The sequence below is a fragment of the Cyclopterus lumpus genome, chromosome 11 (assembly GCF_009769545.1).
Source record: "Cyclopterus lumpus isolate fCycLum1 chromosome 11, fCycLum1.pri, whole genome shotgun sequence".
Classification (NCBI taxonomy): domain Eukaryota; kingdom Metazoa; phylum Chordata; class Actinopteri; order Perciformes; family Cyclopteridae; genus Cyclopterus; species Cyclopterus lumpus.
In genome coordinates, this window is record NC_046976.1 from 143942 (window position 1) to 211538 (window position 67597).

Sequence of the window (67597 nt, forward strand, 5' to 3'; positions counted from 1 at the left end):
GAGTATTCGGATGTGCTTTTTGGAATACTACAGAACAAAAAACTGGACGTACAGTTCCGTCTGAAGAGAGTGGATGAGTTTGAGAGAGAAAAGGGACGGTTTGCTGATGTTTTTGACTCCACTGTGCGGGAAACAGGTGCCCCAAGAGCACGGAGAGGCCAAGCGGAGGGAAACATTTGTGCGTGGTACCAGAAACTCCACAACGATATCTTGGACAACATTCTTGTCCAGATCCAAAATCGGTTCAAAGACCACGAGAAATTAATGTTTCTCTCCCTCCTCGACCCCCAGCAGTTTCAGGCATACAGGAAGAAATTCCCGGATTCGGCCTTCTCCAACCTAACGGAGAGTCACGGAGCTCTGTTTGAGGATCTGCCACGGCTTAAAACAGAACTGACTAATGTACGCCATGGCTGACTTTGAAGGCAAAAGCCCCGCTGATCTACTGGCTTTCTTTCAGCAGAACAATCTGGCTAAGAGCATTACAGACTGGCATGTTTGGCGGTGACCATCCCAGCATCTACTGCCACTGTGGAGCGGACATTCTCAGCCTTAAAACGCCTCAAAACATACTCAAGAAACGCAACTGGGGAGGCTCGGCTGTCCTCACTGGCGTCCATGGCCATTGAGAGGGACCTGTTGGTGAAGCTCCAGTGCACTGACGCACTTCAAAAAGAGAGGAGAATGGACTTTGTTTTTATTATATAGTTTTTATTATATAGTTAATTAATACTTCTAATGTTAATAATATTTGAATGCCTCGTTATTTTCAATGTACAGTGTAACGTTTTTTAGTCTCCTGTTTTTGGGGTTTTTTTTCGCCATGTTTTGTTATAAATAAATGTGACTGGTTCTTTTAAGAATTTGTTCTTGTCCTTGTGTTAATTACGTTGATGTGACTATGCATTGTCCGTTAATGACGCAGCAGCCCGTCATGCGTGTATTTATGGGTCTGCACTCTGCAGTTAGTGTATTTGTGTTGCGCTTCATGTAACATTTTATTTCACTTGTCAAATATGAGGTGTTTACACAAAACAAATAATAACCTGTAGCTGTGGCGTCATAATGAGGTGATTAGGGTGTTTAGCTATAGTCGAGACGGCACAGTAGGCCTGGGTCCGAAATACACGGCCCGCCACTGCATTTTCCTAACTACAAAGCATAATAGGGTGAACAATATCAATGCTGAGACCAAACAAAATACTCATATGAGGCTTTATCATTTCCTGTCGTATTTAGTAGCTTAATGTGACTAAGGCCAGCTCTCTTTCTGCAAGTTACGATTCACGGAGTGTTTCTGACTCTTCAGCCAATTACATGACAGCATCGTGTCTCGCAGGCTCGAGGGCAGATTGGAAAACGTGGAAATGTATCTTTCACTCTTCTAGCCAGCGAACATAATATAGATAATAATACGAATGAGTTTGCAAATATATTGTGCACAATAATTTTTTTCTAATTAACAAAATATTGGTGGGGACAATTGTGTCTTTCCCAAAACTTTGGTTGTGACTAGTCCCTATGGACCATATGCAAACCTACGATTTGATTCAAAGCAATCTGAATTTGACAGAAAACCATGACTGATCACAAAAGTGTCGGCATTAGGAGAGGCTCAAGGCTTTTGTGAACGTGTCCTTAAATGTTTTTTGGTTTAGACATGAGAGATTAATCGCAGTTTAGAAAGTTTCCTTCAAGAGAGAAAATGTGACTCAGTTTTACAACGGAGACAAATGGAGCAGAGAGGTGGACTTCCTGCCTTGTTAAGGCTACTCTAGGCACATGTGGGAAACTGTTGGATTCGATTGGCACATGTGTCCGACAAGCACAAGATTCCCTACTACTGTACTATAAATAATGCCTTAAGAGTGAGAATTGTGGCCGTAGTGACGATATATACAAATCTTTTTTTCACAAGATCCCGACGCTGCTCCTCACTCTGGCGATGAGGTCACAACTCTAGCCCTGCGCCCGATAGACATTCATTGAAAACTCTGAAAAGACCTAAAAACACACATACAACTAAAACGGTGACAGTTCAACATTTTAAAGGTTAAATGGTGTCTTTTAAATGGTGTATGCCGACCTTGTAAGCTTTTTGAAGTTGAAAAAGCTTGAGCTTAATTGAAGATTTACTCCATAGGATCCTATTCATTTTTATATTCAATGAATTATTTGGAAATTATAAAAGATAACATCTGAAAATATACAGTAATAATGAAAGGTGTTGTCAACATTTAAAAGTTGAAATGGTGTCTTTAGCTGAAAGTATGCAGAACCTGTACGTTTTTAAAAGTTCTCCATAGAATTACATTCAAAATAATAACCATAAAAGATTTATAATAACACAATTTGAATCAGTAGCAATATGAAAAGATATAACCCTTGTGTTCTGAATGAGCTTAATATTGTAATAGTTTCTATAGCTAAAAATATGAAACACTAGATAAGGTCCAAAGTACGTACGGAAGAAATAAAATAATCCGTTTATTAAAGATTTGAAGAACAATAGTTGGGACTGCTGAAGCATTCCAACTAATTACTCCCCCAACAAGGCTGGCCTCAGCTCCTCTCAGGTGTGTGACTACTGTTGAGGTTCACCGTTACCCTGCGGACAGTTCTTGAAAGACTCGGTAGACTTGTAATTTTAAATTTAACAAGAGTTTTAATCAATGATCACTACACAAGATACATGCATGGGCTTCAGCGAGCACGAGAGCATAAGCCCCGAATGAAAAGCGTGCAACAGGTTATACAGTCTTTTGGTGAGGGAGGAGTCCTCTCCCTATTGGTCCGTGTGAGTCCTTCCCCGGAGTGATGTCATCTTCTGATTGGTTAGCAGAGTGCGGGCGAGCAGGCGGGCGTGGACTGGGCCGGTCCTTCGGGGAAGTAACTTGTTCGTTACACTCCCTAATTCTTGCTGTGTCTTACCACAATGGGATGTAGTTGGTTCTCACCCTGAACTGTATGTTATCTTTCTTGCTACCATCTGTTGGTTCCCCCCTGGTTCCGGGGAACTGTATGCTCCTTTGTCTTAGTAGTCTGGGGTGTGTGCGTCTGGGGTATGTGTGTGTGCGTCTAAGTTTCGTTAGTCATTTTCTGAGAAACAACTTGTTGTTTTCACCTTGAGTGCCGGGGAGCTGTATGGTCCTTTATGTCTTTAGTAGTCTGGGGTGTGTGTGTGTGTGTCTAACCTTGAGTGCCCTCATATCATAGTCAGGCGGCCCCGTTTGCCATACGCCAAGCATTAATATGAAATGGATGCCGCACACCTGGTTGCGTGCTGCAAAATAAGCAGTGAGGTTAATATCCCTTACAACAGTGAGGTTAATATCCTTTACACTACCCAGGAAGAAAGGCCAAGGAAAGCTTCCCACCCCTTTTTTAAAAGCTCTGCCCCTTTACCTGGGTCCTTAATCACAGGCTGCCTGTGGCCTGCCTTACCACATTGGCTCATTGGGTGAATCCTAATGACTTTGGAGATTTCTCCTCTTGTCAGCTCAAAATCTACAATATTTAATGACCATGCATTTAGGTTATAGGAGGTACAGCCTCACAGCTCAAGAACATTTTTTTAGAATCGAAACAGATAATTATACTATGTATATGGAAGATATTCGTACGTATTTTTCTGTTGTATGTATACGGAACCCTTTATTTATAAAAAACTTTGTCTACACTGTAGCTGAGCAAAGTGTCTGCCCAGTAATGCATGCAACTACTTTGGAAAAGCACTGCATTGAAGCAGTTATTTGTCCAGTCTTCATATGGTCGTAATCTTTTGGACTCATTTGGAAAATGTTTTACAACAGTAGGCCTGGCCTGTTCTATTTCATACTTCCTGACCGCCAGAGGCGGTGCTTAGCACTGGATATCTTCCGTCTCGTGTAACCTCTATGAGATGTCTCCCGGCCAAATGAATCTCATTGAGCTGGGCAGGCTTGTGGTAACCGCAGTTTATTCAGCATCTCTTTAACATACCTGCATTCATCACAAAGGACCACACAGTTCCGTCATGTCGTGTGGACAACAGCGCATGCTCAGTCTATGTGTGAATCCTCCGTTGCTCTGAGGATTACCCATATTTAATACACTAACAATGAAACATGTGAATACAATAACTGAAATAGAACAGAAACTGTCTCTCTCTTAAATGTATGAGGAGAAATACAAGATAAATATATACAGTATAATCCAAAATATACAGTTACATACAGAGTCCTCACACTTGACTGTTACCCTTTCGTTTAACGTATTATTCATTTTCTAATAACAATTGTATAACCAAATAAACATGTAGATACATAAAATATTCCATATGCATGTTTAAAACATTAATACACTCAACAAAACAACATACTTTAACATACCTGCATTCATCACAATGGACCACACAGTTCCGTCATGTCTGTGGACAACAGCGCATGCTCAGTCTAGAAAGACGGCATCACGTTAGTGTTAGCTAGCTGTACTGGAGACATTCTTTACTGACAATAAAACACGTACAAAACAAATAGTTAACTTAATGAAAACATGGTTAATATAATACAAGACAATTTAATATACAAACAAATAAAGCCAGCTCAACTTTTATGTACCATCCCAATTAGCTAACACTATATTGTCCACAGACATTCATAGACAAGTTACCTATGTGTGAATCCTCCGTTGCTCTGAGTCCTTTGTGTGTTATTCAGCGCAAGTACATATTCACAACAGCAGGTGGCGTAGTTTCCCCATTTAGCGGGATTTAACTTGAACCTTTTCAACTATGTTACACCCACGCACACGCAGGTTGAATTTTAATAACAACAAAGTCACGTGTGACCTCGGGTGACCCCCAGCCGAGTATAAGTTCTGGTGTCATCCCGATTTAGTCCCTTTTTCATCTTCTCACCAGACTGGAGGACGCACAGGTCTATCTTCGGTCTTCACCGGGTTGGTCACCTTCACACCGTGAAGCATCAAACGGGTGAGATCGACTAACATTGTTTTCCACGAGGCGGATTCCACTGTTGGCAGAGCACTCTCGCTCCTGCTAATTGAGTGGAGCGCTAACAAGAGCATGTCCGCTCGGTGTGGCCAGATTGCTACACTGGCGCGACCGGCTTTCGGTGAGCGTGTGCATTGACCACGGTAGCATTTCCGCCGTGTATAGCTAGCATAGTGTCTCCACTCAGGCTAACTGATACCACGCTAATTCTACCAGGCTAGCGAAGAGGGTGTCCTCGCTAGACACACTGTTCCTGACCTGTTTTCACAGGACCTGGTGTGTACAGTAGCCGAGTGCTCTCGCTTAGGCTTACTGCTAGTGCACGAGTAATCATAGCTACCGTACTAGTGACGAGAGAGTCTTTGCTCCCCCCCTCACTAGACGGATTGTTTCCGATCTGCTCCAGAGGACCTGATTCCACAGTAGCCAAGTGCTCTCGCTTAGGCTTACTGCTAGTGCACAAGTGTTCACAGCTACCGTACTAGTGAAGAGAGTGTCCTCGCTCCCCCCTCACTAGACGGACTGTTTCCTCCGAACTGTTCCACAGAACCCGGTCCACAGTAGCCGAGTGCTCTCGCTTAGGCCTACTGCTAGGACACGAGTAATCACAGCTACCGTACTAGTGAAGAGAGTGTCCTCGCTCCCCTCTCACTAGACGGACTGTTTCCGACCTATTCCACACCTGAGCGGTGAGGTCGACCTCCCCCCGTCAGGGCAAGCAGATACAAGCCAACCGACCTGTTACAAACGCCGGCTCTCTGAAGCCGCGCCCCCTGGGTTAGGGAGCCTGGTTCACTTTCCTCAGACCCTAGACCCTAGCCCCTCAGAGGGGGCAGTCGACAGCTCCATGGGGCCTGTCGACAGCTCCATGGGGCCTGTCATTCGCGCGGCACTGGCACGCCTACAGCAGCCGGAACCCCCACATTCTAGTGCGTTCTTCAGGCGCGTTCCCACCCCTGCCACCGTTTCTGTCCCTCCCTTACAACACGGCAGTGCGCATGGGCCGTATTGGCAACTCCTTTCTCTCTCATCTCATGCTTGCCCTCTCAGCCTCTCTGCAGCAGACTACTTTCGACGCTTCTGCCACCAGCCTCAGTGATGCTTCACTGCAGGCGTTTGCGCTCATGTCCAGGGAACTTGGGCGCTTGAGGTCCACCCTGGTACAAACCCGCTGCCATGTTTGGCTGGCACAGTCACCCTTGTCAGAGACCTGTAGAAGCATCCTCCGTGCTGTCCCAATTGAGCCCGGGGAGCTGTTTGGCTCGGCTGCTCTTCAGGCGCTTCAGCGAACTGTGCAAGCTGGTCAGACCAGGCAGCAGTTCTCTGGTCTTCGCAGGGACATGCCCGCACCCCGCAGACCCTGGGTCAGGGGGGCCAGGAAATTAAGTCTCTGGGCCGGCCGGCGGTTATTTTCTCCCAGCAGCATATCAGCTAGTGGGCAGCTCATGCTCCAGACCCTTGGGTGGTTTCCACCCTAACCCAGGGCTACAAGCTTCAATTCCGACGCTGGCCCCCAGCCTTCAGCCGGGTCAAGGTGACCACCATCGCCGACCCGGCAAAAGCCCTAGCCTTGAGCCAGGAACTAGCCGTGCTCCTGGCCAAAAGGCACAATACTTCCTCGTAAGGACGAAAGATGGCGGACTGCGCCCAGTACTAGATCTCAGGGGACTTAACAAGTTCCTGAAGGTCTTACTGTTGCATATGCTCAGCACAGCAGAGCTCCTTCGTGCCATCAGAGGAGACTGGTTCACGTCTGTCGACTTGAAGGATACCTATTTTCAGGTTCCTATTGTGCCTCATCACAGACAGTTCCTTCGTTTCGCCTTCCAAGGCCATTACTTTCAGCTCAGGGTGCTTCCATTCGGACTCTCCCTCTCCCCACGAGTATCCACAAGGTGTGTTGCTGCCGCCCTTTCCCCCCTGCAATTACAGGGCGTAAAGATACTGCCGTACTTGTAAGTGCCTTTCTCAGAGCATAACCTTCATCGGTGTAGCTCTGGATTCAGCCACAATGATGGCCTGTCCGTCGCGCCAGTGTGTGAACGACATCCTCTTCAATCATTCCCTCTTCCGAGGGGGCAGGAGGTTGCCCTACATCCTCTTTCTTCGCCTATTGGGCAAATTGACAGCTGCCTCAGCTGCAGTATGGCAGAACAGGACTGCTCGGGGGAAGTTGTCCGCTAGGGACCGCATCGAGCATATCAATGTCCTGGAGCTACAGGCCACGCACCTAGCGCTCACACATTTCCTGCCGTACCTAGCGGGAAAAACATGTACTTGTTCGGTCGGACAACACCCCGACCGTATTTCACATAAACCACCATCACCAGGTCCGCAAAGCTGCTACGGGAGGCTCGTGCCCTTCTGACTTCTCCTGACCAGCCTTCGGGCGATGTAGCTACCAGGGGGACGGAACCAGGTCACAGATTCCCTCTCCCGTCACAAGCCCCCATTGGGGGAGTGGCAGCTTCACCCAGAGGTGGTGCACAGCATCTGGGGTCTCTTTGGCAGGGTAAAGGTGGATCTCTTTGCATCAGAGATGTCAAACCACTGCCCCCACTGGTTCTCCTTGATGGAGAGGACCAGTCCTCTAGGTCTAGATGCCCTGGCCCACACATGGCCAGAGGGCCTTCTTTATGCTTTCCCTCCATTTCCCCTGATCTTGCGAACGCTTCTCAGGGTCCTTCAACAGGGCCACAGTCTTTTGCTGGTGGCCCCATTGTGGCCAGCCAGGACTTGGTTTCCCCTGTTGCGCAGACTCTGCCGTGGGACGCCATGGCGCCTCCCCGACAGGAGAGACCTCCTATCGCAGCTAGAAGGTCGGATCTGGCATCCCTATCCCAGCCTCCTTCGTCTGTGGGTCTGGCCGTTGCAGGGCCCGATCGGCTGCTGAGCGGCTGCACAGAACTAGTCAGGAAGACTATTCTGAATGCCAGAGCGCCATCTACCCGTCTACAGTGCAAAGGTAGATGAGGTTGTTTTCAGACTGGTGCGTGGGTCACAACAAGGACCCGGTGCAGTGCCCTGTGTCTGTTATACTTGAGTTTCTGCAGTCCCTCCTAGATAAGGGCCGGTCTCCCTCTACCCTGAGGGTGTATGTAGCTGCTATCTCATGGCAGCAGGTTAAAATTGACAATGACACGGTAGGGAGCCACAGGTTGGTGTCCCTCTTCCTAAAAGGGGCTCAGCGACTGCGTCCTCCGAGCACCCCAAGGGCTCCTCCAGGGGACCTGTCCGTGGTACTGGACACCCTATGCTCGCCTCCTTTCAAATTCCTGGCGGATGCAGAGCTGAGATGGCTGTCGGCAAAGACCGTTTTTCTCCTTGCCATCACTTCGGCAAAGCGAGTAGGCGAACTGTACTGCACGCCCTCTCGGTGAGTGAATCCTGCAGCGTTTCCTCCCTAAGGTGCTGCCACGCTCGTATCTCAACCAGCCTGTCCGGCTTGCACAATTTGAGCCCCCATTGGGGGAGGAGAGGCCCAGACTCCTATTGCGGGTACGGGCCCTCAGAGCCTATGTCGAAGCCACCACAGGCATACAACAGTCAGAGCAGCTTTTCATCTGCTATGGTGGGCCTAGGAAGGGCTGTGCCCTTTAAAAACAGTGCCTGTCCCACTGGATAGTGGAGGCCATTCCCTGTGCATACAAAGCGAATGGCCGTGCTCTGCCATCCGGAGTGAGGGGCCATTCTATCAGGAGTGTTTTCCACGTCATGTGCAACCCTGAGGGGTGTGCCAGTGGAGGATATATGTGCTGCAGCCTCATGGGCATCACCAAGCACATTCACCAGATACTACAAGGTGAACGTTGCTACCCCTCACCCACTGGTTCTTCGTCCAGATTCCTCTACTTGATCCATACGAGGTAGGCTCCTTCGGTTTCCTCGTGACTCTGTTGATATAAATCATCCAGTGCTAAGCACCGTATAGCTAGCATAGTGTCTCCACCAAGAACTCTGGCGGTCATCCAGGATTCATAGAACCGTAGTTATATACGTAACTTTTGTTATGTGGCTTTAGAAGTTGTGCTTGGACTTGGATACAATTATCAGATTACAGTACAGTGAATTTCTTGGAGTAAAGAAGTGTATGCAGGGTTTAAAGGGGAAGGTTTTTTTTCTCCTCTCCAACCTTTACTTCCCTGTAGATTAGCTTTACCTGCCTATCCACCATTCAGTCGGTAAAATCTTTTTTCGTTCTCTTGGGCCCCCAATTTCCTAAATCCGCCACTGGTCCTTGTCATCCATAGTTTCCATTGAAATGCATGTGATACTGGTTGTTTCCCCATGTCAGTACATTTATAGTCAGGTTCTGTGATGACATGACAGCACACATACCATTAACGTTAATCTGCATCATAACTACAGGCTCCATGGTCTGGTGGGTGATCTGGATCACTCAGGGTCCTCCCTGTCCTTGTTGATGACTGATCCCATTTGACTGAAGAGGTAGAATCTGGCCTGTTGCCTGCTGATCCGATTGGCCAGCGCCGTGAGACAGCTGGCATTGTGCTTCAGCTGTTGGTCTCCCATTAGATGTCATGGTCACGGTTGTCATGAAAACAGAAGACAGACATGTTGCAGAAACATGCGCGGAACATTGTATTAATGTTGCACAGCAGTGGAACTATTCCAATAAAGTCAGCACAAAGAGCACGAATAGTGCATGAAATATGATGCTGCTGTGAGACATCTGCCGTGAGAACACGCCCCCTGCGTCACGCACCTCCTGCAGGAGGCTGACAGTTCTGCGTCCAGCGCTCTGCCACAGTGTCTGCAGAACAGTGCGTTTGACAAAGTCTTGAACAAATGCAGAAAAGTTGTGGACAACTTTAAACACAGTCCAGTCTTACTAATGTTCCGAAAAAAAATAAAACATTATATACTGTATGTTAACTTGCTGTTGCTCCGTTGCTCTGTTCGGATAACATTACTTTAAAATAAAAGCGTGTAATACACTAGTTTTTAATTCATCATTGAATTGTTTATAGCAGTTGTTATTGGAGCCATTTAGTCCATAACTCTGACTTACTTGGGCCCAGTGTGAGCTGGTCCCTCAGTCTGGGTGGAGGTGGAGGATGACGGAGTAGGAGGTGAGCTGGTGTGCATGAGTTGTGATGCTACGCCCCTCTAACAGAGGAGGAAGAGGACTGAGGTCCCTCTGGCTGTGAATGGGAGCTGCTGTCACTGGACACTCCCTACTACACACAAACACATCACCATACAATGTGCACTCAGTACTGTGGTCTGTTCTGTTAGTTCATAGAAGTTATGTACAGGTGGAATTTGAATGCATCTATCTGATGAGCAGGTAAGCTCCCCAACCATGAGGTTTTCTTGGTTCTCCTCTGGTTTTGGAGGAATAACTATACATACTGGAGGAATCAGCACAATGTACCAGTTTACCAGTGACATTTCTCCAATATTTAATGGCAATGAACATAGAAAATCTGTTCAAAAATCAAAAAAAGAAAAAAGATCATCAAGTTTAGTTACAGTGCAAACAGACTGATAGTAGCTGATGTATCAGGGTCTTCCATGGTGCAGATTCACAAGAACGTATGTAATATCCAAATAGTATTTACAACATATTAAGGGTATTTACGTATTTGAGTATAATGGCCACTGCTAGGAAGCATACATTTTTTGAGCAGTTTTATAGAAGAAAGTGAAAATGTTTTAAACAAAAGAAGTCATGTCATTTCTTGAAAAATGCCATGACCTTCTGTCTGGAATCCCTCTTTGCTCCAGGTGATGTTTAAAGCACATATGGTTATGTGAATCAAACATCATGTAACTGGTTTGATAATATATTTAGTATCTCATCATATCTAAATATGTGGTGCCTGTTGGTGAAACATATAATTTAAAGTGACGTGAAGCGTGCAAACTACTGTTCAGGATTTAGGAGAAATCAGTCAAAAGACAAAAAATATTACTGAGAGACAGTGGTCTTAAAATGCTAATGTCGAGCAAGGAGCTGGCTAGCTAGCTAATAAGCTACCAGGAAATTATATTTCAACAAATAATATAACAGGCTTCAAATAACATTACATTACAACAAGAATCAAGAAAGTAACATTTCTTCAAGAAAGCCAAACTACAAAAATACCATAAGTAATACAAATACCAGAAGTAAGTGCCATTCAAGTGCCACTGAAGTGCTAATCTGTTTTTATTCAAGGTAGTCGGAAAAGATGTGTTTTTAGTTTCCGGTGGAAGATGTAGAGACTTTCTGCTGTCATGATGTTAGTGGGGAGCTCGTTCCACCAATGAGGAGCCAGGACAGCAAACAGTCGTGACTTTGTTGAGTGATTAGCTCGCAGTGACGGAGTCACAACGAGAACGGGCTGGGGTGTAACGATTGACCATGTCCTGGATGTAGACGGAACCCGATCTGCACGGTACACAAGAACCAATGTTTTGAAGCGGACAGCCACTGGTAACCAGTGAAGGGAGCGGAGGAGCGGAGTAGTGTGGGTGAATTTAGGGAGGTCGAGCTGCTGCATTCTGCTGCATTCTGGATGAGCTGCAGAGGTCGGATGGCCTTAGCAGGTCAGGTAGCCAGGATCCAAGTGGTCCAGTAGCCTCACAGGTAGAGATGCACACTAGTGCTTTGTCCATTGGCAAAGCAGTCCATTGGCTTTAACCTTGCAAAACTCTTTTATATGCAGGGGTAGAGTCATCCCTTTCATCTTGTTTTGTCCAGTGGAACCTCAGTAGCTGTCTACTGAAGTATCGGTTGAACTCAGCCGAGCCAATCAAGTGGAAATCCAGTTAGTAAATCAGCCTAACTTGGCTGATTTCATTTCTACTTTAAGTTCATCCACACCCCTCATTTGACAGATACAAAACAAACTGCACTCACCTGTGTTTTGTTTGTAAGTTTAAATCTGACCAATATGGGCATGACAAATTAGTGGATTCTAAAATTAAGAATTATTTAAGTAAACATCTTGTAATGATATCAATACGACTTGCATTCTCTCTAACGTCCATCAAGGCAACTCCTCTGGTTGTATAGAAGTCTGTGAGAAAATGACTACTCCACTCCCCCACATTTAAAATATGGTAACTTCATTAAAAAAAAAAAAAAAATAAATAACATGGACGTAATCTGTTTTTTGAAATTCAAGGCTTCAAAACAGCAGTCCACAAATCAATGGATGATGTCACGATCACTACGTCCACTTCTTATTTACAGTATATGGTTCTAGTGTGGACTGAGTAAAACAAAGTGTGGCCAGGATTGGATTTTAAAACGTAGAGGAAAATGTCTGTTTAAAAAAAAGATATCCGTCAATGTGTAGGCAGGACCTTAATTACTCTGAAAATGGTCTATGACTTGATATATAGTGACAATGCTATCAGGCTGTAAATTACAGCCAAGGCAACAAAAGCACCATGTGCTCCAGCCTGTGGATCAGTGAGCGACTCGGAGCAGGTTCTCAGCCAGCTGCAGCCTCATCCTGTGCTCACTCTGCACTGACTGGTCTAGGTTGATCTGCACGTCCACCGAGCCATTGCTCTATACACACAGACATCAGTCAGTTGTACAGGAAGAGGGAGACTGAAGGGCTTAAAGACTGATGACTGGTGAATTATGAGCCTTTACCTCGAAGCTGGTGAAGACCCTGGTGTTCCTTCCAGCATCACCAACTCCAGCCATCATCTGCTGAACAGACATCTAGAAAACAAATTCCAGCTATCACACAGCATGAAATCATTCTTTCCTCCAGAAAATGATACTGAAGCTTCGGTTTGCATGCAGCAGGGTCATGGCCACCTGGATCTGCTGAGGGTCCATGATGTTGACAGGCAGATTAAAGCTCCCCAGCATCACGTAGCTGTTCCGGTCATGTGGTGCAGCCCGGGAGGAGGTTGCTGCTGCTTCCGCCCTCTGGCCCCCCAGTAGAAACACCAGCACCCCCAAAACCAGACGTGGTGGCCTGAGGTGGGGCACTCTCCACCAGGTGGATTACCTTATTATCTAATGGAGAAACAAAAGTATGTCACCCTGTAATATATTAATAGATGTTGTAATAACTTGAAACAGTAGCAATAGACTACCTTACTTAACAATTACATATATAATTTTAAAAACTACATTAACCAATAACCAATAAGCAGCTCTAGTTATTAGTAGAAGTATTTCTGGTGGTCGAACTCCAAAGCTTAGCTGAATTCAATTTCACCTCACAGTTCACCACACTGACCTGTCATCGTATTACAATGTCAACATTCAAATTACATAGGAGGGTAGAATACAAGCAGTCCTTTGGAAACAGCTAATAATAGCAGAAATTAAAACAACAACACCAGGTCTGGGCACATAGTAAAGACACCATCATTATGGGGACCAAAACGGGCATTTTGACAAATCAGCCCACAAAATGTCCTGGTTATTATTACTGCCATCGTCATTTTGTTCACTTCTGTGAATAGATATTTAATTGTATTGTAATAACATGTGGTTATTTTCCTTCTTTTTTTCTTAACTAGACAGACAATGTATGAAGAGAAAAAACATTTGATGATTTGACAAGGCTGACATGAAGGGGAAACACAAGCATTAACTGGTTCGGATTGAATATGAATTGACAGTAATGTGAGCAAGATACTGTAGTTCTGAATCTAAATTACAAATACTACTATGCAAATCCTACTATGCAAAGGCTCAGCTCATGAATTAGAAGACACTGCCTAACTATGATGTTTTTCAAAAGAACAGGAAGTTTTTTATGTTCTGCTGTCTTCGGCAGATTAGCTTGAATTTATTAACCGACATTCATCAATGGTAAGTGAGGCAGGGGTCCCTTCTTTGACCCCCAAGCCCTTGTATACAGTATGCATACTGTCTACATACTGTATTCAGTATAATCTGTATGCATACTGTAGGGGGTGACTGTGGCTCAGTGATGAGCAGGGCGTCCTTCAATCAGAGGATCGGCAGTTTGATCCCTGGCTCTGCTAGTCCATGTCGATGTGTCCTTGGGCAAGATACTTAATCACAAATTGCTCCTGTAGCTGTGCCGACAGTGTATGATTGTGTGTATGAATGTTAGTTAGTCCTGATGGGCAGGTGGAACCTTAGCCACTAGCCATATGAATGGGTGTGAATGGGTGAATGATGTCAAGTAGTGTGAAAGCGCTTTGAGTGGTCGGAAGACTAGAAAAGCGCTATACAAGTAGTGTAGTATAGTCTGTATGCATACTTTATACATTCTGTATTAATATAGTCTGTATGCATACTGTATATAGTCTGTATTAATATGTATGCATTATCTGTATGCATAATATCGACATACTCTATGTATAAATATAGTCTGTATGCATACTGTAGGTGAGCAGGTCTCAGGTACTCACTGTACAGATCACAGCGTCAGGTCGTCCTGCAGCACCCTGCCCTGGTAGATGAGCCTATCCTTGTCTACTGGGATCTCCGCTGACGATGCAATGTGCTTCTTGAACTGCTTCACTCAGCTGGAGGCACACACACAATAGCCAATAGACACAAGAGCAGACTAATGAAGTGGTCCGATAATAACACAGCTCCCGGGCCTTGTTGACGTTATTAGCTTAGCCAGCCAGCTAACGTTAGCTAATCGCAGTTGGTACTAGTGCTAACTAACCAATGTCCCCGGGGACAGCGCTGTCCATAGTATGGTCTATGTTTATAGTCTGCTAGACTAGACTACAACCTGGGGAATTCCAATGTAAAGGAAAATCCTGGTTCGAGTGTGATCGGATTCCGTTAGCTAACTTAACTACCTTTGTTTTCCCAAATTAAACACGGCACTGTACACAACTTTAAAGGACACTGATGACGTAGAGAGATACGTCTGTTTCATGCCTGATCGCCCTCACTTTGGCAACGTTTATAGCTCATTTCCAACTGTTGGACGTGTTAAGAATTTATACTTTCATCTCAATATATGATTATAATAATACATGTTATTTGTATAGCGCTTTACGAGGTAGTCAAGGCACTTTACATAGTAACATCAAACAATAAAAGCAAGAACAATATAAACAAGAGAGATGACATAACAGTCAGAAACAAAACAAAAACACACTGAACTAGCATCACAGGTTAAAAGCAAATTTCAATAAATGAGTCTTAAGTGATGTTTTGAAAGTGGCGAGTGATGGAGAATGTCTGAGTTGCTGGGGGAGATAGTTCCAGAGGGGGCAGCAATGGAGAAGGCCCTGACCCTCCATGTCATATATATATATAGATAAGAAAATACATAGAGTGATTATTATTATTATTAGTGGTAGTAGTATCTATAGTAGCTACTATGAGTATATGGTTATTGTAGTGGTAGAATGTTGTAAAGTGGGATTGTATTTTTTATTATATTCACACGTGTGTCTGTGTCTCTGTCTGTGTGAGTCTGTGAGTGTGTGAGCGTGCTGCGTGCGTGCGTGAGTGCGCGTGCTGCGGGCGGCTCTCCTAGAAGTGTGCGGTCTGGCAAACAGGTCGAGACAGAAGGAGGCGTGGCGGCCTCACGAGGAGGAAACCGCTCTGCACCTTTTGAGTGTTGCGGTGGAAACTTTATGCCACTTTTCCTGAGGTCTCGGTTCATCGCGAGTCTTGTGTTGTTGAACGTAGTTCGGGTTTTAAGGGGACGCAGAGGTCCGGGTCCGCGCGGGTCACTAAGCTCCAACAGGTTGGATTTCGATCTCTTTGGTGAACTGAACTCAGCATTGCTGGATCCCGAACCTCCGAGTCGTGTTGCTCATGAGACCTGGAGGAATCGAACTCTCGGCAATGGAGTAGCCTACGCGTGATACCTGATATACCTGCTGGACGAAGAGGTACATATACATGCTCTCTCAAAGTCTTCATGAGTCTCCTTTCCCCGCGGCTCCACCCACTGCCAGTGAATACAACCAGGTATTAAAAGCGTAGACAGCTTTACAATTCCTGCTATAATCGTGACATGATGTTTACAATCATTATTGTATCAGCGTTGTCATTATTCGTGCGTGTTTGCTTTATTTCATATTGTCATATAGATAGACAGGACTGTGTTTGTGTGTCTATGAGGGTCGTCCTTCACTCAGAGGATCAGTGGCTCGATCCCGACTCTGCTAGTCCATGTCGATGTGTCCTTGGGCAAGACACTTTTTTTGTTACTGCTGATGCGCAGATAACACATTAGCTCCTCCCATCAGTGAATGAATGGGTGTGAATGGGTGAATGATGACACCCAGTGTTAAAGAGCTTTCAGCGGTGAGAAGACTAGAACATATACAGTCCATATACTATTACCATATATTATACAGTATGCCACTCATACACTATGTATAATACCTCACTCTTCATTGGTATGGTACTTTTTTATACAAACATAGTTAGTGCTTCACACAATGATACAGTCAGGGCCATAAGTATTTGGACAATATATATATATATATATATATTTATAATAAAATCTAAATATCGTATAATATAAATCATATATATATCAAATCTAATAGAACATGTTTATATATTAAGATGAACCTTGTTAGGTTTAAAGTTTGCCCGTTTTTATCTACCTCCTCATTGTGTTTCTTCACCTCAAACCTGTGTCCGTGGTCCAGCTGCTAGTGACGTTCACTTTGCCCAATATTGCTGCTTGACGGATTTATCCATGTGTGTCCTGGTGTTCTCATGTTTTCGTAATTTTTTCCGACAAGTGCTTCATGTCCCTGACTCCCGTAACTGTCCATGCTGGATCTGTCCCCGTTGATTTATAAAACAAAATACGGCATTAGCACGACAGCATCCAGCTTGCCAAACCTTCCGGCTCTACAGAAGCTTCCCTTTCAGCCAGTCTGTTGTCTTCTTGTGAGGCTGATCTGGACCCAGCTGTTTTACCTGTAGTTTCTCCTCCAAAGTTCTTCTCTCAAACGGGTCAAAGAGGACGTGCAGGAAAAGCATATCTTTTGCGCAGATATCCTATTTTACAAATATTACTAGGTATATTCCATATTTTCCCCCAAAAATATTGACAATTTGTCTAATTTATTAATATTATAATAATTTTTGTCTACTTTTTTTTTGTGGCTCATGGTGGGGCCAGGCCCTGTGGCCCTCTATTGGCCAGCCACCACCGCCTCACTCTACTCGCCTCACTTTACTCACCTCATTCCACCCACCTCACTTTTCTCGCCTCACTCCACCCGCCTCACTTTACTCGCCTCACTCCACCCGCCTCACTCTACCTGCCTCACTTTACTCGCCTCACTCCACCCACCTTAATCCAACTGCCACACTCCACCTGCCGCACTCCACCTGCTGCACTTCTGACAGTGTCATTAATATTTTTGTCAAAATTTGACCATGGTCCACTCAGATTCCATGTCCCCAACCTCCCTCGGGATGTGTGAGAAGTTCTTCCGGAGGTGGGAGTTGAAGACATGCCAGACAGGATCCTCTGCCAGATGTTCCAAGTTCACCCTCACTACACCTTTGGGCTTGCCAGGTCTTTCTAGCCGAGTCCCCCGCCATCTGATCCAACTCACCACCAGGTGATGATCAGTTGACAGCTCTGCTCCACTCTTCACCCGAGTGTCCAAGACATATGGCCGCAGATGATACGATTACAAAGTTGATCATTGATCTCCGGCCTAAAGTGTTCTGGTACCACTGGTATGAGCCACCTTATGCTCGAATATGGAGTTTGTTATGGATAAACCGTGGCTAGCACAGAAGTCCAATAACGAAACACCGCTCGGGTTCAGATCGGGCAATCCGTTCCTCCCAATCACCCCCCACCAGATTTCTCTGTCATTGCCCACGTGAACGTTGAAGTCTCCCAGGAGAACTATGGAGTTGGCAGGCGGCGCCCTTTCCAGGATCCCTCCCACCGACTCCAAGGAGGCCAGATACTCCGAACTGTTGTTCGGTGCATAAGTACAAACAACAGTCAGAGCCTTACTCCCCGCAACCTGAAGAGGTCCCCCGAGAACGAGGCGACCCTCTCGTTCTCGGGGGAAAACTCCAACACACTGGTGCTCAGTCAGGGGCTCGTGAGTATCCCCACTCCCACCCTGGGCAACTCCAGAAAAGGACAAAGTCCAACCCTTCTCCAGGAGCTTGGTTCCAGAGCCAGTGCTGTGCATAGAAGTGAGCCCAACTATATCTAGCTGGTACCGCTCCACCTCCTGCACCAGCTCCGGCTCTTTCCCAGCTAGCAAGGTGACATTCCACGTCATTAGAGCTAGTCTATCGGAGCCGATCGCCCTGCCCGCCGCCCGGTCTACATAGCACCCGACCCTGATGCCTGTCCACAGGGTGGTGAGTCCACAGGGTGGCTGCTCCATGTTATTTCTTCGGGCTGAGCCCTACCGGTCCCCATAGTCGAAGGCCCGGCCACCAGACGCTCGCAGGAGAGCTCCCCTCCTGGGTCTGGCTCCGGGAGGGTACCCCGGTTTCCCTTGTGAGGTAGCCGAAGTCTGTGCGCCGCTATCCATCAGGGTTTTTTAAACCGCTCTTAGTCTGGGCAAGACCTGTTTGCCTTGGGATACCCTAACCTCCCACCATCACTGAGCCTCTCAAACTCATCTACCACGTTATGGTGGCGATGTAAATTAGTAAGACAATTTTATGTATAATTAACTAACTAAGCCAGAAATATGATAGTATCCATCATTTTGACAGCTCCTGCTTACGATTCTTATTTATTTTGAAGTGTATGTGAATCAATTCAACTGTGTACTTAAATGGAGTATTTATACTTTCAATAAGCGAAGTTGTTCCCGTTCAGTGAGAAGAATCATTAATGTGGAGCAATTCATTCATTCTTTGACCCATTTTTCTGATTGTCCAATCCCCATCCCCAACCCTCTCTGCTTTATTCAGCAGGCTGGACTTCACTGCAGCTCCCATTTCTTCTCAACCCTTCCTCCTCATCTCTGATCTTGTCTTCCTGTTCTATTCCATCACTTCTTATACAGCTAACATGCGCAGATTCAGCTCAGAGGGATCCCTCCTGGATCTGGACTTCCTCCCATGGAAGAGGGTGGCACTGAAGACCTCAGATCATGGGAAGAACCGGGAGTCCGGCACCTACACATCTCTCACAGCAGAAGATAAGATGGACAGGAGCTTGACCCGCCCAACCCCTCTCATCCGGGAGCCTCGAGCCAGTCCCAGCGAGGCGGGGAGGAAGGGGCTGATCAAGGAGCTGATCAAGGAGCACAGCTTCAGCGCAGAGAACCTGAGCGAGCTGGAGAAACTGGACAAGAACAACCTCATCAGTGAAAACTGCAGGGCCTACAGTGACAGTCAGCTGGCCCCGATTGCCCAGGGCAGCACGGAGAGCATGGGGCTCATGGATCTGCATCCCACGTTTTCTTCTTCCTCCTCCAACCCCTACAAATTCCAGCAAAGCCACCACCATAAACCAAAACTGTCAGCTGCTAAACTGCACCTTAAGAGTCTGTTTGGGCAGGTGGGAAACCAGTTCAGCTTCAGTCTCCACAGTAGGGCATACATGTAGACCGGTTCTGAAAGATTAACCATCATTTGTTACAAATCTTACCAACCATTACATTTCGCTGCACGGTTTCTCAGCCTGCTGTAGGGAGCCAGAATTTGAACACTTTCTTCCATTGGTCTATGCTTGAGACACGCCTGTTTGTGTTAATATGAAATATGGATTGTAGCTTTAGAATAACTCAACAGTTGAGCTTAAAGTTTTTTACAAACATAATGTCCGACAAGTGCCATGGATTAATCATACTGAGCTCTATGGCTCTACTCCATCTACAACAATGTAAAGTGGTTGAAAGCGCTGGAAAACCTTGAGCTGGGATTGTTGTCAGTTCTAAAAGATGATAGTTGTTTGCTTCATATCTTAATCTTAGTGTAGTCTCGAGATTAAAACCCAGGAAAGATTAACCTTTAAAGCTGCTTCATTGGGCTTTCACCGAGAAACAGCAGGAAGATATTCGGTTCACTTTGTGTTTTCTGTTTCAGAGTCCTCATTCCTCAAACTCCAACCTGTCCAACACAGAACAGAAAGACAGGTGAGAATCATACATGTCTTCAGTTGTTAAGTGTTGATAGATGTACTTGTACTGACGTCTGCTGCCTCTTCCTGTCCTTTGGTGGTCCTGGTCCACAGTGCCACAGAGAGGAGGTCTCGCCTGCTCTTCATGCGCCAGTGGAGTCAGGTGGGCCACAGTAAGAAGAGGAAGATCAGTCAAGAAGAGCTGGAGAAATGGGCGGAGTCCCTGAACGCCCTGCTGCTCAGCCAAAGTAAGTCCTGCTTCGATCTGAGACTTGATTTAGCCCAACACTTGATGACCTTGTAATTGTATAAGAATGTTTGGATACACACACACACACACTCACACTCTCTCTCTGATGGCAGAGGCTGCTATACAAGGTGCCACCTGCCCATTGGATCTAAACTAATGCACATTCACACTCACTCATGGCTGCCATTTGGGGTTCAATAGTCTTCCACATGCAGACTGAGGAGCCAGTCTTAGGGGACGGGTTAGGTTACCCAGGCTCCAAGACTGAGCCCCAAATCACTGAACAGGCTAACCTCTAAACCCAGGTAGAAGTGGGCATGATGATAGCTGCTAGGTCTGGGTGTCCCTCATAGGATGAATGGCTATGAAAATGAAAATACTTCCCCATATTATCTATTACTTCTCAATGTTGCCTGTCACACCATTGTATACATGGTTCAAATCTGTTGATTCTTTAATGACTTTGGGGCGGCTTTAGCTCATGGGTGGTTCGACCTCAGTCCTCCCCATGGTTTGCATGTCGAAGTGTCCATGAGCAAGACACTGAACCCTCAGTTGCTCCCTGGGCGCTTCACTGCAGCCCACTGCTTCTTAATTACCAAGTATGCTGAGCAGAATTCCCCCACTGTGGGATTAATAAAAGATACGCTATTATTATGACACATTTCTATTGGATATCATGACATGAATTTAGTAGTTCTATACTGAAGGCCTTTCCTTCACACTGTTCACTCTCTCTACAGTCACCTGAAGGCAGTAGGTATTTGTTCCGACTGGAAGGATGATGTCACTGTCGAGCCATAATTACGTACAACAGATCTGCTCCTCCACATTTTTGATTATAGTACAGCCTTGGGCGGGCCCTAAAAAAACATCTAGGATTTGTTCACATCACACCCATTTTACAATTTTATTCTTGAAAACAAAGACAAATTGATGCAGGTATTTTGGCTTTAAACCTGTTTGCATTTTTTCAGAGTAGCTGCTCTGTGCTGCTCTGATCTTTGTCAGTATGTTCCTTGTCTGGTTGTACAATCTGTCTCTACTACTAGAAGCCTTCTCCTTCCACTGATGAAGCATTCTGCAGTAAACCAGGGTTTCACTGTTGTCGTATGTGCGTAGGTTTTAGACAGCAGCGTCTGATCGTGCACCAAGGTACAAAAATTCACAAGGTCCACGACCAAGCGCCCGTAAGAGGCGAGGTGATCATGTGCGGCCACCAGAAAGTAGGCTTAACACTGACCTGAGTAGGACGTAAACACCTACCAGAAAAGTCCAGCGGTAAACAAAACAGTTTGCAGTTCATAAAAATTGTCTGTGGGGCGACTGTGGTTCAGTGGTTAGCAGGTCCGTCTTTCAATCAGGAGGTTGTGTCCTTGAACAAGACACTTAACCCTGAATTGTTCCCTGTAGCTGTTCTACAGTGTGTTAATGTAACATGATTGTAAGTCGCTTTGGATTCTAAGCGTCAGCTAAATGACATGTAATGTAATTATATGTCTATACGTTAGGACTGCATATTTTCTTCACAACCCGGCTGAGAGATTACAACAAACAGGGAGACAAACGAGCGGGCTGTTAAAAAAAAGCCATTTATTTTTAACAACATAAGTCAAACCATGTAAAGTGGAGTTATCACTAGTGAAGTGCATGTATGGATGTGTGGCAGATTGCACAAAGAAACAGCACTAAAACATAAGCCACAGCACCTGTGTCATGCCAGCGACACAAAGGATCTCCTCCCTCAGAGAGACAGGCTACCAAATGAAGGTTTTTAAGAACACACCCGCTCAGGTGTGGCTGATCCAGCTGACGACACTCCAATCAGCACCTGCAACAGAGAACCAAAACAACAGGGAAACCTAGGGTATGAGAGGAGGAGGGTCGTCACAACTGTGACATTAGTATTCGTATTTAATACTATTTTCTATACTTTGTCTCGCCCACACATCCCTTATTCCCTTAACACATGCATAACTCAAAACATTACACTATTTAAACAGTTGCGACCTCTACCATTGGAAGCTTAACACATGTCGTCACACTCATCATTGTAACTTCTCTTAGTGTCTATACTTTGTCCATATTGTCTCTTTCTTAAAAAAAACATAAAAGGGGTGCCAATAAAACAGAAGAAGATTCAAAGCTAATAATTCAGACTTTACAACATGAAACGTGGCTTTTCAAATTCTTTAGGAGGTAGGAAATGCATTCAACATGCTTGTGTCAGGCATTTAATGCTGCTGCTTTATAGCTATGAAAACTCCACAGGTTAGTACCCTTTAACTGATGCTAGATGATGACTATTCTTTCCCCTCTCGTACTACTCCTTCAGCTTCCGACCTGAACGCTACACTTTTACCTGACGTCTTCCTTGGAGAAATATTTGTGCAACTAAAAGTCTAATCAGTCTCAAGGTCCCCCTGCTTTTATCTGAACTCGCATGTTGACATCAGGGCTGACGTCACTGGTTACTGTGTGCTGTGCAATAAAGCTAAAAGAGCAGCACTTCAGCTCACTGCTGCTTTTATGAATAGAACAGCTAGTAAACACAGAGACTGTCTACAAGTCCCATGTCTTATGACAGGACATTTATGTAATATGTTGTGTGATAAAGCAGCACACTGAAGAGGGAAGTGGATCAACATTATGCTTCCATGAACTGAATTGTAAATATGTGGCTATGCAGGATAATGTATTACGTACCCAAATAAGTATGTATTACCATATTTGGGTCACATGTGGAATTGTGAGAAATTATCCTCAGATCAAGCTAGATTGTGTCTGACTGACTTAAAATCCTGTCTCTTATCTTTGCATTTGATTGCATGCTCTTTTGGTTCAGATAATTGTCCACTTCTGTATCAGATCTGACTGTGAAGACCTTTGAAACATTGGTGTTTACCAGGCAGGAAGGCTCTACCAAAAGATGCTAGCAAGTGTCAGGATATCTGAGTCTCTGCTGCTTTGATTTTGATTTGAATAATGTCTCTTGCAAATGTACCAACTTTATGAAAGTTCAATACTAAATTACTGTAGGTCTCTTTTAAGGTAATCTGTCACAATCATCATTGCCTAGTGATGATACAAGTACAGAAGAATCTGACATTACCAGACAGCAACAACAATACTCTAGCCCCATGACTGATGTCCAGACAAACAACTAGACAGGATCTCAGAACAGCTGAGATTTAAGGAGGATCTCTGTTTACTTGCAGGTTAAGTTATCTTTGTCCAGGAACTGAATTTCATCAGCTCATGGTAAACCATCATATATCGGTTTTAATGGAAGAATTGAAGACAGCTTTGTCTAACAGGAGTCGTCAGCCATTTACAGTCACTGAATCCTAACTAGAAGAAAGAAAAGCCATTGGTACAACCAGATCCAACAAGTAACTCCTGTGATGCGAGCCCACCTCCTTTAAGTGACGTTATGTGTAGTAAGCTGGGAATGTGTTGTTTATTCACGACCAACGGGATTGTTACACAAGGAGCCAGTTTAAACACATTTTTTACCTAATAAACAACTAAATCATATGTCAGATGGCCATTGGGTTCCCAGATCACATGATGGCCAATGCATTCTGCCTCTTTTCCACACGGACTGTTTACTTTGTTAGTAACTGTCATCACCATGAACAATGTGGATTATCTTCTACACAAATTTGAACGTCTGCCTTTTGAAGAGGAACTTGATATTGAACACCTCTGTGCCCCCCAGCAGTGGGATATTGTTTGTTTGTCTTTTTTTTGCTTCCCATGTGTGTTTTGGGGAGAGGATGGTCCAGAACAGGCTCTCATGATCTCAGGCTCCTTTCTGAGAGGATTACAGAACATGAAGCAGCAGGACAACAAGGTGAAGCCAACATGGCTCACGTCCTGACAGCACATATACTAACGGGGAACTGAGCAGTGTACCTGCACAGTGAGGAGAGTATGCGTGTGCCTAGTCCCACCATCACCTAGAGTAAACTGTGTGGGAAATGTGATGTATCACTTTTTATAAAATAACAGTGTGCAATTTTTTGTTGTGCCACCTAAAAGCAACACTGGTTCCAGAGTAATATCTATCTAAATATCTAAAGCCACCATAAACTACTTGTTCACACCAGACCGCTTCTGTTGATGCGTAGACTTTTGTACTTTGTAATGCTTTGTCTTTGTTTTGATGTATTTATTACAATTATGTGCATTTGGCGTTAAACTGTGCTGCCTTCGTGACCAGAACAAAGATATTTGATCTCAATGTATTTTATCTGGTTCAATAAAGGTTAAATACAAACATATTTTTTTTAAAGTCAAGGCTGAAGCAGTAAAAGTGTGCTGAATTGAACATGGCCAACTAATAATTAGGAGGAATGGGTTTTTTTGTCTTTTGAAATGTTGCTGTAAAGAAACCCAGTATCAATGATGTCTCCTCCCTAACATCTGATTATTTATTTATATTTCTCATTTGATCTTCTTTGAAGCTGAGATGTAGGGAGTTTATTAGTGTGCTTCAATAATGTCATGTGTTTTATGTCTTTGCTTTAACTGTACTGAACACACACACACACACACACACAGCCTGAGGACTAACATCAGCTCTCTGTGTGACTTGTGCAGTCCACTGCAGCTGACACATTTGAACTGTGGCTTGTGGTAGGTGTGGTGTCAGCAGTTTATGAAGCAGTCAGTCACGTTTGATACCGCAGACAAGGCATGGATCATAGCCTCGAAGGAAGACGAGCGGAGATGATGGGCGCGGAAAGGTTTTACCACAAAGCTGGAAAACGCTGCTGTTTGAGATGTGCTTCTAAGGCCTGAGGGATTGCTGTGTCTGTTCTCCTTTAACAAGCCACTTATCTTCTCCCTCCTCGTGTTCCTCCTCCTCTCAGCTGGTGTGTCAGTGTTTGGAGCATTTCTGCGTTCTGAGTTCAGCGAGGAGAACCTGCAGTTCTATCTGGCCTGTGAGCAGTACAGACACTCGTCCAACAACTTCAGCCTTCATAGGAGAGCCAAGGACATCTGTGCCACCTACATCCAGCCAGGTGCTCCCCGGGAGGTACACGCCTGCTTTTCTAATTCCATTCAGCTGCATGCACCAACAGCTACGCTGCTCTGAACCAAGTAGGAAGTGTAATTCAAGTCCTGTCACACGTCTATACTTGTCTTTTCTCCCTTAACCCTGTGTGTTTTGGAGCTTGTGTGGGCGTTTAGAGTTTCACATCAAAGCATTGCATCAATAGCTGATTTAATGAAATCATTAACAAAGTCTAGCCATCTTCCTAAAGAGAACTGCCTTTATTAGGTGACCTTTACTAGTTCTGAGATATATTTTTAAAAAAAGATGGCTCAACTGTATTCAGTTGCTCCACTAGTTTATTCTGAGATTCAAATCTAAAAACTAACAAATCTCAGTGTCATTTAAATTTTCTTTGAAAAAATAAATAAATAAAATAAAAATACATCAACAGCGACACCTGCAGGGCAGGAAAGTAAGAGGAGTTGTGGGGCCAGGATCCCGCTGTCCCCTTTTAGGATGGGACCACTTCCATTATTTAAATATCTTTCTCCCGACCAACAGCGTTGTCATGGAAACATAGTGACTACCCTCCAGTGCAAACACTGTTAGTACTTTTGCCATAGTTTGCTTTTGTATCTCTCTCTCTTATATATATATATATATATATCATAGAGATAAAAAAGCTACCGCCGATCTTGGCTCATTGGTAGAACGGGTTGTCCTTTAATCAGAGGCTCAATCTCCAAGCGGTTTGATCCCTGGCTCCGCTAGTCCATGTTGACTTCGACCCAGATTGCTCCAGTAACTGTCCACGGTGTATGGATGTTAGTTAGTCCTGATGGGCAGGTGGCACCTTGCATGGTAGCTCTCCCATCTGTGTGTATTGGTGAATGATGTAATGTAGTGTTAAAGAGCTTTCAGTGGTCGGAAGACTAGAAAAGTACAGATCCATTAGTGGATACACAAACAGTTCAGGCCACCCAGAGGTGGGGAAAGTACTACTTTAGCATTCCTTGGCATTAACGTCCAATGTTGTGTTCCGTTGCATAAGGTTTGCTTAACAACCTATTAGGTTTTGGCTGCCTTTGTGGTTGAATCTATGATGATATGGATACGGTTGCAGCTACATATGAACTGTTTTCATAGTCCTATTGCCTTCAGTAATAATACCAATGTAACAACTAAAGTGTATATGCTACATCACTAAAAAGAAGTATGAACAAGCAGTTGATCAGATAGGTTGGAAACAAGCCAACAGTTTAGTTGATAGAAACAATGGTCGAAAAGTAAAGTTGTAACACTCTGGCTTGTCCTTTGAATGTAGCCCATACTTGCCCTCTGTGCCGTCCTGTGCTAGGTGAACCTGGACAGTAAGACCCGGGATCTGACCGTCCAGCTGCTACAGGCTCCTTCTCACACCTCTCTGTCCCACGCACAGAAGCGTATCTTCTCACTCCTGGACACAGACTGCTATCCCCGCTTCCTCCAGTCCGACGTCTACCTGTCCTTACTGCGAGACGCTGACTAGACCTCACATGGACTCAGCAGGAGGGACAGAGGCTTCCGGGAATTGCTTAAAATTGTAGACCTTAAAATATCTTCAAAAGATAGGGCTGCTGTATAGGGACGCTAGTGTAACAACAATGCTGGTAGCCATCAGACACTGTGTGTAGAAATTTAAGTCAGGTAAATGAGTGTATTCTTTCTTTTGGACAGTGAGATGTCCAGATAAATATTAATATTTTGTTCCTCTGCTCCCAGTCTTTATGCTATGGTAAGCTAAGCTAACCAAATCCTGACTCCGCTTTCGTACTTGTCACACAGGCCAGATTGATAGATAAAAAACAAAAATAAGCTAATTTCCCAAAATCCTAAATACTTCTCGTTTGGCCTGAGTGTGCAAACATGAAGCATAAATGAGGCTTTTTTATTCTCCTCACTTGAAGTGACCCGGAACACTACGCAGCTCTTATTGTAATCATTAAACATCCTCCCTGTGAGTAGCTGGTGTTCCCATGGAGTTCACTCTGCTGATGGAAAGGAAAAACAAGCTTTGCTGGAAAAGGTCAAAGTACTACATGAGTTACTTAAAAGGCAAAGATGAGAAACCTGAGCAAATTTACTCTGACAGGTAACATGACTACGCAGATACGTTGAGTCTGCTCCTAAATGCTCCAGTTTTAACAAAGGCAAACATCATAGCCTCAGAAAACAGTCATTTAAGTACGTGGTTGGTAACGAGTAGTATTTCCTTGGCTGTTGGTCCTGTACAAATTAAAACACCCTCATTTAATGACGAAGAACATTTGAAAGACACAGAATAGCGTACAAGTTGGTCAACTTTGAGAGTTTGAAAGATAAATCAATAAAATCCTGTTTGTGTATCTGATGTCTGTTGATTGGAGCTCAGCATGCAGCTGTGGATTCAGAGGTGCAGTTAGTCTGCTCAAGCAGAGGTTGCTGGGATACTGAGTAACAGAACGTGCCGAATGTGTCAAGGGCCAGAACAAACATTAACGCAGCACTGCATTGTGTGTGCTGCTCCACTGCTTTATATGGAAACTTCATTCTGCTGATTTGAATCCCTATTTCATCAGACATATTCTGCACTATGCACAATACATAATTAGAGCTCTGGTGGTAGTCCGTTCGTTACAGCAGGCCAAGCTTCCTATACCTCCCTAGATTATTACTATAAATAAAGACTCAAGTCAGTGTGACTCACTATCAGAAGCTTTTAACCAGCTTTCACAAGTGGAAGGAGTTTGCTCTGTTGCCATCACCTGTGGAAGCTAGAAAGTGGACCTTGAGTCAGGATTATTTAGTCACAAGAAAGTTGTTCTGGTCTTAGGGTTGATGTGTGTGACATGTTGGCGTCAGTAAACCCAGCCCTGCCCATGAGATGATCTACATGTGATCATACAGTACATGGAGATGATCTACATCCCGTTACGTGATCCTTATTTCTTGGTGAAAACCACCAAAATAATGCAGGAATCCATTTTTTTTCAGTTTTATGTTGAATATCTGTGTCAGAATACACTGGGGTGAATGGCTGGCAACAGCTTTCACTGGTACTGCTTTTTGGGAAGAAAAGTATGGCTTTTCCCATAGTATTCCATGTGCCAGTGAGTTCATGTGGAAATAGGTATTCCTGTCATGTCTGCCACTGAAGCATGCTTAATGTCTTATGTTATCAAGGGATGCAAACACCAAGCCACTTATGAGTCCCATAACTTTAGTTCAGAGGCTCAGCCTCACTTGTCAATGACCAGTAAGAATCCAAACCCACCCAATGCAAAAGAACAAAAACATTCCCACTGCGGTTAAAGGTCTCAGGATTCTTCAAAGGATCGAGGTCATACCATGTGTCACACTTTCAGATAGACTTTTATGTTGTTTCATTCACCAAGAGTGATGAGTTCATTTAGCTGTTTTAGAAAGTTCATGGTCAGAGGGAGTCACTTGTCATTTGGATTAGTTGTCAAGCTTCAAGAGGCTGTCGGAGGGCAGACACCAGTGGGCCTCATTTATCAGTTTAGACTGACATTCATGATTTTAAGTATGGAATCTTTTCCCAAACTATATTTAATACCAAGTCACATTTTAACTTTAGGATAGTATTTTTGGTCTAACTATGACATTTTTTTCCTTCTTTTTCTGAGACTAAAGCAGTTGCATGTCCATTCTGAACAGTTAGATTAATAGATACTGTAAATGAATAGAAGAATCATATTTAAAGTTGTAGTTGTCCTGTGACAAGGATTGGACATAGCCATGACTTTCTTAAATAGTGCAGATCAGACTAGCAGTTATATCTCATTTTGTATTATTTATGATTGATGTCATTATTCTTCTTTACATAATTTTCCGTTAATACCGTTCTGATAGTGAAGCACTGTCATAAGTCTGGGATGATGTATTTTTGTACACATGACTTCACGTTAGTCTAGAGGAACTCCACTACGGTCACATGACTTCACGTTAGTCTATACTAAGGACTAGTGTTCTATTGATAATGTTTAGTCGTCTCTTAGACTTATTTGTTAAGACTCAGTGCCTGGTTTTAGGAGTCATTCCTGCAGCACGAGAACAAACCCCTTTTAAACGGAAAGACTGGCAGTGCTTTTTTCCAGATCAGTGTTTTAGCCCTGAAGTAATGTTTGAATGTTTCTCAGCAAGAAATCATCGCATCAATGCTCCAGAACACATCTGAAGGTCTTACAGAGTTCCTGCTTCAGCTCATATGTGTGTTCTAAAAGGTTGAATGGTTCCAGAATACAATACATTTTTTTCAAACATTTAAATATAAGAACTAGTTCCCAATCACCAGGGCTGGGTGCTCTTGTGTTCATGCTTCTGCTTCACCCACTGGGCGGTGTAGCAGTTCTCTTCTACAGTCCAGGACCAGCCTAGCCTGCCTCCGTCGTCCTCCTTCTCCAACGCATGTCTCTTGCCGACCGGCATGCCTGGTGCTGAACGCTGTGGACTGTCCAACGCCCTGACATCCTCCACAGCACCACGGGCCTCAGCATGTGAATCCAGGTGCTCCTCTGTGCAGTCTAAGGAGGTCTGCCTGTGGATTCCGTCCTTGTTGGATGCACACAGAAGTGGAAGTGAGAGAGGCTGGAACCTGGGTTCAGGGACAAGACAGTACAGGGTCAGCAGAAAGGAGGGGAAGGCTGTTGGCTTAAAGTTGAGATCAATATTTCACTGCACAACGAACCTATGTGCAGACGTGTGCGACTAAAACGCACTGTAGTATTTCTTGGTTGCTTGGCATAAAAACGTGAATAATTTCATTTGAAGGCATGTTCAACATGTTTATCCAGGCTGGACATAGGGAAACATGCTAATTTTCTAATTCTTTCATACTTGTACTGAAGGTGAACTATTGCTTTTCTTTTTGGTGAGAAAACAAATACCATCAGATCAGCTGTTTGTTGTGCAGGGCCTCATTGGGAGGTGTGTGTGTGTGAGAGTCACTTCTTCTGCGTACCTCTACAACTATAAACACATTCCCATGTATTCCCTAAAAAGAGCTTTGAGTACCTGTCCTCACCAGAAAGACAGTTTACGATGCGTTTCAGCCACAAACATCTGCACATAGGTGGAGTCACTAACCCTCCTTTTGATTCTCTAATGCTTGTTATGTCCAAGTGTCAAGTGAGAGGGTGCAAATACCTGCTCCGTGCTGTCGGAATACTGGCCAACCTGTGTGTGTCTATGTATTCCAGTGCGTGTGACTGATCCCCAACTGGTCTCATACCTGAGGAGGCACAAGGTACTACCACATGAGCAGAGATCCCGACTGTGCTTCACCTGCCTCCACTCACTCATTCAGGGGTTTTTCCGTGGCTCCATACTCTTAGGATAGAAGCCATCAAGAGCAAACATTCAGCATTTTTACATTTCAACTTTTAAATCAATTCAAATTAGATTAAATCAAGTCTTGCAAATTACATTTTAGAAAAAAACATGAAACCAGCTTAAAAACTGGAATGAACTTACATTTATATAGACCCGTTCTAGTCCTCTGACCACTCAAAGTACTGTGGTGTACAGCTCTTACATTTAACAATTCAAATACTGATTGCTGAGGCTGCTGTACAAGGTGCCCACCTGCCCATTGGGACTTACAGATGTGACTGTTTTCTGATATGACATTGCTCCCTAGACAGTGAGGACTTATCCTGGTGGTTTGAGGGCAAATATTGGACACAAAATGTGGCCTGAATATATTTGATACAATCTTTGATGAAGAGTGTCAGTAAAAGGAACTGGCTCAGGTGTTACACACGCCCGCTCATCATCACGTGACTGATGCTCCAGATGTGTCGACACCTGATGAGGGCCGTGAGACGCAGTGGAAACTCTGACAAAGCCACAACCCACAGGTAATCATTACAAACTTCTTCCACACCACGAAGTCTTATGAAGAAAACAAAGAATCCACACACCGGCCATCATCTGTACACACTTTATTAATACAATTTTGTCCCTCAGATATTCATATCATGCTTTGAATGTTGGAAGAAAAATTGTTGTTAATAAAGTGTGTGCAGGACTCTTTGGTATCGTCAAACAAATACATACAACTTCATTTGGATATATTCTATATCAAATTATTACAACACTTCTGTGATTAAATCTGGACATGGAAATGGAGCACTTTGACCACGTAATATTGATGACCAGTATGACACAGTAATCAAGCATCAGTGTGACTGATATGACCATGGTTTGAACATCCTCACTTGACCGTACCTGGTAAGGGTCTGTCCAGCAGTCCAGCAGCTCTGCTGTCCATGTGCCGACTGTACAGGCTGCTTCTGGCAACTAGACCCAGTCTGCTACCAAACAAATGGTGACTGGCAGCAAGCGGGATGGAATGACATCCCAAAACATTCAGAGCGGGGTGAAAAAGAGAAAGGACAGGAGTACGAGAGGAGATGTACGTGCAAGTCAAAGGACAGTTTGGGTCAGACAACGGTAAAACAAAAAAAAGAACAGAATTACAAAACCGAGTAAAACCAAAATATAACAAAACATGAATGAGCGTAAACATGAACACATGTTATCAATAAAATCTAACTCATAAGAAATAAAAAGCCACAGAATGGAAAGAAGACTTGGGAGTAGACAGAGCAGCCTCATCTCATATCCACCGCTTTGGTTGCTTAATAATGTGTGAGACAGAAGGCAATCACGTGGAGTTCAGTGGCAGATACTTTAATGAGGTCTAGAAAAAGGCAAGCAGAGACAGAGCCATGGTGTTCTCCCCTGCTTCAGGAGTGTGTTTAGAGGCGCACTTGTGTCCTGGTTATGATAGCAGAATACTGTTGCATGTACCTTATTAGTTTTTACAGAACATAGTGGCTGAGATGGTGAAAACTCATGTATAGTGGAAGATAAAAACCCTGGGTATTCATGCTCCATATCCAGAACATGACAAAAAACTAAATAAGATAATCGTGCACATGTTAACACACTCCATGTCCAAGGGAAGAGGCACCAGTGCTAGACAGAGGCTGGTCAATGGAAGCCCAGATGAGATCTATTAAGGGAACTATTGTATGAAATATGGCCAGACGACAGTGAGGGGATGGGGCACATCAAATGAGTAACAGAAGACAAAGCGGGTGGAACAGGAGAAGAAAAGGGGGAAGGGGAAGAGAAAAAGAGAGACAGAACATGTTTAGAAAGACGTACTCAAGCAGAACGAGAGAGACAGAGACAAAGAGACAGACAGAGAAGGAGAGAGTGAGAGAGAAAGCGAGAGACTGAGACAGAGAGAGAGATTGTCTGGATTACTTCGATCAGGCCCTGTGGTGGAGGTAGGACTACCAGTCTGTGCCAAAGGGTCGAGGCATCCAAGTCATTGACAATTAGGACCCTTTCCCTGTAAGAGAGCTGAGGTAGCAGCCATTTCCTTTTTGATAGTCTGGTACACACTCTCTCTATAGCATCATCACAGTGCTGTCTTTGAAACTCCTCTGTTCCCAAAAAAACACCCACAACTTTCAAGCCCTGCCTTCCCCATCTGATGTTTCCTGGTAGCTCTGGTGTTTCTTTGTTTAACCACTGCCCAACCTGAAAAGCTTCACTTTTCCCCCAGTTTACAGTTGCTGAAGATGCCCTCTCAAACAAAAACAAAACCTAGGACATTGACAACCCTTTGGTCTTCAACAAGCACATTAATGTCATCAGCATATGCTGACACCACCAGCTCAGGCCGCCCAGGTAACATGAGTCCTGACAGACGGGATCTCAACCTGTTTAGAAAGGCTCAATGGCAATAGAATATAGCTATACAGAGATAAGACATCCCCGTCTGATACCTCTCTGGACCTGAACTGGACAGCTCAGTGCGCCCCCCCACCTTTACCAGACAAGAAGCTTCCTTGTACATCAAACAGTGACAGAAACCCTTCACCAAAACCAAATGCCCTTAAAGTGGAAAAAATAAAACCATGATCAAAAGTCTTTTCTTGATCTAATGATATAACACCAATAAGGAACATCAAGGACTTGACATGTTTAAGCTTATCGTTTTTTAAACCCATCCCGACAGTTCTGAAGCTGCTCACTAGCTTCCCGAAGCGCTGCAGCTCCCGCTCCAACACCTGGTTGGGGATGAACGGGGGAACACCGGAGACGGTGACTCGGGTGGAGGGCACGGCGAGCCGGGACACCTGCAGATAAACGCCATTCAGCGAGACGCCGCTCAATATTATTTCCGCCACAAATTGCTTCTCTTTTAAAACCCAAACTCCATGCCTCAAAGACAGGGATGCCATCCCTGACAAGAAACACAGGTTTCTCTCTACAAAAACACAACAAAATTAAGAAAAGTTTGAAAAAAAATCACAAAAAATGTAGCACCACTCTCTCCACCACCACCTTCCACCAGAGAGACAGAGAAACAGAGAGAGAGAGAAAAATTAAATACACATGGTACTTTTTTATGCAATTCTTACAGAAATCAGTCCAAAGTTGTTGATACTTTCACATTTCATTTCAATTAATTAATACATGTCTTTCTGATTTATGACTCAACAACATTTCACACACCACTGAGCTCAAATTAATCTTCAGGTTCCAAGCTCCCAGGTGACTAGCAGGCTATACATCCCCTCTCCCCTTAGAGAGATTTAAAGATGACATGTGTCATATAACAAAAAAAGCATTTTAAAAGCTGTGTGAGTGTGTTGTTTCTTACCTGCTGCGCCTTGCTCTGCAGCGCTCGATGAAAGGGGACTGTGGGCTCTGGTCCCTGTTGCCCCCAGGGAAAGAAGATGGGGAGGCACGAGGGGGCGCCCTGCTGGGGGAGGATCCCACGCTGAGGGAATGGGAGCACTGGGAGGATACCGACTGCTGGGGCGAGTGAGGAGGAGCAAACGGCCAAGGACGAGCCCGTTGCTCCTGAAGCACCACTGAAGAGGGGGAAAAAATTATTCTGAAATTTAAAAAGTGCCAAATGTTAATTGTAACAACTGATAAGATTGATTTGACATGGCCACCTGGAGTACTGGTGAATAATACACAGGGGTTGCTCTATGCACAGAAGTCATTGCTGGATTATGGAAGACAACTTCAGCAATGTAGTAGTGCACTGCTGCTGCCGGCGGATTTACAAAGTCTAAAGACACCAGATCCTAAACTTCCCATTTTCTCGACCATGTCTTTTGTGCATTCTGTGCCTGAAAATAAAAATGCTCACCCTGATGTCATGGATGTGATTTTTTACATTAAGCTCCCAGAGACATAGAAGACAGTATACATATGTTATAAATTGGCGGGGTGCCCCTTTATAGCCAAAGAATGATTTAAATCAAAGATGATCTTACAGTTAAAATGGCAATCAACTGTTAATGCTATTCTACATTATTAAATTGTGTAACATTGCCCATCATGTTTCATACAAACTCAGGGAATTCATGAAGTTCATTTCCATTCTTAACTATTAAAGTGTCCCATTAGGACTGCTGTTTTTAGTTGGAACATTTATGAGACTTTTGTTTTGAGACACAAAAATGTCTGGCTGTAAATGTTTTCTGTCATATTTAATAAAACTTTATTTTGAGATAGATTGTTGGTTAGTTTGACCTCAGTTTACCCTTGTACTCACATTTTGTAACGCAGGGCATTAAACATGTAATGAACTCTTTGATCTATATTGAGTACAGGCAGAGCATATTCATATTTTCATACACCAGTCACCATATCTCTGTCTACGGCTATGGCTCTACCTTCTCTCTCCATTAAAGAGTAGGGTTTGATCTCTCCGTCCGGCTTTCTCAAGGGAACCTTTCTCAACTGGGCCACTGTGGAGGAGAACACACACAGAACATGATGGGATCTCCCAATCCGGCCTTCACAAGCTACATGATAATAGTATTTCATCTTCCAATGCTAGAAAATGATCCAGTGAAGGCTGTGAAAGCTTCAAGAGGATCCCCCCTCAAACACATTTCACATATTGATGTCGAGATCAACTTGAACCAGATTTTTGACAGGAGCAGAAAGACTGGACTCATTGAGAGACAGCCCATTATCTCCTCCACCATGTGAAATAGTTGTTCTTGCTCACAGTTACTGGAGAAGTTTAAGATAACAAGAATCCAACATTCAGGTTCTGTTTTGAGGTGGATTGTAGCTGAAAGATGCAGTTTTAATAATCTTTACCAGATTCACTGAGGTACCTTTGACACAAATTAATGAATGGTTCTAATAATTGGTAGCCTCCGTCTGGCACCAGACAAATTGTTAGAACCAATGTTTCTTACATGTACAACATGTATGAGACAAGTTGGTTGTTATTGGTGCTAAAGAAGAACATGCATTCCTCAAAGCATTGTCTCTGTTGGTCAGGTGATCTATTCAGCTTACAGCTGGTACAAAACATATGACACTCCGCAACACACACCAACAACACCGTTAACTTAAGGTGGCATGCAGGTGGGAGTTAGTTATAATAATGTATTACTAGTCTGAGCCATAAACATCATTCATCAGGAAAAAGGAAAAACACATTAATATCAAGCCATTGAGTGCATCCAATTGTAATGTAATCTCCTTTACTGGAGAAGTCATGTTAAATGCAAGTTTGCACATTTATCAAGCTCACTGTGGCCTCCTTTAACTATTTCTATGAAACACAACTGCCCTGCTACCAGGTGAAGCAGGTTACAGAAACTTTCACACTGACATTTGTAATAACACAGCATATAAAATTAGAGTCACCAGGGGTATAAAAAGAGCTCAATTTGTTTTTGAAGGAGAATGGGTGGAGACCAGTAGAGACTGGCGGAACCTTTGTGTGGTGGTTGAATGTAAATAAAAATAATACTCGTCAAGCTTCATCCAAAACTTTTTGCCTCCTGATTGGCTCATTTGCCTCCATGGCCGCTCGGCATCCTAACAATGATTATAAAAAATAAAAATAAAATATTATGTCTTCATAGTTCTCCTTTCAGCATTCCTTTCTCTCTAGAGGGATAACCATGACCAGTGGAAAAGAAGAGGCCAATAGTCCACGAAGGGCTTTAACAGTAGAGGACAGGGAGTGCCAGACAGTGAAGATTACAGCTAAGAAGAGAGTGAGGGTGGATAATAGTATGGAAACCAGAGTTGTTAAACTGAGTTCAAATCATGAGGGGTTGATAATTCTAACAATAATGACAGCAGACTTCAGCTCACTTTAGCTGGCTGCTAAACACAGTGACGCCTTTTCTATTCTGTCTACAGTCGCTCCTGTTTTCTGCTTCAGAGAGAAGCTTCAAAACTATAAAACAGTGGGTGTGTCTGTCCCTGCAGGGCAGCTGTTGTACCATTGGCCTTACTTTTGATGTATGTAATCTGTGTGGAGGAATGGCAGCCCCATCCTATTTAGTACAATAAAGCAATGCAATCATTTAAGAGGGTCCCACACTTCTTAACATGCTCTTATAGTTTACAGGGATCACATTCATGTGGTGTGATGGTGGCAGACTGTCACACAAAGTATCAACTGACACACATTTAGAGACATTGAAGGGTCAATAACCAGACATGTATTGTCCTGTTAGTCTAAGGTAGTCTACAGGTTGTGGCTCTCTGGGTTCAATATATGGTACACTACATGCCATATATTGCAACTGTATAAGTAGATATATACAGGTGATGGGATAGAGGAACTGACACAGGCTGAGAAACTAAGTGAGATCACCGATTTCAGACCGATTAATTATCGGACAAAGGAAGGAGGATGTGATGCTGGAGACGTACGAGAAAAGAAAAGATATAAAAGTCCTTACAAACAGCTGTACAGCCCCTTATCCATTAGAGGAGAGGAGGGCGAACCTGGGAGAGTTTGGTGAAACAAAAGATTTTGGAACTGGAATAATAGCACATCAGCCGTCCAGAGCCTTTTTTTAGACTCAGACTTTTGTGATGCCAAAAAGCAAGAATTCACTGAAAAGCGGTAGCATGCAACATATGTGATGTAACTGAACTTGACAACAAGTATTCACAGAAGTATGTTGTTGTTATGGCATTGAGCAGCTTCTTTTTCCAAAACTTAAACTGATTTTGGGTTGAGATAGATCTTCCGAGGAAGCCAATCAAATACAGGTTCAGCTGGTAGGAAGTAATGTCAGGTCTCAATGCTCATATTACCACAGGGAATAAAAACTATAACATAACACCTTTCACAACAAAAAAAAAAAAAGCAATGAGTAGTAGAAAAGTTACCTGATCTGTTGAGGAAGAAGCCTTCGAACACCACAAAGTTATTGGCCTGGACAGAATAAAAAGAAAGACAAGATACGTCATGGTGCTCCTGATGAAGAACGCTGTGAGTGATTCTGTTTTATAATTACGCAGGGTATTACACTGACACTCTTTTTACACTATCTGAGCTCCTGATACGGGTGTGGCTAATGAGTGAGCTTCCTGTAGCTATGAGCATAGAGGTTAAACCACAAGGTCTGCTTACTAGCTTTTGGATCTTCCAACCACATCTTATGGTATTTATTCAGAAAACAGAACTTGCTAAGGTGCAACTCTGGGCCAACAAGGACACATACTAGTGCGAACACGCCCAACTGATAATGGGCGTGTTCGTACTCACTAAATATTGATGGGTTTAATAGAGAAGAATCACTCCCCTTCCAGTGGACCACAAGTGGACCATCATGGGACCTTAATTCAGAAAGAAATTTGTATGATAGTTATCGTATCGTTTAACAATGACGATACAGACTACCGTGGCATGCTTTAAACTCATGTTTTGATTGGTACTGGACTAAAAATGTAATAGTATATGGAGGTGACGCTCCCAACTTTTGTTTTTATCTAAACAAGATCCAACCAAGATCTCTCTTTGATAGCGCTTACAGTTACGGCTGACTCAGGTTTGCCCCGGTCCAGCCCCTAGATATGCTGCTGTAGGCCTAGACTGCTGGGGGACACTGAGCTCACCTCTCTCCTCTTCTCTCTTTCTCCTTCTGGATGAATTCATGTCTCTTCAGTGCACATTACTAACTCTACTTCTTCCCCAGAGTCTTTGCGCTTTCTCGCCTCACAGGTTTCCATGGATCGTGGCTGTGTCTGGAGCCTGTTCTGTCTCCTGCCATGGCCCTGCTGATGCCCCCTTCTCTCTATCTCTTTCTGTTTACATTGATCGCCTTTATCTGGATCGGGGTTCTGTCTAACACCTCCTGCTATTTTTTTTTTGGAGGGGGGGTAGTTTTTCCTGATCTGATGTGAGGTCCCGGGACAGATGATGTCGTATGTGTACAGATTTTAAAGCCCATTTAGGATAATTTGTAATTTGGGGCTATACAAAATAAACTGAAATTAAATAGCCGCTTTTTATTCAGTGTTAATACAGCATTAGTCTTCTATGGTATTGGCTGAACAATGTCAAACCATCTGTTTCAAGTGGGCTTCTTCTGCCATTTGAAAGGCTCACACATATTCCCCAAAGAGACATGGATGGGTTTTACTCTTTTTGGGCCTCATTACAGCTATTAATGGATAGGATTATGCTGAAATCATATCAAAAGGTTGTTCAACTTTGGGATCCAAGTGATCCCTAAAGAGTAAAGATTGACAATTCCTATTTCTGTATATATTGATATATTACTATATATTGAAAGAAAGATTACAGCAAGCTTATGTAACCACCTGAAATGTGAACCTACCCTTTAACACCTTGGATTGCTAATACTAATTATTTGTCTTATGTTACACATCCAGAGAAAGTACAGACTATACCTGAGGAACACTTTGTGTCAGGAAGAAATGCTTCGCCAGGAAAGACAGGAATTTGGGTGAGGGCCTGTCGTAAGCCATCAGAACTGGCTCTAAATTCTTTTGCTGGAGAAAAGAAAGACAAAGCATGCTGTCACTGATAAACAGCTTAGAGCTATGAACTGTGAACATCATCTTTACTGCAGGTGGCAGATTGTTTTCTATTTCTCTCAATCAAATGGCTAAAGAGTACCTAAAGCCCAGAGTTTTAGCTGAAGTGCTTTTACCCTGAAAATCAAAGAAATAAAAAAACGTATAAACATGGGAATTGAAACACAACCTTCATGTATATTGTCAGCTCATCTTCTATGCCCAGTGGAGCATTAGTCACAGCTTTTCTATAGACTTGAAATTAAGACATCAGCACATTACTAAATCTGGTGAATCAAATGTATTGACTGATTATCTGGTGATAGCAATGTGTGTGAATGACGCATTAAGTTGTTCTATTTTTCATGTAAGGGCTGGTTAGTTAGCCAGCTAGCTTGCTAATTCCCCCTCATGCTACAGATAAAGAACATTAAAAGCTTCTCATGAAGTGCTGGTCAACTTTACTTGAACATGTTTTTAATTTACGCTTCATTAAAGCTGCTACCTTTATTAATTAGCTGATGTTAATTGCTTGCATGCTGACTATTGTTATGATTATGGTGAGGTAAATTCTGTAATGTTATCTCTTATCGTGAGAAATGCAGTACAAACTCATAAACATGTGTGAATTTGAGTTTACAAGCAAAGCTGGGATATGTGTATTCATAAACAGCGATATATTTTAGATTTGTTTGTTTAAATAGTTTGGGGTTTATTTAAATGTAACATCAAGAATCACATTTAAAATTCTTCTCCTCACCTACAAAGCCTTAATTGGTGATACACCATCATATCTTAAGGAGCTTGTAGTACCATATTGCCCCACTAGAGAGCTGCGCTCACTAAATGCCAGGCTACCTGTGGTTCCTAGTCTTAAAAAGTAGGATGGGAACCAGAGCCTTCAGGTATCAAGCTCTTTTATGGAACCAGCTTCCACTTTCAGTCCAGGGGGCAGACATATTTAAGAGTAGACTTAAGACTTTCCTCTTTGATAGCGCTTATAGTTATAGGCTGCTGGGGGACATCTTAGGATACACTGAGCTACTCTCTCCTCTTCTCTCTCTCCTTCTGGACAAATTCAAGTCTATTTATTGCACATTACTAATTATACTTCTTCCCCAGAGTCTTTGTGCCTTCTCGCCTCACAGGTTTTTTCATTGGTCGTGGCTGTGTCTGGAGCCGGTACAGCCGGGGTGCGTCGAATAGTCCAAAAATTACGTCCTAACATCTATTCCTAACCACATTTCCTTGACCTCTGTGGAAAAAGTCACAGGGTCAAGGAAATCAAGTTATAACAACGATTATTTACATGATCTGCGTTTGTCGGTCATGATCGTTTGTTCTTGTGAATGGCCGAATGGTGCGTCACTTTAAATATTGCTGCCGCAAGGAATTGTGGAATTATCTCCTTTCGAAAAAGAAAGTCTAGTGTTTCCTCTGCTAAATGAGCCAATAAAGGAGGCATTGAAGCTCCTTTCTTTTGCATTAAGATAATTTGACCAGCTCTTATCATGGCGGCCACTGTGTTACTTCTGGGTCATTTCACTCAGTTAGGAACATCCCTAACCAAAAAGGACTATTTGACCGCAGCCCTGGCCTCCTGCTTAATTGACCCTACCTCCTTGGCTGTGCCTCCTGCCTCATGGGCCCGGCCTCCTGCGATGGCCCTGCTGATGCCTCTACCTCCTTTTGTTTACATGGATTGTGGTTATCTGGATCGTGGTCCATGCCTACTACTCATTATTTATCATTTCTGTCATATTCATTGAATGTATTGTAACTATATAACATTGTTCATTCTGTACACATGACATCTATTGCTTCTGTCCATCCGGGGAGAGGGATCCTCCTCTGTTGCTCTCCTAAAGGTTTCTTCTCTTTTTTCCCTGTGAATATTTTTTTTCTGTTTTTTGGGGAGTTTTTCCTGATTTGATGTGAGGTCCTGGGACAGGGATGTCGTATGTGTACAGATTGTAAAGCCCTCTGAGGCAAATTTGTAATTTGTGATTCTGGGCTTTATAAAATAAACTGAATTGAATTTAGGTTAGGTTCCTGAAGTCACAATCAAATCTGAATCAACAAACAAGAGAACTTTCAAGGCATGGATAATAATAAATAATAATACATTGAATTTTATATAGCGCTTTTCAAAACACACAAAGGTGCTTAAAGATAGACATGAGCATCAGGTTGAATGATCAGTACTTTCACACATCCGCACAGCTGGCAATATATTTAAATCTAGAAAAATGAAGAGCCCTACATATGTTACATAATTATTAATGCAGGAGACTCCTGTCTACATATGTTGAGGAACACTGAAGACAGAGCTGGACAGAGAAGCTAGCCAGGTCAATACATCTATACAGTGTACAAACTCTTAAAAATACAAGCCCAGAGATTCATGTTTTGAACTGAGGAACCTGAAGATGAGTGTAAAACATCTACCACTACACAGAATCTGCTTTCTAGTATTTTGCCCCACAGAGAGGAATGTTTCACCTGCAACATGAAATCAAACAGCTCCAGCCCGTAGCCATGTCGCTGAAGGTTCTCTGCTATATAGAAATCCAGAACACACAGTGGCTCTGCCTCTATGTGCACACCCTGTCGGTCCTGTTGAGGAAATACACCCAGTTTACCTGAACAGCTGATGAAGCAAGTTAATATCAACATATAATCAGTGAACATATAAAAAGGCTCTCTGTAATGCCAGAGTAGCCTATTACTCATCAGCAATAGAGAAAAATAAAATAAGAACAACCCCAGGGTTCTCTTTAGCACTGTAGCCAGGCTGACAGAGAGTCACAGCTCTGTGGAGCCGTGTATTCCTATAGACCTCAGTAGTAATGACTTCATGAACTTCTTCAATGAAAAGATTTTAACTATTAGAGGCAATATTGATGATCTCTTGCCCTCAACTACTGCCGATCTGTCATCAAGAGGAGTGGCCTTGGAAACGGCTGTATGCCCTGGTGTATATTTGGATGGCTTTTCTCCCATTAACCTAGACCAATTGTCTTCAACGGTTTCTACTTCTAAACCGTCTACCTGTCTCTTGGACCCCATCCCAACGAGGTTGCTTAAAGACGTGTCGCCTTTAATTGGCACCTCTCTGCTGGATATTGTTAATGTGTCTTTGCTAACAGGCCATGTACCACATTCCTTCAAAGTAGCTGTAATTAAACCTCTCCTGAAAAAGCCCACTCTTAATCCAGAGGTGTTTGCTAACTACAGACCAATCTCTAACCTTCCCTTCCTCTCTAAGATCCTTGAGAAAGTAGTCGCAGATCAGTTGTGTGACTTTCTACATCAGAATAGTTTATTTGAGGAGTTTCAGTCAGGATTTAGAAAACACCACAGCACAGAGACAGCACAGGTGAAAATTACAAATGACCTCCTAATTGCATCAGATAAAGGAATTTGTATTTGTAAACAATGAATCCTCAATGAGCACCAACGTTAATCACGGAGTTCCACAAGTTTCTGTGCTTGGACCAATTTTATTTACCTTATATATGCTTCCTTTGTGCAATATTATCAGGAAACACTGCATAAACTTTCATTGTTATGCAGATGATACTCAATTATATCTATCGATCAAACCAGAGGAGACCAACCAGCTCGCTAAAATTCAAGAATGTCTTAAAGACATAAAAACATGGATGACCTGCAACTTCCTGATGTTAAACTCAGACAAAACTGAAGTTATTTTACTGGGCCCTGAACACCTCAGAGATCAATTATCTGGTGATGTGGTTTCTGTAGATGGCATTGCCCTGGCATCCAACACCACTGTAAAGAATCTCGGCGTTATCTTTGACCGAGACTTGTCCTTTAACTCCCACGTTAAGCAAATCTCAAGGACTGCATTTTTTTCAAAAACCAGGCACATCTTGTCCCAAAAAGATGCAGAAAAGCTGGTCCACGCATTTGTTACTTCCAGACTAGATTACTGCAACTCCTTATTATCAGGCTGCTCTAATAAGTCTCTTAAGTCCCTCCAGTTGATCCAGAATGCTGCAGCTCGTGTACTCACAAAAACTAAGAAAAGAGATCACATGACTCCTGTATTAGCTGCTCTGCACTGGCTCCCTGTAAAATCAAGAATCACATTTAAAATTCTTCTCCTCACCTACAAAGCCTTGATTGGTGATGCACCATCATATCTTAAGGAGCTTGTAGTACCATATTGCCCCACTAGAGAGCTGCGCTCACTAAATGCGGGGCTACTTGTGGTTCCTAGAGTCCTAAAAAGTAGGCTGGGAGCCAGAGCCTTCAGTTATCAAGCTCCTCTTTTATGGAACCAGCTTCCACTTTCAGTCCGGGAGGCAGACACAGTCACCTCATTCAAGAATAGACTTAAGACTTTCCTCTTTAATAGTGCTTATAGTTAAGGCTGAATCAGGTTTGCCCTGGTCGAGCCCCTTGATATGCTGTTATAGGCTTATAGGCTGCTGGGGGATGTTTTAGGATACACTGAGCACCTATCTCCTCTTCTCTCTCTACTTATGGATAAATTTACATCTCTCCATTGCACCTTATTAACTCTGCTTCCTCCCCGGAGTCGTTGTGACTTCACGTCTCATAGGGTCCATTGGACCTGTCGGTGTCTGATGCTGGTGAGACGGCCTCCCGCGTTGGCCCTGCTGATGCGCCCCGCCCCCCCTCCTCTCTACCTCCTTCTGTTTCATGGATTGGACTTCCATTCATACATTGTCATATTCATGTAATGTGTTTATGTAACTTTGTAATGCTGTTCATTCTGTACACATGACATATATTGCTTCTGTCCATCCGGGGAGAGGGATCCTCCTCTGTTGCTCTCCTGAAGGTTTCTTCCCTTTTTTCCCTGTGAAAGGTTATTTTTGGGGAGTTTTTCCTGATCCGATGTGAGGTCCTGGGACAGGGATGTCGTATGTGTACAGATTGTAAAGCCCTCTGAGGCAAATTTGTAATTTGTGATATTGGGCTATACAAAATAAACTGAATTGAAGGATGTGGAATTATAGCTACAAACGAAGACAATAGGTGACTTACAAGCAGAAATAACTTCTTGTAGCCGACCTTGAGAAATCCCACGACCACACCACGTCCTCTGTATGTGGGGAAAAGGAGGGCAGAGAATTTTTTTGGGATGGATGAAGTAGAGAAGCAATGAGTATGATTGTGCTCTGAATAAGTCTTCACATCACAAGTATCAACTGCTGCCATGAGCTTTAAACACAGCATGTCCTATATCCTTCTTAACAGGTCCAGCAGAAGAGACAAACAGTGAAAATATGTGTGTGTGAGATGTGTGAAAGCTGAGGTAAGTGTGTGCTATGTACCCGTTGCTCTCTCCATCCTTCAGCAGGTAGAGCTGATGCCTCTGGGACTGCAGCTTGGAAGCACTGGTTATAGATGCTGGGAGCTGTTGGGCCTGTGGACAGCCAACATGAACACTGTTAAATGTGTACCAACAGTGAAAGTCACTACTCGTGCTGATATGGCATCAGAGTTTTGGTATTACAACAATACCTTACTTTTCAATATATCAACCTCATAATGACCATCAGCATATCACTACCCATCTTTTGTTACTTTAAACACCTGAATGTACAGTATGTCTCCACAATGAACCACAAATCAAAAAAACGAAAAGACTTGATAAATTGAAGTAAAGGGGGGTCGCGTAACAACAGAGCAACGATATCAAACCATCTGTTTACAAACTCTCACACAACTGGTGCAGTATAATCTCATTTATCCAGTCATATGCTCACTACTTCCTAAACACATGCATCTTCATTAAAACCTTGCTCAAGGAGGTCATATCAAACGTAAAGCTATTATTCAGCAGCCCAAACACCAAAGAGAGGCCACGTACAAGCACAAATGAGAAAGGCTTGAGAGGAGAAGATAAGAGGGGCCGTGATACGCCACAAAAAGGACAAGCCATTGTCTCAACCGGCATCTCGTAGCAGAAGGACAGGGTAAAATAATACATGTTCCACACATAAAAGCAGACTGCTTCTCAGTATTTTTAATCCATTTAGAACAGCCTCGATAGCAGCGTCTGTATTGTCTGTAGGGGTCTCCAGGGATGGTATTATACCTCCTCGCTTCCGCTGCACAGCTGACAAGTCCCACCCTTGGCTGTGCTTATTGGTGGATTACTTTTTAATCTGTTTCATCACAATGCCAGAAAAGAAATCTGATGACTCAAACTGTAGAGAAGGTGGATTCAAAGGTCTGGACCAGGCAAACACTTGGCACTGGCTTTTCCTGAAGCTGTCACATATACCCTATGGTCTCCATCAGTTGACGGAGTTTGTTTGGTTGGGATTTGTTCACTCACGATTAGCTTTTTCGGCATCAGGGCTGCACATAACTGCCTATCTTTTTTTAAATTAATTATAGCAATGATTATAACAATAAATGTAACCCAAATAAATATAAAAAAACATATTTTTCAATAATCTTCCCTTTAGAAAAAAAGGAACACGATAATTAGCCTAGTCAAAAATACTGGACCAAATATTCAAGAGGATTGCTGTGACACATGTTTAATGTCAGCAACCCTTCACCAGAACTGGATAATGTTTTTTTTTACTTAATTACTTGACTTCAGACTTCAAATGGTTATTGTATGGAATGATTCATACTAATGTGTAATTATAATGTATGGGACAATGGAAACAATTAAAAGGATTTACAGACTGTAACAACAGTTAATGCATGTACGTCACTCAACCAATGCCGTTAAACTAAAAATGTAAAAAGGCAGAATAACAATGTCCCCATAACAGCAGCGGCGAAAAAACCTTTCTGAAGTGACTGCTATGAACAGAAACCCATCCACGTGGTGGTCTGATCTGGTCGGGACAAGAAGTAAACACTGCCGTCTGCTATGTCTGTGGAAAATACTTCCACACTTCAGAGGATTTTGGTTGAGTTTTTTTTAGCTGCAGCTTGTTCTCCAGGGGAATGCATGTTTCCACCACACGCAGACATTCTGTCAACACGCTAACGCACATTATGCAAATAGGCGTATTTTTGACGCATCTCCCCAGCCTTAATCTGCATTTATGAGGAAAACTAGAAAATAAGGATAGAAAGCTAGCAAATGGACCTTGAGTTTAGATTTGCTGTCAAAATATAAACATACTTTCTGCCATTTTTCAGTTTATCAAAAGCAGCCAAAGTTGTAAATATTAAATGCTGTTGAAACAGAAGGAGCTGAACAAGAACTGTCTAAATTTATTAAAAATGAATACTTCCAATAACTTTGTTTGATAAGTATACACCCCTTTTAGAGCTGCATCACTTAAACTCTCAGGAATATCTAAATGCCTTCAAGATCATATGCTCTGGCTCTGAAATCAATTCAGTTTTCATTATATTTGACACAAAAACATTACATGGTAAATTCAAGTGTTCGATTTGCAGCGTAGCTTCTGTGATAGCCCTATTTTAGGGAGGTAAGAGGGCACTGTACACGGTCCTGTAATTTGTGACTGTCATCTACACTGGTTATTTGCATAAAACACACCATTTAAATGATTAGGATGTAAGTGAAATAGGTTTTTCAAGGATGACCATAAATTCCACACAGCCTCTCTGACCAAATGTCTTCTCTCCTGATCATCTGTTCATTCACAATCCTTACTGTATATTAATTAGCAAATCGTCAAGTCAGCATATTCAAATGGAAAATATTTGTGAATCACAACGGAAAAGAATCAACACAAGAAAGTGGAGGTTCACTAATATCCTTAATTTGAAAAATGCTAAGTTGGTGTACAAATGATGATATATGAATTGTACGTTAGTGGCACAGATATAAAAACAAATCTCTGCATTTATTTGTGCATTGTGTTTTACGAGTTATTTGACATTTGTTTGTGAGATTGTTTGAACATGATCTATGGAGGTACATTTCCATAGAACGGTAGAACTGTAGTATTCCTGATCTCTGATACCGTATCTGACAGTGCAGAGTGATAGCACAGTTGTTTACTTCCTTTTAGCTCACATGCTGTGTGTTAAGTGTTCTGATTAAATATGTATGAGACACAGTGATATAACAGCTGCAGACTACTAAATATGACACAACTTATTGAATATGTGACTTTAGCTCAGAATTCGCCCCAAATAATGTTTCACACAAACTTGCATATGCAGCAGAATGCTTGCACTGTAGAGCATATTACTGTGTAAAATCAATTGAGAACCAATTCTCATTTACAATGATATGATATGCATATGTCGGTGCTAGGACATCTCCGCTTTTTGCACTTTCAGTACCACTGCGAAAAAAACAGTTTGACTAATGTGTTGTCATGGTTGCTAACAGAGTTAGCTGCTAAAACCAGCTCCAACATAGACATGTTTAAGTGTGCCTTGAGCAGTGTCCATCTCCAGCTGCTCAATGCTATGACGCTCTATGTGAAGTGGAGGTTCGCAGTAGAAATACACTAACCACTACCTTGAGCACCACGATTCAGAAACTATCTACTGTGAGTCTTGACACCAGAAATCATGGTCATAGGTGGACTCAACTGTGAAAACTCTCTCCAGAGCTATTGAGAACTGAAACTCAGGGACCGGAGAAAGTGGATCAACGTCCTATATACACTTCCAATCCTGTTTTGCTTTAATTAAGTAGAGCTGGAAATTGGTACTGGAATGGCTTAGGAATGTTATGTCAGATGAAATTCTGCTAATGTCATGAAGACTTGATATCGAGCCCACTGAATATTTCTTGGGTGAAGTTGATTGCAGCATCCACTCAACAATCGGTTGAGGTTGCACAAAGCACTGCATGTTCCATTTGTATGGCAGGATTGCTAATGGTGTCACTACCACAGTGGGAAGAAGAATATATATAGATGAATGTAGAATATGGGTTCTGTTTCTGAGTGTACAGCTATAAAAATAGTCTCTCTCCACACATGTTTACACACACAACTAAACAACACATACAATCACAAACATAATACTACGCCATCAGAGACATACGTACCTTTGCTGAGGCTCTCCCAAGTTCATCAATAACTGTGGCTATGTGAGCTTGAAGATGTGGCCTACAAAGACAACCACAATAGAGTAGAATCTGGGTGAAAAGCAGGGGCTGAATGATATCACTATTGACCTCTGGGTGCTCCCGCTCTTCCTCACAGTACATGCAGGATTCTAGATGGCCAATGGGCGTTGCCAATCTGTGTTTAGGGAGTAGTTTGGAACACACACCCTGTAGTCTTCTTCTCAATATTGTCCTGTTATTTTGTTATTATTATTACAGTAGTAACCTAACTGTCAAAAAACAAACCAAAAAGGAGTTTCTCTGTCCAGGATCCAGAGAAGGTCCTGTTGTTGGTCGCTTTAGCTACAAATAACACGTTCACGGTACAATGAAGAGAAACGGAATTCACATCCTCTGACTTACGTTCCTGCTGATTTACGACCTGCAGCGAGCGTCTGGTCCAAGATGGAGACTCTCTCTGAGAATACCTGGTTAATATCAAAAGAGAAGTCCATTATACCTCTCCGACAGGGCAGCCAGTACGGGAGCTAGTAAGTAGCTCGTTAGCCCCCTATCTCCGTTAGTCTGGGAGAACGCTCCGTTAGTCTGGGTTCGGGGAGAACGCTCCGTTAGTCTGGGTTCGGGGAGAACGCTCCGTTAGTCTGGGTTCGGGGAGAACGCTCCGTTAGTCTGGGTTCGGGGAGAACGCTCCGTTAGTCTGGGTTCGGGGAGAACGCTCCGTTAGTCTGGGTTCGGGGAGAACGTAACCACAGATCCAGCGTTACATTGTCATGGTGTCGTGTGAGTCGCTCCCTGGCAACATAAAACCGTAATGTGTTTAAAAGTGACAGCGGCGGCAATCTGCTGTGACTACTAACGCCTCGTTAGGTACCATGATTGAAGATTCCCCAGAGGAAGACAACAAGTTGAACACGTATAAGATAATACCGGTAATACTGTAGGAATCTAACTTGTATATATATAATATAATGTTACCCCAATTCTTGGAAACCCGGTTTTACGGTAACGTTGATGAAGCTCAAAGAAGGCTTGATTTGAACAGCTTCACAGTAGCATCCGTACGAATTGTGCTATTATTAGTGAAAACATTATAAGTCCGTGTACGTTTTGTTCGTTTGTTTTATGGTTCATTCGAAAATACGAAAATACCGTGGTTTCTTCGTTTTCTGTTTGAAACCAAAAACGGGAAAACGGAAAACCACTTCCGTTCTTCCGTTTTTGTCGTCTGAAGTGCTTAAAACGAATGTCAAAATAAAAGCCAGTGATAGATGTTCTGATTTACAGTCTTCTTTGATGCAAACGCATAGCAGGGTAACGCTAGAAGAACATTAATTAATAAACAGTAGTGTAACAGACTGGGTCTGATCTCCCGACTCCGTTTGTTAACATGTTATAAGTGCACCTCACACATGAACCCAGAATGCTCGGTTACAGTAGTGACTACAGGCAGTTTAATATTCATTCCCATATATGCACATATATACAGCAAGAATACATTACTCGTTGAATTCTTTAATGCAACACAGTTCCTAATATAGTCTAATCAAAGTAATGTGTGTGTGTGTGTGTAGAGTTGTTGCTGTTAGCATCATATTTATATTTCCACCTCATTGTGCTGTTTCTTGAGTGAAAACAGAGACGCAGAGTAAAGGATTTACCTTTCTACCTGTAGATGGCAGTATACGTGTATGTAAACCATACGTTTAGTTAAATGTACCTCTGTCTTTTATAATTAACTAGGTTATTGATACAGATGTATTTAATGCCGTTTATTTCCTCTGATATTTAATTTTCATGTTTAATTTGCAGCTCAGTTGTATACATCAAGTATTTACTTGTTATTTCATTTTAGAACCAAGCATTCCTACATGGAAGAGTGAATATATGTTGATCACGAGGCAATAAGTCTTCTATGATGCAAACACATAGCAGGGTAATGTTACAAGAAAATTAATTAATCAATATAAATAAATAAACCGGGATATGTCAGCAACAGTAGTGAATACAGGCATTTTAATATCCATTATGTACACAGCAAGAATCAACTGTTCAATTAATTGTTGCATTCTTTAATGCAACACAGTTACTAATATAGTTTAATCAAAGTAATGTGTGTGTGTGTGTAGAGTTGTTGCTGTTAGCATCATATTTATATTTCCACCTCATTGTGCGGTTTCTTGAGCAGAGCCTGTATGAGGAGATGCAGAGTAAAGGGTTTACCTTCCTACCAGTAGATGGCAGTATACCATACCTCGTTGATTGATTTCAGAATCAGAATCAGCTTTATTGGCCATGTAGTGTGCACATACATGGAATTTGACTCCGGTTACACGTACGCTCTCATCGTAACACATATTTAAATTACAATTACAAGTGACAGGTTAAATATAAAGACATTAAAGACAACAATAGCAACATGTATGTACAATATAAACAACAGCAACAGTGAAATGGGGATGTAGTGCAGAAAGTGGTGATAGTGCAAGTGGAGGTGGAGGTGATGGAGGTGATTGATTGTTCAACAGAGTGACGGCCAGAGGGAAGAAGCTGTTCCTGTGTCTGGTGGTTTTGTCACTTAAATCCTGCATTGAATGGTACAGAGTCAAAGGGCCAAGATGAGAAGATATAATGTTGGTCAAATGCTGTGGTCCAAATGCCATTGAGATACAACAAGTTTGACTAAATCTTACAAGAGCATAAACCAGATGAATTTGTTCTATTTACTTATTTGCTACCATGTTACCAGTCTGGTGACCCATCACAGTGACCTCTGGAGCTGTAGGGGGATGCAGACCGTCATGCTGGACTTGGGTTGGAAACCAATGCAACAGATTACCAGCTCTTTAGCATGTTGGACAAACCAGCATGGCACTGTCTCATAAAAAGTTTTCATCCAATAACACTGGTATGAAGAAGGCTGCTTTTGGAGGGGGGCTTTTTAAAACTATTAAAAACTGTGACCGTAATCTGAGAGGAAAAAATATGTCCCTGAACTGTAGTAGAGATTGTAATTTTTGTGGGAGATAGGAATGTTTCGACGGGTTATCTCTAGTGACAAAGAGACATCATCATCTTGAAATACAATATTAGTTTCTTCTTTTGGTGTAAATTGGATTCATTTGACCTATCTTCACAACAGGTCAAAGGTCACATTTAGCCTGAGTACACTATTTTGGCCTTCATAGGGGTTTAAATGATCAGATCCCTTCCAAGTAGCAGGTGCTTGTGATTCTATACAAGCAGTAGGACACATCTCCTTTGATTAAAGTTAACAAAGTCAAATGGACATCTGTTGGGGCTTCATGAGTCTTTATACGGCGAAGATAGGAAAGCTACAAACAAATACTTGGAGAGCACTATTGGGGTCTCCAAACTAGTTAACCATAATATCCTTTTCTCTTCTTTTTTCCCGTAACATGTAAGATTTCTCCAGAGCAGTTGGGGGCAACACCCCTCGCTCTTTAACACCTCAGTGGAGTGGAATTTGATGTGCTGCTTATTTAGCTTTCAAGTCAATTAATAAGTAGTAAAGGAAAAGCTAAGTTTGGTTAGTGTAGCACATGCACTGCAAACACATTTGTATAAGAGTAACTACAAATATGAACCATACCTGATGTGATTGATCTTGTTTTGAACAATACATTCATGAATAACACTGCAGTTGAGCAGTTTCACAGGACAAAGCAGATTTGCAAAGAAAATTCAGAATCAGTCCTCCAACCAGTCAGTCAGAGCTATGTGTGTTATAACAACCAAAGTGTTAATCAGTCACAAGAATGAACAAATGACTAATAAGTCGGTCTCCCGGACAGCCAGATATCAACGGATTTGGACCCACTGTAAAGGTCCACCACTGGAGGAGGAACCGCATGTGGTTGGGAACCTCGTTCATTTATGAAGGGCAGCTTCAGGACTCTGGCCCTGACACCCTCAATGTAGATGCCAATCTGACCTAGGGTGGCCATATCAATAACACCAAAAAGGAGGACACTAAGCGGTATTTTGTGAGGCTGTGAATAATTGCATAGGACCCTGGCTTGCTTCCCTCTACAATACATGTGTGTGATTGCTACATGATGTATGTGTAACAGAATAGGAAAGAATAGTCTTGAAGAGTCAAAAAGTGTTTGTTCACAGTATTTGTATTTATTCTATGTATAGAATAGAACACCACAATGTATTGATGTAGGGCGCTAGGACATCCGCACACAAAGGCTTTACTTCGGCCACACATCATCCCCTGAGCTATGGGAGAATCACTAAATATCTCTCCGTTCACGCAGCAGACTTCACCCCGGTACGAGCGGTGGTGCTTTACAGCATGGTAAACCTTACACAGCTCAGCAGCGGAGATGTCGTCATCCAACGGCGACGTACCTTCTCATAAAGAGTGAAGATATACCTGTGCCACGTCTGTTACCTTAATGCTTCTCTGTTCCCGCATGTCTTTCAATGGCAGCTTTACCCTGACTGCTTATGTCAACATCACAGCGGGAAGCCAGAGAGCAGAAGCCATGAAAGGAGTCTCGACTGCTTTTTGAAATAAAACCATGTTCTTTTGTCCATTCTGGGTTGAACGACGTCTGACGTGTTGGCATGTTTTCTTCTCTGTATTAAGTTTCGGTCAATGTAGCCAGCAGCGTAGATATGACGTAGCCAGCACACAGAGCCTTGTTTATGTTTTTAAACAATGATATAGGGTTAGAAGCTAACCTAAGCCTATCAGATATGTATTTGACAACGCTTTTAACCATCATTTGTTAGACTGCATTCCAGCAAAATATTATATCGCGCGCCCAGTGCAACTCCAAAAAGGAGGACAAATACGCGTCCGACTTGATGCTGCTCCGGACGCCGGACAGGGCATTGAAATTCCAGACTGTCCGGCCTAAATCCGGACGTCTGGTCACCCTAATCTGACCCCTATTGCTTCACTAAAAACACAGCTAATGTCTGAGCACGATAATCACACAGCAGGAACAAACATCAATGATAAACAAGCAGAGCGTCAAAAACAATCTGAGCCAAGCAAGTTAGTAAATCACATAATACTAAACACCAGCTACTGCTCTGAGCTAAAGAAGGTCATGGCCTACTGCTCTGAGCTAAGGAAGGTCATGACCTGCTGCTCTGAGCTAAAGAAAGTCATGAGCTACTGCTCTGAGCTAAAGAAGGTCATGGCCTACTGCTCTGAGCTAAGGAATGTCATGATCTGCTGCTCTGAGCTAAAGAATGTCATGAGCTACTGCTCTGAGCTAAAGAAGGTCATGGCCTACTGCTCTGAGCTAAAGAATGTCATGAGCTACTGCTCTGAGCTAAAGAAGGTCATGAGCTAGTGCTCTGAGCTAAAGAAGGTCATGACCTGCTTCTCTGAGCTAAAGAAGCCTTGACCTGCTGCTCTGAGCTAAATGTGTTAGTGACCGACATGTAACCTGGAGAACCCAATGGCCCTGTTGCTCAGTTTTACAGGAACAGCAAACTACTTTTGATATATTGTTATTTATATAATCATAATCAGCTTTAAGTGTGTACACACATGAATATGACTTATCTAAATGTACATGCAGAGATCCCTCTCGTGTGTCTGTCTGAGGTTCCTGAACGCATCGCTCTCTCTCTTCCGGTAAGCGTATTGCATCACTTCCGGTTGCCAGCTTAGCAGCTTGCAATGTCTTCCTCTCCCCCTCCCGCTCCCTCTTGCTCAGAGTGTCTCATGTATAGCTATTCCTCTGCCTCCCTTAATGATAACGGTACATGCAACAAGTGTAGTTAATTTGCTAGGTTGGAGGCAGTTCTAAGTGGGTTAGATGCACGGCTCCGCACCATCGAAGCTCAGCCAAGTCATATTAATACTCACATTCCTCGAGGCACCGGCCGAGGAGGTGGAGTAGCAGCCATCTTTGACTCAAGCCTATTAATGAATCCTAAACCTAAATTAAACTACAACTCATTTGAAAGCCTTGTTCTTAGTCTTTCACATCCAACCTGGAAAACATTACAGCCAATCCTATTTGTTATACTGTACCGGCCACCAGGTCCATATTCAGAATTTATATCTGAATTTTCAGAGTTTTTATCAAGTTTAGTCCTTAAAACTGATAAGGTTATTATTGTAGGAGATTTTAATATTCATGTGGATATTGATAATAATTGCCTTAGTACTGCATTTATCTCATTATTGGACTCGATTGGTCAGAGAGTACAGAAACCCACTCACTGCTTTGCCACACCCTCCACCTTGTTCTTACATATGGCATTGACATTGAGCATTTGGAGGTCTTCCCACAGAACCCTCTTCTGTCAGACCATTACCTCATAACTTTTGAGTTTATACTCCCGGAGTGTACACCGTTAGTCAAAAGTTTCTACACCAGAAGTCTAACTGACAGTGCTGTAGCTAAATTTAAAGAAGCGATTCCTTCTGCATTTGATTCAATACCACGTCTCAATGTGACGGAGGACTCCTGTGCTAACTTTAGTCCGTCCCAGATTGATCATATTGTCGATAGTGCTACAGGCTCACTGAGAATGACACTAGACTCGATAGCCCCACTGAAGAAAAAGACAGTGAGGCAAAGGAGGTTTGCTCCCTGGTATAACCCTCAGACCCGCGACCTAAAGCAAACTTCACGAAAGCTCGAAAGTATATGGCGTTCCACCAATCTGGAAGAATCACGCTTAGTTTGGCGAGACAGCCTTAAAACATATAAAAAGGCTCTACGTAATGCCAGAGCAGCCTATTACTCATCAGTAATAGAAAATAATAAGAACAACCCCAGGGTTCTCTTTAGCACTGTAGCCAGGCTGACAGAGAGTCACAGCTCTGTGGAGCCGTGTATTCCTATAGACCTCAGCAGTAATGACTTCATGAATTTCTTTAATAAAAAGATTTTCTCCCATTAACCTAGACCAATTGTCCTCAACGGTTTCTACTTCTAAACCATCTACCTGTCTCTTAGACCCCATCCCAATGAGGTTGCTTAAAGACGTGTCGCCTTTAATTGGCACCTCTCTGCTGGATATTGTTAATGTGTCTTTGCTAACAAGCCATGTACCACATTCCTTCAAAGTAGCTGTAATTAAACCTCTCCTGAAAAAGCCCACTCTTAATCCAGAGGTGTTGGCTAACTACAGACCGATCTCTAACCTTCCCTTCCTCTCTAAGATCCTTGAGAAAGTAGTCGCAAATCAGTTGTGTGACTTCCTAGATCATAATAGTTTATTTGAGGAGTTTCAGTCAGGATTTAGAAAACACCACAGCACAGAGACAGCACTGGTGAAAATTACAAATGACCTCCTAATTGCATCAGATAAAGGACTCATCTCCGTACTGGTATTATTAGACCTTAGTGCTGCGTTCGACACCATTGACCATGACATCCTATTACAGAGACTGGATCAGTCGATTGGCATTTCAGGTACCGCACTAAGTTGGTTTAAATCCTATTTATCAGATCAATCTCAATTTGTATTTGTAAACGATGAAGCCTCAATGAGCACCAACGTTAATCACGGAGTTCCACAAGGTTCTGTGCTTGGACCAATTTTATTTACCTTTATATATGCTTCCTTTGTGCAATATTATCAGGAAACACTGCATACACTTTCATTGCTATGCAGACGATACTCAATTATATCTATCGATCAAACCAGAGGAGACCAACCAGCTCGATAAAATTCAAGAATGTCTTACAGACATAAAAACATGGATGACCTGCAACTTCCTGATGTTAAACTCAGACAAAACTGAAGTTATTTTACTGGGCCCTGAACACCTCAGAGATCAATTATCTGGTGATGTGGTTTCTGTAGATGGCATTGCCCTGGCATCCAACACCACTGTAAAGAATCTCAGCGTTATCTTTGACCGAGACTTGTCCTTTAACTCCCACGTTAAGCAAATCTCAAGGATTGCATTTTTTCATCTACGTAACATTTCGAAAATCAGGCACATCTTGTCTCAAAAAGATGCAGAAAAGCTGGTCCACGCATTTGTTACTTCCAGACTAGATTACTGCAACTCCTTATTATCAGGCTGCTCTAATAAGTCTCTTAAGTCCCTCCAGTTGATCCAGAATGCTGCAGCTCGTGTACTCACAAAAACTAAGAAAAGAGATCACATTACTTCTGTATTAGCTGCTCTGCACTGGCTCCCTGTAAAATCAAGAATCACATTTAAAATTATTCTCCTCACCTACAAAGCCTTGATTGGTGATGCACCATCATATCTTAAGGAGCTTGTAGTACCATATTGCCCCACTAGAGAGCTGTGCTCACTAAATGCGGGGCTACTTGTGGTTCCTAGAGTCCTAAAAAGTAGGATGGGAGCCAGAGCCTTCAGTTATCAAGCTCCTCTTTTATGGAACCAGCTTCCACTTTCAGTCCGGGAGGCAGACACAGTCACCTCATTCAAGAATAGACTTAAGACTTTCCTCTTTAATAGTGCTTATAGTTAGGGCTGAATCAGGTTTGCCCTGGTCGAGCCCCTTGATATGCTGCTATAGGCTTATAGGCTGCTGGGGGATGTTTAAGGATACAATGAGCACCTATCTCCTCTTCTCTCTCTCCTTATGGATGAATTTACATCTCTCCATTGCACCTTATTAACTCTGCTTCCTCCCCGGAGTCTTTGTGACTTCACGTCTCATAGGTCCCATTGGACCTGGAGGTGTCTGATGCCTGGTGAACCGGCCTTCCGCGTTGGCCCTGCTGATGCCCCTCCCCCCCTCCTCCTTCTGTTTCATGGATTGGAGTTCCATTCATACATTGTCATATTCATGTAATGTGTTTATGTAACTTTGTTAATGCTGTTCATTCTATACACATGACATCTATTGCATCCGTTCATCCGGGGAGAGGGATCCTCCTCTGTTGCTCTCCTGAAGGTTTCTTCCCTTTTTTCCCTGTCAAAGGTTATTTTGGGGTAGTTTTTCCTGATCCGATGTGAGGTCCTGGGACAGGGATGTCGTATGTGTACAGATTGTAAAGCTCTCTGAGGCAAATTTGTAATTTGTGATATTGGGCTATACAAAATAAACTGAATTTAATTGAATTGATGCAAAGAAACAGACTGTTAAATTAACAGAAAAGGCATTCCTGGAAAAGTTTGAGAGTCTGCAAAAAGACAGAAAGGGGAAGCTTCAAAAAGCACATGGTCTTAAAAAGACACTTTTGGGTTTGATGGTCAATAAAAGTTGTGTTGAACAAGTAAAATGTACATTTGAACAATTCAATGTTTTCTGTGGTGAAGCAAAAGTCAAACATGAAACGTTGATGAGGTTGTTACCTAAAGAGGGGGAAAAGCATGAAACGTGGTATAACCTAAAAATGCTCAGTATCAAACTCTTCAGCCAGGATGTAAACAAATGGTTGCTCGACAATGAAAGTTGCCCCAGTGCTAAAAGTGATGTTCACAATGATGGGGTTACTGTGGAGCCTCAGGACAGCATTTCAAATGTTCAATCCAATGCTTTCAGCAAACGCTCAGGTCGAACAAGCAATGTGTCAAAAGGCAGCAGGTCTACAACATCGGCTTCAAGCAGAGGCAGAAAAGGCTCTGCTTGAAGCCGATGTTCTCAAGGCACGTCCTGCAGCGCTACAGAAGAAACATGCTTTGGAGGAGCAAGAGGAGCAACTAAGGGACCAAAGGGAGCAACTAATAAGGGAGCAAGGGAGCAAGAGGAGCAACTAAGGAAGGGATTAAGAAGGCAAGAGGAGCAACTAAGGAAGGAAAAGGAGCGACTCGAATCGGACACTGAAGTAGCAGCATCTACAGCAAAACTAGCAGTGTTGAACGCCTCAAACCATGACAATGTTTCAACGGCACATTCAGATGGAATGGAATCCTATTTCAAAAAAGGAACAGCCCTCAATCTTGATGCTGAACGATATATACCACAGCAAAAACAATCATTTCAGCACCAATATTCATGGTCTGGTAATGCTCAACCAACAATGGTAAAAACAATGAAAGTGGATGAGCATGAAACTACAAAAGCAGGTACTTAGACAAAGTACAAGTGGCAAACATCTGATCAAATAAAATCACGTCACTCAGACGTAAACCCTGGTGGGCATCGAGCAACATTTATCTCGAGTTAATCCTGAAATACCTAGAGAGCTCTACAGTCTGTTACAAAGACAAAATGAAGTAACAGCACTCCTTGTACAGACACAGAACTCTCAGTCTCTTCCACACAGAGAAATTCCTACTTTCACTGGAGATCCTCTTCAATTCAGGTCATTTATCAGAGCTTTTGAGCATTGTGTAGAAGCTAAAACAAGCAGAGGGGACTGTTTGTATTATCTGGAGCAGTTCACTAGGGGGCAACCTCGAGATCTGGTACGTAGTTGCCAGCATATGGCCCCAGAAAGAGGTTATGCTGTGGCCAAACACCTTCTCCAAACACACTTTGGAAACGAGTTAAAGGTTACAACTGCCTACGTGGACAAAATTATTGGATGGCCTGCTGTTAAAGCAGAAGATGTTAAAGGGTTGCAGGCATATGCGTTGTGCTTACGAGAGTGTTGTAATGCTATGGAGGAGTTGCAATATCTAGATGAACTAAACATGCCAACAACTATGAAAATGATAATGCAGAAGCTTCCTTACAAGCTCAGAGAGAAATGGAGAGCAGCTGCATGTGACATCTCTGAATCCCAAGGTCGCAGATCTGGTTTTAAAGACATTATAATTAAGTTAATTGAGCAACAAGTCAAAGTTGTTTCTGATCCTATCTTCGGTGATATCCATGACACTCAAGGCGGTGTCACTGAAGGAGACAATAAGGCAAGGTCACAGCAAAAGGCACAGTTCAAAAGAAATACCTTCGCAACTGCCGTTTTTATGGCTACTGAACCAGCCAAGAACGAAAATAAGAAAAGCATTCAGACTCAAACAGGAATTAGGTCACCTACAGCTTCAAATGTTTGCTGTTTGTACTGTAGGCGTGGACATGCATTGGAGCACTGTCTACAATTAAGAAAAAGAACACATCGGGAAAAATTGGACTTTCTGAAAGAGAAAGGGGTTTGCTTTGGTTGCATGCGCACAGGACATCATCCCAGCACTCTGCACATTGAAAAAAGGGAAAGAAGCAAAGGCGAAGACAAGCCAAAGGAACTGTCGGTGAGTGGCACAACTGTCTCAACTTGTGGTCATACAGGGGCCGGAGGCAGTAACGGCATCCTTTTAATCTTACCTGTCAATGTCAAGTGTGCAAAGGGAAACAAAATCATACAAACTTATGCATTCCTGGACCCAGGAAGTACCGACACGTTCTGTTCTGAACATCTAATGGAACGGCTGAACATTAAAGGAAGAAAAACAAAGATTCACCTACGTACATTGGGGCACAGTACTACTGTGCCAAGTTGTATTGTTGAAGGTTTGGAAATCTCTGGAGTTGCCAACAATCAGTTCCTTGAGCTTCCTAAACTGTTCATGCAGAGGAAAATGCCAGTGTCAACAGACAATATCATTTCTGAAGATGAGCTTTCAAAGTGGACTTACCTGAAAGGTGTAGACATTCCTCGCATTAATGCAAATGTTGATTTGTTGATTGGCACAAACGCCTCAAAGTTGATGGAACCATGGGAAGTCATCAACAGTCGAGGAGAGGGACCATATGCAGTACAAATCCTATTGGGCTGGGTGATTAATGGAATTCTTCATGGAAACAGTGCCAAGCAGTGTGAGAGTGGCTACCCTGCTGTTACTGTTAATCGGATTGTTGTTGACAAGTTGGAAGAACTGTTGATTAAACAGTACAATCAAGACTTTTGTGAGAATTCAAGTAATGACAAAGAGGATATGTCAATAGAAGAAGAAAAGTTTATGAAACAGGTGACTATCCCGCGCTTGGAATTGACAGCTGCTGCTCTTGCTGTTAAAGTGGACAAGATGCTAAAAGCTGAGCTACAGCTTCCTTTGGAGTTGTCACAATTCTGGACTGACAGTACATCGGTACTAAAGTACATTAAAAATGAGGACAAACGGTTCCAGACATTCGTTGCAAACAGGATATCAACCATTAGAGAAGCATCACACATCTCACAGTGGAGATACATCCCTACAGCGCAAAACCCAGCAGACGATGCATCAAGGGGACTAAACAGTTGGTTCAAAAGAGATGGCTTGAAAGTGCAAAGTTTCTCTGGAAATCAGAAGATGAGTGGCCGGCACACGTCTTGGATTTGGACATTACTGGTGACCCGGAGGTTAAAAGGAAGGTTGCAGTAAATGCAATCGTTGCTGAGGATAATTCTAATCCCACCCATGAATTGGTCACTCACTTTTCCAGCTGGAAAAGACTGAAAATTGCAGTGGGTTGGACTCTCATGATGAAGAAGATTTTGCTGTCTTTAAGCAAGAAAAGGAAGCAGTTGATTACTGCAAATACCAGCGGCGATGGTCGTCTGCTAATGGATGTCAGTGTGGAGATGCAGAAGTTCAAAGCCACGTTAGGAGGACAAAGGTTGTCCGTGGATGACCTCTCTGAAGCGGAGGCATCTATTGTTCGCTTCAGCCAATGGGAACGGTTTCACAACACGATTGCTGCATTGACATCTGGGAAATTGAAAGTGAGAAATTACAGCACTATCTACAAGCTGAACCCAGTTCATGAAGGAGGTCTGTTGAAAGTTGGAGGAAGACTAAATAAAGCTTCAATGCCTGAAGACAGAAAGCACCCGCTCATCCTAGCTAAGGACCAACACGTCTCTGATACTCTGTCATATTCATGAGCAACTGGGCCACGGTGGCAGAAATCATAAACTCTCCAAACTAAGAAAAGGGTATTGGATAACAAGTGCCAATTCAGCAGTGAGAAAGGTAATCACGAAATGCTACTTCTGCAAGCGTCACAGAGGAAAGGTTGGAGAGCAGAAAATGGCAGATTTACCCGCTGAAAGAGTTGTTCCTGACCTCCCGCCATTCACAAATGTGGATTACTTTGGCCCAATTGATGTAAATAGAGGTCGGAGCGTCATAAAGCGCTACGGAGTGCTTTTTACTTGCATGGCAAGTAGAGCAGTCCATCTGGAATTCGCTTATTCGCTCAACACAGACTCGTGTGTCCACGCTTTAAGAAGATTCATCTGCAGAAGAGGTCAAATCGCTACGATGCGGTCGGATAATGGAACTAACTTTGTGGGAGCCGAAAGAGAACTCAGAGATGCTCTGGCGTCAGTGGACCACAACAAAATACAAAGTACTATGGCACAGAAAGGAATTAAGTGGCGTTTCAACCCTCCTGCTGGATCTTATGGCGGCATTTGGGAACGTGTCATACGTATGGTCAGGAGGATTCTGAACACTGTTCTTCGTCAGCAATGTTTGGAGGATGAAGGATTTCACACTGTTATGTGAAGTGGAAGCCATATTGAATGATCGGCCCATTACACAGTTGTCTGATGATCCTAATGACCTTGAGCCATTAACGCCAAATCACATTCTCTTGACGAAACACCCAGTCTTGCCACCTGGACTCTTTAAAAAAAGGGATCTGTACATAAAAAGGAGATGGAAACAGACTCAGTATTTGGCTGATCTGTTCTGGAAAAGGTGGACCCAAGAGTACATACCATTGCTGCAAGAAAGGCAGAAATGGAATGAGGAAAAAAGAAATTTCCTACCTGGAGATATCGTTGTTGTTGTAGATTCAACAGCACCTCGTGGATCCTGGATACTTGGAAAGATACTACAGACATTTCCTGATAAAGGACTAGTGCGTTCTGTTCATCTTCAAACCAAGACTAGTATAATTGAGAGACCAGTAACAAAGATGTGTCTTCTTTGTGAGGCAAATGACTAAGAAAGACGGTGAAACCCACAACCATGTTCTAAGACAAAGAATCTGTGTATGGGCTATAGGCAGTTCTTGTAATAGCGACTGTATCAAACAGTACTTTTTGTTTTTGTTCCAATGTAATGGCTCCATATAAAGTAATAAATAATTGTTTTGTCCGCTGTCAGAAACAATTAGGGGCCGGTGTGTAAGAGCCATTTTGTGTATTTGTTTATGTTGTACCTTCCACCACCGTCGGCCCTATATAATTAGCAGAGCATTGGGGACAGCTGGTGCTCGTTTTGAAGGAAGCAAACCGTCTTGTGTGACTGAGGCTGTGCCAGAGAGGCAAATGTTTATGGTTTATTTTATGATTTAATATATGCAAGTAAGTTTTGACAATGAGATGATTTTTGTTTTTTTTGGTAATAATAAATATGATGGACCTCACAACTGGACAGTGTCATCAATCGAACGCGTCAGGAACAATCGTCAAGCGAGCCCCAAGTAGGCCTTATTGTTGAATAGGCAACGGGGGCACTACAAGTAGGCAGCATAAAAGTCAAGGCCATTGAGACCACTTTGTGGGCGGACACACCGAGATCATAGACCTGTAGGTTACTGATGGAAGCAGAGTCAGTGATAACCAGATCCAGAGTGTGCCCCTTGGTGTGAGTAGGAACCTCCATGTAGTTATAGCCAGTGGGGCATGCTTCATTAAGCACGGAGTAGTCCCTTGGTTTATGCCAGGTTTCGGTTAGGCACATGAAGTCAAGCCCTTTGTCCAGAATATGGTCGTATTTGAGGAGGGATTTATTAGTGAGGGATTGTGCATTTAGCAACTCCATGCTGGTAGGAGACAGAGCTTGGGTTGGAAATCCATGAAAACTCCGTAATACACTGCGATCCACTCCGTGTCTTTCATTGTGCCTAGTATTGGATAGTCTCGCGATGTTTCCGACGATGACTCCGAGGTTTGTTTTGTTTCCTGATTCCACGTTGAAGCGACGCGAGCCTCTATGGATGTAGCAAGGTCTGTTTTTCAAAATCCCACACTCTTGACAGCGGGCTGTAAACCCTTTGTCGGATAGAACCATAAAGCTGCGCCAACGCCGTAGCTGCGGGGCGGTGTATGAAATCGTTGCCAGCACCGATACACAAAACAAGTCGCGCCGTCTGGCAACGACCACAGACTGGCGAGCCCCAGCTCCAGCCGGTGCAACGCCTCCGCTCCCAGATGCCAACAGTTCAAAAAACACACTAATAGTCATCACAGAATAAAGACTCCAGTAGAGCAGATAGGCTCTGTTAATCCCAAGTCCCGCGGATAAATTAGCTTTATAAGTCACATAAATCACAAAAGCGGTAACAAAGTGTCAAGAGGAGCGGCAGCCAGCGTGCGCCAGCATACCCTCTTACACTGATGACTCACAGGTGTGGCTGATGTCTATTTTAATATTCATGTGGATAATGATAATGATAGCCTTAATGATTTATTTATTTCATTATTAGATTGAATTGGCTTCTGTCAGAGAGTACAGAAACCGACTCACTGCTTTAACCAAACCTTCAACCTTGTTTTTGCATATGGAATTAACAAAGAACATTTAATAGTCTTTCCACAGAACCCTCTTTTGTCCGACCATTACCTAATAACTTTTGAGTTTATACTATCGGATTCTACGCCATTAGACAAAGGTTTCTACACCAGATGTCTAACTGACAGTGCTGTAGCTACATTTAAATACATGATTCATTCTGCATTTGATTCAATACCACGTCTCAATGTGATGGAGGACTCCTGTGCTAACTTTAGTCCGTCTCACAAACTCGATAGCCCCTCTGAAGAAGAAGATGGTGAGGCCAAGGAGGTTTGCTCCCTGGTATAACCCTCAGACCGGCAAATTAAAGCAAACATGTCGAAAGCTTGAAAGCATATGCCATTCCACCAATTTGGAAGAATCATGCTTAGTTTGTCGAGATGGTCTTAAAACATATAAGACGGCTTTGTGAACCTATTCAATAAAAAGATTCTAATTATTAGAGGAAAGATTGATGATCTCCTGCCCTCAGTTAGTGCCGATCTGTCCTAAAGTGGAGTGACCTTGGAAACAGCTGTATGCCCTGGTGTATATTTGGATGGCTTTTCTCCCATCAACCTTGACCTTGTCTTCAACGGTTTCTACTTCTAAACCGTCTACCTGTCTCTTAGACTCCATTCCGACGAGGCTGCTTAAAGACCTTTTGCCTTTAATTGGTGCAAATCAGTTGTGTGAATTACTACATCATAATACTTTATTTGAGGGGTTTCAGTCAGGATTTAGAAAACACCACAGCACAGAGACAGCACGGGTGAAAATTACGAATGACCTTCTAATTGCATCAGATAAAGGACTCATCTCTGTACTTGTTTTGTTAGACCTTAGTGCTGCGCTCGACACCATTGATCATGACATCCTATTACAGAGACTGGATCAGTCTATTTGCATTTTAGGTGCCATGCTAAATTGGTTTAAATCCTATTCATCAGATCGATCTCAATTTGTATTTGTAAACGATGAAGCCTCGATGACCACCAACGTTAGTCACGAAGTTCCACAAGGTTCTGTGCTTGGACCAATTTTATTTACCTTTTATATATGCTTCCTTTGGGCAAAATTATCAGGAAACACTCCATAACCTTTCATTGTTATGCAGATGATACTCAATTATATCTATCGATCAAGCCAGAAGAAACCAACCAGCTGGCTAAACTTCAAGCATGTCTTAAAGACATAAACACATGGATGACCTGCAACTTTCTGATGTTAAACTTTATTTTATTTGGTCCTGAACCCCTCAGAGATCAATTATCTGGTGATGTGTTTTCTGTAGATGGCATTGCCCCGGCATCCAACACCACCGTAAAGAATCTTGGCATTAACTTTGATTTGGACTTGTCCTTAACTTCCACCTGAAGCAAATCTCAAGGACTGCATTTTTATCTACGTAACATTAAACAAAATCAGGCACATCTTGTCTCAAAGCGATGCTGAAAAAATGCTTGTTACTTCAAGACTAGATTATTGCAATCCCTTATTATCAGGCTGCTCTAATAAGTGTCTTCAGTCCCTCCAGTTCAAGGGCTGGCAAACTACGACCCGCCGAGTATTATGAATTATAAATTATAGTAAAAACCGCTGTAACGCTTTGTACCCTCGGGGCTGCGTGTGCGCGCTCCTGCAGCAGAACACGGCAGGTTAAAGAGCGCCGTCACGCTTTCTGCTGCAGGAGAGGCGCACAAACAGCCTGAAAGAGCACTGAGCAATAAATGAGCATTAACAAATATCAATGCTGGTCTGTTGCTGTCATCGTGCTTCAGGAAAATCAAGTCGGGAACGGAGAAGCGTCACAGCGCTGCGTGCCATGCTTTCTGCTGGCACGCTGTCAGGCTGCGAGTCCAGCCTGCTGCTCACGTCCACCCCTCACAGGCACGCTCACCGTAATGTACCTCATACCGCTGGAAAGTGCCGCTTAGTGTTCACAATCCTTTGGAATTACATCGTAAAGTGTTAACTTTCGAAGAGTTCCGGTAATTTGAATTTGGCATGTCACTTTCTGTCGCCGGAGACGGGGTTCGTACTACAAGTTTTAGAGTTGTAAAATTAACAGCTGCATCCAGAGTATTTTTCCTCGGCATAACGAACGCAAATCAAACCCACGGGACTGCACCGCCCCGGACCAACAACACTGTTCCACTGAAACGGGTTCTTTACTTTTTAGTTATAAGCTTTTACTTGTAATTCATATTGGTTCACACAAACACTCTCCATCAGGGGCGTCGTTAGGCCTATTTTAGGAGGGCTACAGAATATGGCTATCGGTAGTTTTAACGATTGTTACCTGCTTACATTCAGGTTTACTTGTAAGTCCAGGTAGTTACAGAATGTGGCTGTCGGTAGTTGTTGACGAGTGTTACCTGCTTACATTCAGGTTTACCTGTAAGTCCAGGTAGTTACAGAATGTGTCTGTCGGTAGTTGTTATCGAGTGTTACCTGCTTACATTCAGGTTTACCTGTAAATCCAGGTAGTTACAGAATGTGGCTGTCGGTAGTTGTTGACGAGTGTTACCTGCTTACATTCAGGTTTACCTGTAAGTCCAGGTAGTTACAGAATGTGGTTGTTGACGAGTGTTACCTGCTTACATTCAGGTTTACCTGTAAGTCCAGGTAGTTACAGAATGTGTCTGTCGGTAGTTGTTGACGAGTGTTACCTGCTTAGGTTCAGGTTTACTTGAGGCAAATCAAAGGGAAGTTAGAAACTGTCTCCATTGAGCGAGGGTGAGCAAGCGAATTCGAAATACAAGAAATAACTATCGACATCTCTCTATTCTTTGCATTAATATAGATTATTATATTTTTTTCCATTGAATGGTATATTTGACACTGAACATCTTTATCTCAGTGATAGCGTCCACATCAGCATAAAATATCACTATGACCCTGAAATTCTGTCTCTTGTGTTATCATATACTGAATGCAAGCAAAACTACAGAGCAAAATCATACTATTTCTGATTGAACCAATCTATGAACTATCAGAAACAATGGATATCAGGGGCCCCAAGAAAAATTTGCTGCACGCACACATTCACAAGGGTGACACTCCCCTTGGGGCTTAGCCCCACCTTTCTTCCTACAAATCCTACAAACGCCCCTGCTCTCCATCCATCTGATACTGGCCCGGCCTGTCTGTCAAATTTTAAAAGTCAATGTGGCCCCTGAGCCAAAAAGTTTGCCCACCCCTGCTCCAGTTGAACCAGAATGCTCCAGCTCGTGTACTCACAAAAACTAAGAAAAGAGATCACATGACCCTCGTATTAGCTGCTCTGTACTGGCTCACTATGAAATCAAGAATCACATTTAAAATTCTTCTCCTCACCTACAAAGCCTTAATTGGCAATGCACCATCATATCTTAAGGAGCTTGTAGTACCATACTGCCCCACTAAAGAGCTGCGCGCACTAAATGTGGGGCTACTCGTGGTTCCTTGAGTCTTCAAAATTAGGATGGGAGCCAGAGCCTTCAGTTATCAAGCTCCTCTTTTATGGAACCAGCTTCCACTTTCAGTCCGGCATGCAGACACAGTCACCTCATTTAAGAGTAGACTTAAGACTTTCCTCTTTAATAGTGCTTATAGTGCTTATCTTTCATCCGGCGCCGCACGTGTGGCTGCCTTTTACAGCAGCTCCTGCTCACTACCGAGTTTTTTTCTTACATTATGTTATTTTGTTACTTCTTGTCGCTTTTTTTCCCGTCATATTAGTTACCGTTCCTAATCGATACATTATGGCAGCTAGACACGTCGAGCTTGTCGTGGTCTATCTGCTGCTAATCAAACTTTTCACCTCCGTGTCTGGGGACCCAGCATGCAGCCATGGTCCAGTTGTTGTTTTCACAAGGGACCAGCTGTTAGCATTCCGGGACGCGGCGGTGCTACTACCTGTGGAGAGACCCGATGTTCCCCGTGAGTTGAGGAGGAAGAAACGGGGATGCCGGGCGGGGGCGGAACGTCGCGCCAGGAGAAGACGTTACAAACCCGTCCTACCCTCCATCATCATGGGAAACGTGAGGTCTCTCTCCAACAAGATGGACGAGCTAG

General features: G+C 43.1%; 3 protein-coding genes across 14 annotated transcripts; 1 reads left to right on the forward strand and 2 right to left on the reverse strand.

Annotated features, from left to right (window-relative positions):
• Nucleotides 1–12416: 12416 nt before the first annotated feature.
• Nucleotides 12417–14653, reverse strand: LOC117739109 (large proline-rich protein BAG6-like). Its single transcript, XM_034545402.1, is given in 7 exon segments — nt 12417–12521; nt 12609–12680; nt 12759–12876; nt 12878–12983; nt 13406–13428; nt 14372–14471; nt 14626–14653. Coding segments are annotated over 7 exon segments (552 nt in total).
• Nucleotides 14654–15527: 874 nt separating this feature from the next.
• Nucleotides 15528–27639, forward strand: si:ch211-152p11.4 (regulator of G-protein signaling 8). 5 transcript variants are annotated; one of them, XM_034544481.1, is made up of 6 exons: nt 15528–15893; nt 18849–19440; nt 19968–20017; nt 20116–20249; nt 25129–25295; nt 26614–27639. In XM_034544481.1, the coding sequence occupies exons 1-6, from the start codon at nt 15844–15846 to the stop codon at nt 26782–26784; spliced, it is 1164 nt and encodes a 387-aa protein (XP_034400372.1). In that variant the 5' UTR covers nt 15528–15843; the 3' UTR covers nt 26785–27639. The 5 variants fall into 5 exon arrangements, with proteins under 5 accessions (XP_034400372.1, XP_034400373.1, XP_034400374.1 ...); XM_034544482.1 differs by having other exon boundaries at nt 18852–19440; XM_034544483.1 differs by having other exon boundaries at nt 15528–15814.
• atat1 (alpha tubulin acetyltransferase 1) lies at nt 26484–49116 on the reverse strand. Of its 8 annotated transcripts, none has more exons than XR_004610090.1 (12): nt 48574–49114; nt 48151–48211; nt 44474–44565; nt 44184–44241; nt 41646–41759; nt 39018–39119; nt 37491–37536; nt 35009–35083; nt 33979–34192; nt 31524–33451; nt 30441–30525; nt 26484–29889 (listed from the first exon to the last, which is right to left on the reverse strand). XR_004610090.1 is itself a non-coding variant. In XM_034544476.1 (12 exons), exons 1-12 carry the CDS (start codon nt 48663–48665, stop codon nt 29583–29585), a joined length of 1350 nt encoding a protein of 449 aa, XP_034400367.1. In that variant the 5' UTR covers nt 48666–49112; the 3' UTR covers nt 26484–29582. The 8 variants fall into 8 exon arrangements, 5 of the variants coding, with proteins under 5 accessions (XP_034400367.1, XP_034400369.1, XP_034400368.1 ...); XR_004610091.1 differs by having other exon boundaries at nt 31524–33659; XM_034544476.1 differs by having other exon boundaries at nt 31524–31627; nt 48574–49112.
• Nucleotides 49117–67597: the final 18481 nt, after the last annotated feature.

Excerpts from the sequence above, each read along its gene's own strand:
- si:ch211-152p11.4 (XM_034544481.1), top strand. The coding sequence starts at position 15,844 with ATGAGTCTCCTTTCCCCGCGGCTCCACCCACTGCCAGTGAATACAACC. Across the intron at positions 15,894-18,848 it reads CTGCCAGTGAATACAACCAG|CAGGCTGGACTTCACTGCAG; the intron begins GTATTAAAAGCG and ends TGCTTTATTCAG. Across the intron at positions 19,441-19,967 it reads TTAAGAGTCTGTTTGGGCAG|AGTCCTCATTCCTCAAACTC; the intron begins GTGGGAAACCAG and ends TTTCTGTTTCAG.
- atat1 (XM_034544476.1), bottom strand. The coding sequence starts at position 48,665 with ATGGACTTCTCTTTTGATATTAACCAGGTATTCTCAGAGAGAGTCTCC. Across the intron at positions 44,566-48,150 it reads TTGGGAGAGCCTCAGCAAAG|GCCCAACAGCTCCCAGCATC; the intron begins GTACGTATGTCT and ends GGCTGTCCACAG. Across the intron at positions 37,537-39,017 it reads TGACACAAAGTGTTCCTCAG|GCCAATAACTTTGTGGTGTT; the intron begins GTATAGTCTGTA and ends TATTCTGTCCAG.